Source organism: Gossypium raimondii, chromosome 11 (genome assembly GCF_025698545.1).
Source record: "Gossypium raimondii isolate GPD5lz chromosome 11, ASM2569854v1, whole genome shotgun sequence".
Lineage (NCBI taxonomy): Eukaryota > Viridiplantae > Streptophyta > Magnoliopsida > Malvales > Malvaceae > Gossypium > Gossypium raimondii.
In genome coordinates this window covers 18,658,120-18,730,208 of record NC_068575.1, presented here as the reverse complement: position 1 = coordinate 18,730,208, position 72,089 = coordinate 18,658,120, and the positions used below count along the sequence as shown (strand labels likewise).

At 33.4% G+C, this 72,089-nt stretch overlaps 3 protein-coding genes across 3 annotated transcripts; all 3 read right to left on the bottom strand.

Moving 5' to 3' along the window:
- Positions 1 to 19,889: 19,889 nt before the first annotated feature.
- On the bottom strand, positions 19,890 to 22,169 carry LOC105804381 (probable arabinosyltransferase ARAD1). Its single transcript, XM_012636977.2, has 2 exons — positions 20,852 to 22,169; positions 19,890 to 20,774 (listed from the first exon to the last, which is right to left on the bottom strand). The coding sequence occupies exons 1-2, from the start codon at positions 21,785 to 21,787 to the stop codon at positions 20,217 to 20,219; spliced, it is 1,494 nt and encodes a 497-aa protein (XP_012492431.1). The 5' UTR covers positions 21,788 to 22,169; the 3' UTR covers positions 19,890 to 20,216.
- A 3,552-nt stretch (positions 22,170 to 25,721) lies between these two features.
- LOC105804384 (NADH--cytochrome b5 reductase 1) lies at positions 25,722 to 48,018 on the bottom strand. The gene is made up of 7 exons (XM_052623595.1): positions 47,939 to 48,018; positions 47,732 to 47,822; positions 47,570 to 47,646; positions 30,128 to 30,209; positions 27,067 to 27,156; positions 26,347 to 26,412; positions 25,722 to 26,263 (listed from the first exon to the last, which is right to left on the bottom strand). The coding sequence occupies exons 1-7, from the start codon at positions 48,016 to 48,018 to the stop codon at positions 26,237 to 26,239; spliced, it is 513 nt and encodes a 170-aa protein (XP_052479555.1). The 3' UTR covers positions 25,722 to 26,236.
- A 14,854-nt stretch (positions 48,019 to 62,872) lies between these two features.
- LOC105804383 (NADH--cytochrome b5 reductase 1) lies at positions 62,873 to 67,749 on the bottom strand. The gene is made up of 9 exons (XM_012636979.2): positions 67,392 to 67,749; positions 66,010 to 66,151; positions 65,801 to 65,891; positions 65,616 to 65,693; positions 65,177 to 65,257; positions 64,927 to 65,016; positions 64,214 to 64,279; positions 63,260 to 63,346; positions 62,873 to 63,181 (listed from the first exon to the last, which is right to left on the bottom strand). Exons 1-9 carry the CDS (start codon positions 67,504 to 67,506, stop codon positions 63,089 to 63,091), a joined length of 843 nt encoding a protein of 280 aa, XP_012492433.1. The 5' UTR covers positions 67,507 to 67,749; the 3' UTR covers positions 62,873 to 63,088.
- Positions 67,750 to 72,089: the final 4,340 nt, after the last annotated feature.

The window sequence follows — 72,089 nt, the reverse complement described above, 5'->3', positions numbered from 1 at the left end:
TTCGGCTAAGCTAATCAAAATTTCAGTTTCAAGAGGAACTAGCTTAGGCTTGCATTTTTGGTTGATTTAGATGAGTCTATGGCTAAATGTTAATTGTGTTTATTTTGTGATTTACTTTGGTGAAGCTTCAGAATCCTTAGGACCTTTTTTTAGGAAAGCGAAAGGCAAGGAAAAGCCAGTTTAAGCTTTTAATGTCCTGGCAAAAGCGCGAATGGTGAGTGATTGGAATCGTTATTTGTAGACACGATTCTTAGTGTTAATTGGGAGCTTAGACCCCTAATCTATGTTTCGAGTGTAAGTTTTCTTATATCTTTTGTTTAATTTGTGAAATATGTGATTGTGTGTTGTGGATTAAGTATTAAGATGTGATAAAGTGACATGTGAAATATGTTTGTGGTGGCTGTTGTGAATGTGTTAATTATGAGTATGCTACACATGTTGAATGATAGCAATGATGTTGTACTTATAATGTGAACATGTAGTGAAAGTATGCAGAAAAAGATAAGTGAATATGTGTGTATAATTGTTGACATTTTGGCCTTGTGATCTTTAATATCATTGGATATAGTTGGCATGCCATAGGATTTGTGAGTACTCACCCTTGTGTTGTGTTTTAAGGGCATTAATGCTTGGGACAAATTTGGAGAGATAAGGTAATGTGAGGCTACATTTATCGGGATATGTTTGTGTGTTGGAGAGTGTTAACTAAATGTAATGCTTTTAGGATATGTTCGACTCATTGAGTCATTGGTGTGTTGGAGATCCATGTATCTGATGTGTGGTGATAGAGCTCACTTTTAAGTTTCATAGCCTCAAGTGCCAATTTATCGTTAAATGTGATATTATAAAATGTGATGTATGCTTAACTATGTGATTGTAAAGTCAGATTAATTGGTAGTTATCAAATAAGTATTTTAGTATGTCATTGTAGAAAATTATCTATGTAACAGTGCTTTGATCATTTTCTTTTAACGCATGCTATCATGTTTATTTGGTGGTATTTTTGAGCATTCACTGAGCTTGTTTAAGCTCACCTACTCTTTTTAAACCTCGCAAATAGTTAGCGTTGCGGTGTGAGCGGTGCGGAAATTTCAAGGAAGTGATCCAAGTTAGGCTTAGTGATTGAGTAGGTGAACTCGTATTATTCTTTGAACTGTGGGAATAAGGCAATGTGGTAGACGTTTTTGATTGATTACTATTATGTCTTAACTAGTTGATATTATGATATTGGGTTGTCTTGGTTTGGAAATATAGATAATGCTTTGAGTTGCAATTTCGGATATTTTTTACGTTGAATTTTTAATTTATAGATGCATGTTGAATTGGTATATGTATGGTTGTGATAAATGCCTTGTTTTGCTGTGAATGTTGGTGTTTTGTGCAAAGGTGTCGATAATCGAGTATTTAGTATCGATACCTATATATTAATTCGTATGTGTAGGAAGTCAGTAGCTTAATTTGGTAACGATATCAATTCTCGAGTATTGGTACTCAAGGTAAAAATATAGATACATTTTGAAATTGTATTGATAATTAGATGGGTTTTAAATTTTACAGAAAAACAGAATGCTAAATAGGTATTGATTTTCTAAACGATATCGATACCAATAAGAGAAATATCGATACCTGCAAGTATGTATCGATACCTATGTGATTTGTTTGGCAAGTTTCATTAACTGGTCTTTAAGCATGCTTCTAACTCATGATATTATCGTTTAATGTATGTTTAGTAATTTTAACATTGCCTAGGGTACTTTAGACTTAAAACTCCTAAAATTGTTTAATTATGATTATGTTCACGTGCTAATGAGACGTGGTGTAAAGTGTGATGATATGACATTGGTATAGTGTCCTGTTACTCGGGCTCGAAGACCGAGTCTGGTATAGGGTGTTACAACCTACATTCATTTCCAAATGGTTTCATTTCTCCATTTCAGGGAAAACCATAATCATTCCTAAATGTTTCCCATTTCTCTTTTTCTATACATTTTGTTCATTTCTATTCAAACACACAATTCATTTCTAGTTTCAACGAGCTAGCGCAGGGACTGATTAGACATATGTAGTTGAGGCTCATTTAATTTATAATTAAATTTCAGCTTTTTTCCTATTAATTATAAACTTATTTAGTGACGAAGTCATTCTACTGTAGTATCGTGACTGAGCTCTCTTCAACAGCATACAATTACGAAAGCAACTACTCAGTGCTTGTCCAATAACCTTTTCATAAGTGTGTTACCCTCATAGGATATCCTTGATCTCTTTGGGATAATATTCATTCTCCCAATATGATCCTATTTTATCTCATGGTAACCATCACATATTCCTTCATGAAAAGTCAATCACTATCAAATAGTGATCGTGTATAAATCATGAATACAAAGTATTAATGTAATTCATGAATAATTTTATTAATCATTCTATTCGAAAAATTACAAGTGTACTTAGACGAAAATACTACAATCGGGACATCGATCCAACAAAGTTCATGTATAAATTATAGAAATATACAAAAGAGAAAATTAGTAAATTATTCATAGAAATATATAAAAAGAGAAAATTAGTAAATTATGTAATGAATGTTGTGGAAATATAATCCAGCCTTGAATCAAGGAGTGGTTAGTGAAAAGTATAAGAAGAGGATATTAATAGCAAAGTGTGAATTAATGAAATATTATTCGTGAAAAGAAATCACAAATTATATTCGTGTTATAATAAGTTATAATCGAGATTGAAAATATATTCATGATATAAAGTATAGTAATTGGGAATGAAGTAAAATATGAAAATAAGTGAAGGATTATATGTTTTATAAGTGAAGACTTTTGTATATAAATGATAAATAATATTCATGTAAAAATATACGTATATAAAAGTTTCTTGTGATAAGTTAATAATTTGAAGTGAAACATTATTGTGTTAATAAAGAAATTAAGAATCATGTAAAATATTTATTTCGTGAATTATTTGTGTAATAGTGGTATTGTAAGATAAGTGGGAAATTGAAAATGCAAGGAAATAATGCAAGAAATTGTAGAATCAAGCATAAGTAACAAAACATTTAATATTTTCATTTCTGGAATTATGGCACATGTCATCATCTCATCACCACAATTTCATATTTACACTAATATTTGATGCCATATGGATTCTAAGTGCCCGAAATACCCCAATAGCATAATTATCATTTTGCCTCTTTTTTTTCCACTTCACGATTTCTTCTCAAAACTAAATACTTAAGCCAACCCAAGTTCTTAATTCTTATTTAACTCTCAATATAAGTCTTTGAGTGGTGACAATTACAGTGTTTCCCTTTTCTCGATGAAAATAGGAAAATTACAATTTAATCCTTATACTATTCAATTTTTCCAATTTAATCTAAAAAGTAATTTCCATCTCCACATCTCATTCCTAATCCATTCTATGTCAAATGATCCATAATAATTGTTACTTTCCATTTTAGATAATTTGCACATAAGTCCTCATATTCTTCAAATTTTGTGATTTAGTCCTTTTGTCAAATTTTCGCTTTTACATTTCTTCTCACATATCTCTACATCCAATATTAAATTCCTTCTATAAAATTTCTTAACCAAGTTATTCCATGAGTTTTATTATAAGTTTCTCGATTTTCAAGCTTGGAATTATGGCACATGTCATATCAAAATTTTTGAGGTGTTACAAAGACTAAGCCAAATTATCCATCAGTTAGTTCGGAACGACAACTAGAAGCTAGTATACTTAATAACAAATGGACCTTCAATTTCTCATTTCTTTTTTGCTGATGAACTCATTCTGTTTTGCGAAGTTGACATTGAACAAGTAGGGATAGTCAAGAATATCCTATCAATTCAATTTTGCAGTTGATCATGGGGTAAATAATAAAACATAAAAACCCAAATTTTCTTTTCCACGAATGTGAAGACAAAAGCAGCCAACTCAATTTGGAGGAATTTGGGTTTCCAACAAGTTGCAGTTTGGGGATTTACATTGAGATATCACTTTTTCATAAACAAGTAACTAATAGTACTTTTGATTTTTATCTAGTACTTTTGATTTTTATCTAGATAATGTTAACCCCAAGTCGAGTGGGTAGAATGCAAAGCTCCTTTCTCTAGTAGGTACAATTACCTTAGCAAAGTTGATTTTATTGGTAGTATCAAACTATTTTATTCAATCTACCTTAATTCCTCGAGGTACATTGATTAGATAAATAAACTAGTTTGAAACTTTATGTGGGGAAACTAGCTCTTGTAAATCAACATTCTTATTGCCAAATTTTGGCAAATCGTAGTTCGGGGCTAAGAAATCTTACTGAAAAGAACCTGACTTTTTCGTTGAAATTAGTTTTCCAACTTGTTACAAACAATGACGCATTTCCGGCAAAAGTCTTCAGAACCGAGTATAAGGTTAAAAAAATGTCCTAATGACATAAATAGATCTTAATGCCCCGTTTTCTAGCATTCGTTTTCCAAAGTCTAGGAAACCTTGAGTGAAATTCTATGTTGGTCAATTGGAAATGATTTTACCACAAGGTTTTGGGCTAATACTCAAGTTCTGAATTTAGGTCCCCTTAGAGATTATGCACGATGACCGAATGCAATTGATGAAGTTTTATATGTTAACAATATGGTGGATTATGGAGGTGAGTGGAAATGGGATATCCTTTCATGTCTTTAAGGACTACAAAGTAGCTCACAAAACTTGGAGTAGGATTGATCTGATGGAGGTTAGTATCATATTCTTTAATATTTTTATCATATCTTGGATAACTAAAAATGTTATGAATGCATCACATACAAAGCTTGGTAATATGGATTAGGAAATCCACATTGCAATGATTTGTTGGAAAATTTGGAAGTACAAAAACTTAGTAATGTTAAGGAATGATCAATATTGCTCAGAGGATATTATCTTACATGGTTGGAGCTGGGCTAAAACTATTAAATTATCCCATTATAGCAAGATGCAGAGTAGTATGATAGGGGAGTACAATGTATTGGATGGGTTCCTCCACCACCTGGATAGGTTAAGTTGAATGTTGATGGTGCTTTAAAAAATATACAAGTGCTGTTGCTATAGGAGGCATACTTAGAAATGAGCAAGGAAATCAGATTTTTGGTTATGGCACTATGTTTGATTCTTCAAGCAAAGTTATGGGCAATCTTCGACGATCTTACTATTTCTTGGAGGAGGATATAAGAAGCTTGAAGTGGAATACAACAATTCTAAAGCTATAAAGCTTGTCCAATGAACAAGCCAATTCCCTAATGGATTACCACTAGTTTAATGCATCAATGCAAATATGCATGTCACATCCCGAAAATCGGGCTAAAAGGAAATTGGATTAGTGGACCAAGAGCTGTCACGCAATGATTTTTGTTTAAAGGTTCGTAAAATAATGACAAGATTGGGATTTGGCTTAATTGTTAAGAGAAAATAAGGAGATAGTGTAATTGGCTTAGAGATTCGAGTTTGAATCTCTTCCCTCGCAAATAAATTCATTCTGTTATTTTTACTCCCACTCCCTTTATGTATGTGTTGTCCAACCTAGGTATGTATGTGTTATTTTTATTTTATTTTTAGCCTTTCTCATTCTTTTTCTCTGGTTGCCATCTTTTTCGTCTCCCACTCTCAAACTTTCATTTATTTTTGCTCTCTTTTTTTCTTCCTTTCTCCTTCCCTATGTCACCCCATCAACCTCTCTCTTTGACGTCCTCTCCTCCTCCATTGGTGGTGGATTATTAATTGTCTTCTTCATCTTTACTGCTACCATTTTTCACTATTTTCCAACCCAAGATCTACCATTATTATCACTCAAAAACAGCATATATTGCTACCACGAAAAACACCATTGCCGCCCCTTTATCTTCCTTATGTAAATGTCTTTTACTTCCATTTTTCTCTTCCATTTTTCTGTAGTTTATTTACTAATTCAGATCTGGAATTTTGGTGTTAATTTTTTTTATTAAAACAGTCATTTTTCAGCCATTAAACACTTCCCTTAAGTCGTTCAAGACATCCCTAAACTGCCACCATAAGGGTGTGTTTACCGCCCCTCAAACCCTCCTATGTGGCTATCGATTGGTGACCTTTATAACGTTGTTTTATGCTGTTATTCTAGCCCTTTTTCTTTCTTATTTTTTTCAAGCCTAAAATAGCTCCTTAATAGGCCCTAAAACCCTTCCTTATGTCACCCCAAAATAGCCCCTATTTGTGTCGTCCACGGTGGTGTGTTGCCCCTTTTAACACCACTTTGGGGCTGTTGTTTTTTAACACATTTGTAGCCCTTTCTAACAAATCAAAATTGATATTTCACTCTTGTAATCAGCGTTAAATGGTTTCATTTTTTGGTGTGTTCAATCTCGTCGTATTGTTTTTGCTTAAAGTTATTTTGGTTGAGTTTTTCTAAGGGTTTTTAACATTTTTTAATTACATATTTTTGGTATAAAATCGACCGTAGGTGTTGATCGTAACGTCCTAGACCAACAGTAAAATCAAAATTTACTTGCACTCTCATTTGGTGTTGTTTTAATGTAAGATTGTTCGATTTAGCGAATCTGGAAATTTGTTATTAAAACATTATTTTGGCCAAACCCTTAGAGTTGTTTTAAGGCTAATCCTAAGTGTAAAATTAACATTTTAATGATGTTTCTGGATCAGTGATCGTTTAAGGCTTAAGGTGTACAAGTGAGGTGTAAAAGTTACGAAATAAGGTGTGGGTTTAGTCAAATAAAGTCTGAATAATAATTTATTAAATGATTACTTAATTATGAGTATTTTATATTATAACATGCACTAAAATGTGATTAATTATGCACTATGAGTAGACATAGTGATTGACAAATTCCTTAAATGGCTTATTACCAAGTAAGTAATTTTGATTTGTTAAACCCGTAATGTCACCAATATGTTTGAGTGTTGTATTATGTTGGATGAAATTATATGTTTGACCTGACTCTCATGATATGTGATCATATGATAATTTGTGATTTAGTAAATCTGATTTTATGATGAAACATGGCTATTGTTCTGTTATTTTCTATTCTAGTAAGCATGTGAATAAAATCCATGCATACTATTTCTATTAACAAAAAAATATGATTTGCATGTTAAGCATGCCTATTATATTGTATCTATAATAAAATCCGATCGCATGTTAAACATGCCCTCTGAAATATTTTTGTTTTTGCCTATCATATCACATGCATGGGGTTGGGACGATATTGAAAGGAGGAAGATTCTGACAGTTTAATGATATACAAATCCTGGTGGTTTAACCACATTTCTAGCTCTAGTGGCTTATCCACATGTTTTTGTATATGGCAGCTTGTCTGCACTATCTGGTGGCCTATCCACAACTTTGGTATGTTATTGGATGGACAAGTTCTAGGAAGCTCTTTATGGTGTGTAGCGGAGTTGCGTAGGAACGTTTTTCCGAAAATTTTGTACTGGTTTCTGAAAAACTTTGCATCAACATCATCATGCATAATGATAGCTGTGAAATATGAATGCTTATATATTTTTTGCTATTTTTTGAAATGTATGTTTAAATTATTGTTGTATTTAAGTTGAGACTCACACTAAATTTTCATAAGCTCACTCCCCCCACAAAGTTGAACTTTCAGGTAACCTTTGAGAATAGACCTGAACTCGCATTCGGAGCATTACCTTGGACATCGGACTATTTTAGATATAGTTTTTTTTAATAAGTTTTTATTGGTTCACTTTGTAATTCTATGTATTTATGGTCTGTGTCTTGATAACTTGTCATTTGGGGATTTTTTTTTTTTTTGCATGCATGGATTATTGAAACGTAATAACCGGTAAAAGCATGATATTTGGCCTAAGTAAAATCTAACATTGTTCATCAATTTCCGCTGCATTGCAAAGAAACAGTTTTGGAGAAGCAAATTGATAAAGGCAACTAGATTTTCAAAACGACTCGAATAATAGTTTTTCTACTGCATTAGTTGACATCAAATTTTTACAAAGCAAAGCGATAAACAAACGGTTTTTCCAAAAACATCACTACAGATATCTTAAGTGTAGATGACCTAATAAATAAATGTTTTAAATTTACTTCAAGGTACAACCGTGGTTTTCCTAAAAAAATTGAATATTTAAGGTTTTTAAAAGTGCTGTAGATTAGCTTAGTCATTTCGGTGGTTAATATAGCCTTTCAATCTCGCCAAAACTTTTAGATCAGGTTCGGGAGGTTGCAATGCACGTATCAAAGGAAGATAAGACTAAAACATGTGTATCGAGAGGCCAATGAAGTTGCTGACTCTGGCAAAACTGATGATTCGGAAGCCTTAGGGACATATTGTTAAAGGATACTGTAGGGCATACCAGGGATTGTGTTACATCCTTGCTTTCTTAAACTAATTTGATGTCCCTTTGTTCCCCTCGAAAATAGGGTTTTACTATTAAAATAGAGATTAATTGTCTTTCTATAATTAGTGTGGAAAGACCTTCTAATATTTAGTAAATCTATCCATAGGTTAGATTGGATAGGACAATGTTTACTTTTCTTTGCAATCTTATCCAAGAGCAACTCAAACCATCTTAGCCACCCATTTTGCTATTTGGAATATTAAAATAATGAAAAATAATTTTCTATTAATATTTATATATTTATATAATTAACTTTAATTAATTTTTAACATTAAATAGGAATTTGGAGTACATCCGTCTAAATTTATATTTTTTTGTCTAATGCTTAACTTAAAGAAGTTTAATGAAAACCTTAACATTTGGATAGGTATAATAATTATTAAAAATATATATAATCTAATGGAAAACCTTAACTTTTGGTATTAAGAAAGTATATTAGTATAGGATAACCCTAGTAATGTGCCCCCAAATCATTATATGAATTGATTCTCCAATTCTAAAATCCATGCCTCAGAGTTCTATCTCTTTCTCTTGTCAAAACAAACCATATCTAAGCTATAGTTGTAGGAAAATGAAATTGTTAAACTTCACAATCCAAATAAGTCCAAATGCATTAAGTGAGATTGCTTTATAGCCTTCAAATTAGGCTAATAAGTATATGGGGCCATTAAAGAAAATGAGTAAAAGCAAAAACAAAATTTTCTCGTAGGGCAATGAAGAAGAAAAATATCTATGAAAAATATATAATTTTGATAAATAAATTAGTATCTATTTTTTATTTGAAGTTTTAATCTTAGATATAACACCCTACCTTAGCTAAATAGCTCACCCAAAATGCACATTACACATCTAATCTCTTTTGAAAATGCAAAATTTCAAAAATTGACAATAGTATGCATGTCAAATTCATATAATTAGTTTCAATGATATGATATTTCAATTTAATTTTGCTTTAAATTAAGTTTATTGTTTTCTATATAGAAACAAAGATGAAGCGGAGGGATAGGGTTTTCAATAGAATTTAATTAAAAAGAATAATTTTTATAATAAATGAGCACATTTATGCTTCTAAGGCTGATAAAGCTTTCATGGTCCATTTTGTACTAGTTCATATCAATTTTATATAAAATATCAATATCATTTTTACTTATTCAAGCCCAATTTTAGAAAAAAAATTTGGGTTTGAATGAATGATTAGATTGATTTATATATATATATATATATAAAAGAATACAGCAACAAAATACATGCAAAAATTGTAATGATTTGCCAACACAAGGACATGGCAGGAAAGCCTTACGAACGGGCAATTTACACAAAAAAGCCCCTTTTTTTAAATTACTAAAATGCGCCCGATATTTAATTATTTACCAGAATGGGTCATTTTCCGGCAAATCGCGTTCACGCCAGCTCGATGTCAGGGGACGTGCCAGCAAGTCGCGGCCACGTCAGTGCAACCGTCAAAAATTTGACCGTTGCCCCCCCAACGGTCCAAAAAAAAACTATAAATACCCCCACCCCTTTTTTTTCACAAACTAATCCTCTCTCAAATTTCCTCTCAATTTCCTCTAAATTTCCTCTCAATCTGCTCTCAAACTCCTTCCAAATTTCTCTCAAATCCATATTTAATCTCAATTTGCTCTCAAGTTCCTATTAAATTTCTCTTAACTTCCTTTTTTTAAATAATTTTAATTTTTTTTTAAAAAATTTAACCGTAAAAATTTGTACGATTTCAGCAATGGCCGGAGAATTGACTCGTCTTGATAAGCATCACATATCGGTGGAACAAATGAAAATGGTAAGTGTTAAATTTAATTTTTAAATATTATTTAAGAATTTTTTATTTATGCATTTTAGATAATTATTAATTTATTATTTGTTATAAAAGTCTGTAGATTGGGTATTGGAATGCAATATCCAGAATATGCATGGTCCTCCATCACCGTTGGTAGAGAACTACTTGCGAGAAGAGGGTTTTTGGCACGTGGCGACGGTAGGCCGAGGATGCAAGGTGGACCCGAAACTAATCAGTGCGTTGATCGAAAGGTGGAGAACCGAGACGCACACATTCCATCTTTCATGTGGAGAGTGCACTATCACTCTAGAAGATGTCAGTCTGCAATTGGGATTACCGGTGGACGGGTACCCAGTCGTCGGGTCTGCCCAATCTAGCGATTGGGGGGCGGTGTGCTACGAGCTTTTGGGCGCTATTCCGGAGAAAATGGAGGGAGGTAAGATCGAGATGGGCTGGTTACGTGACACATTCCCTGATCCGGATGAAGATTCAACCAAATTTGAAAGAATCCAATATGCTCGAGCATACATTCTTCAATTAATTGGAGGTTATCTGATGCTCGACACGTCACGGAGCCTCGTACATCTAAGATGGCTGCTAAAACTCGTTGATTTTAGAGCAGCCGGTGAATTGAGTTGGGGGTATGCCGTCTTGGCAACGTTATAGCGGGAGATGTGCGGGGCGACGCGACTGAGGAGAGCAAAATTCGGAGGTTGCCTGTCACTGCTGTAGTGTTGGGCACGATTTCGCTTTCCATTTCTACGTCCTCGAGTGGACCACCCATATACATTCCCACTCATAACGAGGCAAATTTTATATTAGATTTTACAATTATTATGTAGATTTTAAAAATAAAAGTATGCTAAAAATTTATTTAATTAGGTGGAACCATCCGGCAAGTCATGCTCGATTACCTACCTCTCTTGAAGATATACGGCTTCTATTGGACCAACGGTCGGAAGCACAAATAAGTATTAAATAAAATAGATATTTCCATACATTCGCTAGTCGATTGGTATTTAGTATTTAGTATTTAGTATTATGTATATAACTAATATTTCTATCATGTTCATATAGTTTCAATGGACACCATACGAGGATACGGCAATTCGGGCAGTAATTCTGGAAGAGTTCTTACAAAACTCAAACGCTTGGCACGTGAAAGTCGCATTGATCAACTACGCGACCGTGGAGATGCACCAGTCAGACAAGGTGTTACGGCAATTTGGATGTAGACAACCGATTCCCATGGACCATGAGGTGTTTGACGATCACCGCAAAATCGACCTTCGGTAAGCGAATACGGATTGGATGAGATTCTGGTTCGAGTACATCGAAATGTGGGAAGATCAATATACTTATATACCTTATACGGAACCGATCATCGTTCCAGAGTTAGCGTGCATGTCGGAGTACATGCCATGGTTTAGGATCCATAGCAAGTTGTATTTACTATCGCCAGAGGAGAGGCAGTGGCAATTACGTATCCAAAGGGAACGACGTGGCCCTTTAAATCCAAGAAGAAGGGACGACGACGCAGGGTCATCAACTATGCCCAGAAATTTTCCCAGCCCATCATCAGCGCCCATAGAATCAACAACCCAGATACAGTCACCCGGCCCAGCAGTTCAACCGATAATACCGATGCAACCGCCTTTTCAGATGATGCCAGGTGCATTTCCTAGCCCTTTTATGTATCCTAACCCTTATATGTTTCCTTTTCCGAGTCCTATGGCAGGTTGGAGCCAATGGCCCGGTTCAGCTCCATTTCCTGTTACGCCGAGTGGACCGCCAATGTATAGGCCAGCGACGCACGAGGGATCGCAAGAGGGGTCGTCGGGAAGCTCTTCATTTTACCAATCTCCACCACCATATGGTTTTCAAATACCATCGCCGTTGTTGATGCAAACACCTCCACATTCACTATTCTATCAAGCTGGCTCATCGTCCCAACTCCGACAACCAAATACTGTACCGGAAGAACCAGAATCCCCGCCGGAGGAACCACAACCGCTGCCGGAAGTTGGACAAAGGAGGAATCCAGGGCGTAACCGTCGACGGCCGCCATGTGGCACTGAATCCGGCGGGCACGAAGATTGATTTTTGTATTTAAATTTATTTGTACAAATATTTTGAATATTTTGATATTATTTGATGCAATAAAATAGAAATTTTTTTGAGTTATTACTTAAAAACCCTAAACCCTTAAAATTAAAAATCCTAAACCTTTAACTTAAAAACCCTAAACTAATTTAATTAAAAACCCTAAGCCTTTAAAATTAAAAACCCTAAACCCTTAACTTAAAAACCTTAACCCTTAACGTAAAAACCCTAACCCTTAAATTAAAAACCCTAAACCCTTAAAATTAAAAACCCTAAACCCTTAACTTAAAAACCCTAAACAAATTTAATTAAAAACCTTAAACCCTAAAATCCTAAATCCTAAACCCTAAACCCTAACCCTTAACTTAAAAACCCTAAACTAATTTAAACCTAAAACCATAAACTCTTAAACTTAAAAACCCTAACCCTTAACTTAAAACCTTAAACCCTTAACTTAAAAACTCTAAACTAATTTAATTAAAAACCCTAAACCCTTAACTTAAAAACCCTAACCCCTTAACTTAAAAACCCTAAACTAATTTAATTAAAAACCCTAAACCCTTAAATTTAAAAACCCTAACCCCTTAACTTAAAAACTCTAAACTAATTTAATAAAAACCTTAAACCCTTAAACTTAAAAACCCTAACTAATTTAATTGAAAACCCTAACCCCTTAACTTAAAAACGCTAACCCTCAACTTAAAAACCTTAACCCTTAACTTAAAAACCCTTAACCCTTAACTTTAAAACTTTAAACTAGAACTTAAAAACCGTAACCCTTAACTTAAATTTATTTGATAATTTTACTAACCATTAGTACAATTTTTTGAGTTAATAATTTTACTTTCACATAATGTTAGATTTGAAAAAATGTTTTGACTGGTACTAAGAATTAATAATTTGACACCACTGCCATAATTTTACCAACAATTAATACAATTTATCAATTAATAATTTTACAAATATAATTTTTTTACAATTACAGTCAACTATTACGATTAGGGCATGATCGACTTGTATGGCCTGGATTCCTACACCATCCGCACAACTTTGTTTGACTGGCTGTTTCTCAGATATCCATATTGTTACGTATTCTAGTTGAGCAAGGTCGACCCTTTGGTTTGCGACGTAATTCTCTATTCGATAACAGCTTAAAAGGAGCAAGAGATACGGGCGGCCACTTACGTTCATCTAGGACCGGTGGGAAAACGTGTCTCCAAACGTTGTACATGTTTTCTAATTTGTACACTTCGTCCACGTAACTCATCGGATCCAGACGAAGATTCTGACAAGCTGTAATAACATGAGCGCATGGATAACGAAGTGCATCAAACATCCCACAGTCGCAAGTCCTATTTCGCAAGTGTACACGATATTGCCCGCCAACAACACCTTGGTGTGGTTTGTCAAACTCTGTCACGCGAAACCATAAGTTTTCTCGATCGTGACACACTGTGTGCATGGTGTTTGCCCGCGCCTTGGCCTTGTTTATTTCTTGAACTACCTTACTGCACCATACATGGTCGCCCTGCATCTGGCCTGCATAGCTTGCTGCTCGCTTTGGAAATAGTGCCGCCAAACGAAAATATGTCTCTCGCACAACCGATGTTATCGGCAGATGGCGCGTTCCTTTAATAATAGAATCTATGCATTCAGCCAAGTTTGACGTCATATGGCCATATTGTAGGCCACCGTCGTATGCTTGTGCCCACTGTTCGAAACGTATGTTATAAAGGTAGTACGCCCCTTCTCCGTTAATTAAACATAAAATTGCCAATATCTCATGAAAACGGTCTTTGTTTATTTTATACCCTGCCAATATAAGTTCATAGCGAATATTATATACCACTTCTACCAACAAAACTAATTAAAATTAACAAACGAAATAACACAGATATAAACTAAATACCCATGTTGGTCACTTGTCGTCGTTCGCTCTTAGATAGATATTACCTGTAGTAGTTGGAAGCAACGTGTCTTAGGCAATATCGATGGTGTGTGCACTGCCATAAGCTTCCCTGTCGATCAAATGCAGCTAGTATACCGGCGCCCCAATCTGAAATAACACAGATATTAGGTTGGGGGCACACATGCCTCCTTAACCTAGAGAGAAAGAAATCTCAGTCATCAGAAGACTCTCCCGGTGTTATTGCAAATGCAATTGGAAGAATTCTCCCATCTCCATCCTGTGCCACTGCAAGCAATAGCCGATGAGTATACCTACCAAACATAAAGGTACCGTCAATTTGTACCAATGGCTTGAGTATGGAAATGCGTCTCGGCATTGCTTAAAGGTCCAAAACAGGCGTTTGAACACTTGGCATCCACGTAGCAATCGGCCGTTGTAGTACACATTTTCCGTTTCAAGGTCTGTGATGGCACCTGGGACGTATCTCTCTAGCACTTGACACTACTGCAATATTTCATTATATGAGGCGTCCCACCCACTATGCATCTTCTCCAACGCCTTTTGCTTAGCTATCCAAGCCTTGCGGTAAGAGGGCGTGTACCCCATTTGGCTACGGATATTGGCAATTAACACCGGCACTGAAGTCTTGGGCTCTTCTTTTACCGTGGGCAGTATCAAGCTAGCTAACATAGCTGAATCCATCTTGGGATGATCTTGTGAATCACCTATAAACGGAGTACATTAAATAATGTAACATTACATAATAAAAGTATTATTCAGATACCGTCAATACTGTACCTGCAGCACATGTATGTGGACCTTTGTACTTTTTTATCTCCCACAACCCTGTCCTTTTCCTTAACGAGGCGTAGATTTTCCATGAACATGTGTCGTCTTGCACCGCACACTTCGCCTCAAACTTATCAGATTTTGATTTAACGACGTGGTAGTTAACGTCGTTTTTGATGCTATGTTGTTTCAAAGCACCAATAAAACTATCCTTATTGGTAAACTGATTACCAACTTCAAATTCACCCGAATCTAGCCCTGAACTTGTACGATCACGCAACCGGTGTGGTAGATCTGGAAACTCTAACACATCATCTGCAGACAGATCGACATTATGCATGTGGGCTGGAGGTGAGTCTGCTCTGAATCGTGGATTTTCTTCTTCATCTGAACTCTTTTCATCATCTTCAGGTTCTGTTGGAATAGGCTCCGGTTTCAAAAATAAGCCAACTTCTACACCATCGGGCCCGGGCTCTCGAGGTGGATCCACATCGGAGTCATCTTCTAACCAACAATCATCTGCACATACGAGGTCCCCTCACCAGTTGACGTCGTAGGGAGTACATCATCCCTTCTTCTGGGTATTTCATAACGTCCCCAATTGGATGTAGATTGCCAACCACTAGAACTTGATGTCGTTCCCCAGTACGTATTTCCAGCATCAAACATCGAGTCACCGACGTACATGTCCCATCCACCAACAGAGTGACTTGCGGGGGATGTGCGTTCAACACCGCTACCAAACATGGGCTGTTCCGTGTTTTGTAACCCGCTAACCGAATGTCGGCCAGGGGTCGTGTATACGTCTCGAACATCGGACGCAAGTACATCACTTGGCGATGTAAATTGTACATATAACTCAATACAAGGTGCTCCACTAGCAAGATGAGTCTGCACCATTGCCTCCAAGTTACGAGCACATTTTATGTCGAACGAGTCATATGTCACCGGATCAACAAAAGAGCAGAATCGATACGTAATAGACAGAACTTTCATTGGCGTCGTTCCAAAAATTTTACGCCTAATTCTTTTACGAAGTTCTGTCAAATATATGTTCTGGTTAAAAACCAGTCGCACCGTATTCTCCGAAAAAAAAACACCATTCTCGGTGTGGCAAACCTCACCATCGTAGTAAATAACAGCACTAATACGTTCACTCATATTTGAAACTCTAACCTGTTTAGCCTCTCTAAATTGTTTCTGCTGTGACTTATGCATTCTAAGAACATTTTCTACCTAATTTATAGCCTCAGCCTAAACATGCTACTAGAGCAAAAGCGCGTCCATGAGGGCGCGCTTTCACAAATTCTTCTCAAATAGCATCCTGCTAGAAGCGATTTTATACTATTTACTCAGAAACGTCAACTCGAAATTATTTCTTCCATGACCTACTGTAGCAAAAGCGCGTCCACGAGGGCGCGATTTCACAAATTCTTCTCAAATAGCATCCTGCTAGAAGCAATTTATACTATTTGCTCAGAAATGTCAACTCGAAATTATTTCTTCCAGGACCTACTGTAGCAAAAGCGCATCCACGAGGGCGCGATTTCACAAAATCTTATCAAACAGCATTCTGCTAGAAGCGATTTTGTACTATTTGATCAGAAACGTCAACTCAAAATTATTTCTTCCAGGACATAAAAACCCTAAAAAGCCTGAACCCTAAACCTTAAAGCCAAAAAATGTAACGTGGGAAAAACGGCAAAATCACGTCCCCCGAAACGCGCTACGTGACCGCGACTTGCTGGCGCGTCCCCTGACATCGCGCTGATGTGGACGCGATTTGCCAAAAAATGGCACATTCCGGTAAATAATTAAATACCGGGCCCATTTCGGTAATTTAAATAAAAGGCTTTTATTGGTAAATTGCCCCTTACGAACACCCATTATTTTGTTTGCAGTTTTTTTGACGGTATCATCGAATAAGTGCAAGTCCTTGGGATCTACAACTGGGCTAAAAAAAACTACAAATTCCAAATACAATCAATTAAGAAAGCCATAGAAGCTTAAAACCATGTCTCTATGTTGAACTACAGAACCAAATGTTGTCAATTCATTACTAGTCTATTAGACAGAACTCCATAATCTACTTGCAAGCATATGTTTTAGTTAGTACTAATCAAGGAACATAAGCAATCCTCATGCCAGCAATAAGATTAAAGAAACTGAAAGTAAAGGGATTCGTTTTTAAAATTAGAACTAAAATGACAAATTTTGTAAACACTGAGGGTTAAATTTATTATTTTTTGTTTTAGACTTAGGATCAAATTAATAGAATATGTAAACATTGATGGTTAATTTTGTTATTAGGACAATAAAAAACTCACATTAAAATTCTGTTAGTGAGTTAACCGAAGAATGATTAAAATATTTAATTTCAAAAGTTAAGTGATTAAATTGAAAAATTAATAATTAGATGACCAAAATAGAATTAATTACATAATTGAGTGGCTAAATTATATACATTTTCAATCAATTCGCTGGCAGAAACTTGATGCTCATTTTCGTAACTTTTGAACTTGATAAAAATAAAAATAGTTATTTAACTTTTGATTCAACCCATATTTTTAGGGTAAATTATAGAAATGGTCACTAAAGTATTGTCTACGTTCTATTTTGATCACTAAACTTTTAATTTTTTCCATTTTGATCACTAAACTATTCAAAATCAAATTATTTGGTCACCGAACGTTAAGAGCGGTTTGAAATTTGACGGAAGTGTTGATGTGGGCGTTTTTATTGGTCTAATAACAAATTTAGCCCTCTAATGTTTAGACATTCCATCAAACTGATCCTAAATATAAAAAAAAAATATTCAACAAATTTAGCCCTTAATGTTTACAAAAGTTATCATTTTAGTTAAAAATTTTGTAAAAGATTTTATTCAAATAAATTCCTATTATATTTTCATTCAAATTAAGAGTAAATTATAGTATCACTTAGCATTTTGTGAGTAGTTTGAAGCAACTTCATTTTAGTAACCTCCTTTATGGTAGCAAAGTGGATAAAATGGGGATTAATCTGTTTAATATAAGAAATGAATATAATCTATCAAAGCTTGAGAAGAGAGCAGTACAGTTAGCTTGAAAATTTTCAATTATGTAAAAAGTAACAAATTCCAAAGATACATTGCTAATTTTGGTGACATAGTCAACCCTGGTGCAGTTCGAAGAGTCGGACCTGGAGTAGCAACCTCAACAATCGGAAGACTCTACCACTAAAATCAAGTTACTTAAAACTACTTCATACTATAATTTACCGAAAGGAGATTAATTTGAATGAAAATATTTTAGGAATTTATTTGATTAAAATTTTTCATTGAATTTTTTAGATTTGAATTAAAATGATAAATTTTGGAAACATTAAAGGTTAAATTTGTTAATTTTTTTTAATATTTAGGATCAAATTGATAGAATATCTAAACATTAGAAGGTTAAATCTACTATTAGACCAATAAAAAAAAGCTCATGTCAACACTTCCGTCTAATTTCAAACGGCTCTTAATGTTCGGTGATCAAATAATTTAGTGACCAAAATAAAAAATTTAAAAGTTCAGTGACCAAAATAAAACACAAGCAATACTTTAGTGATCGTTTCTATACTTTATGCATTTTTTTTAATTAAGAACCAAAATTAACTAACCAACCATATATGCATATCATCTATGCTATTTATAAAGCCCTTTATTGAGTTTGTATCACGAGTCAATCGGGCACCAACTCGATTAAAGAAATTATGACAATATTCTTTCGTAATTAAAATAAGCTTCAGCATACAAGGGCACTTTAGTCTTTTTATTTTAACAAAAATCAATAAAAAAATACATATAATGAGATTTGAACCCATGTCGGTTGGATTAATAAAACCTTAAATTTATGACTCAATCAAAACTTCATTTTGATATTTTATATAAACTTTTATTTTAATATGCACAATTCAATACCATCGTTAGTTGTATATATTAATAATATTGTTGATTGAGCCGGCACAATTATAATAATTTTACTCATTTAGAATTTTTAATATGAAGTATTTATGTGTTTAATTCCAAAATTAATGCAGATTTATTTTTGTTTTTTGGTTTCAATCCCCTTAATAAAACCCATTTGTATCCCATCAATATATATATATATATATATATAATATTGAGATAATTTAAAAAAATCATGCTAATAATAATTCAACCAAATGCTTAATACACCTAAAATTCTAGAGTTGAATAACAAAGTAAGATTTTAAAAGACATTATTACTAGATTTGTGGATGGTCGAGTAGGGTTCTAACAAATTTTCACTTAAAATAAGGGTATTAAACAGTCAAAGGGATTAGGTTTAGTTTAGGCTTTTCATTTTCGTTTTCCCATTTTATTTTTAGGCTTTTTTTTGTAGGCTGTTAGGTATTAAGCCCAAAACTGTTGCAGATTTGTTTTTGGTTTTGATCCCCTTAATAAAATTCTCTTGTTTCCTGTAAATATGTATATATATAATATTGAGATTATTTCGAAAATTCATACTACTAATAATTTGCACCCAAAATTCTAGAGTTGAATAACAAAGATTTTAAAGGACATTATTAGTAGAGTTGTCTATGAGTTGGGTCGAGTTCAAGCTGAGCCCTAATAAAAGTTTAACTCAACCCCAGCCCGACTTTAAAAATGGATCTAATTTTTTGCTCAAGCTTGATTCCGATAAAAATATTAAAATCTGGGCCCAGTCGTATTAATTTTTTGTTATTCTTTTATATAAAAAAATTTAAAAACATATTACATCAAATATACTAAAAACATTAAAATAAATGTTTCCAACAAATTGAAAATAAATTTAAAAATTGTTATACTTAAATAATACTAAGATAAATGCAACTTAACAAGCAAATATCTCTAAAATAGTAGCAAAATTAACAATAAAATAAGAGTTATATAATATCCAAACAATAACAACATAATAATGACATGGTAGCAAAACAGCGAGAAAACAACAAAACAATTTTTTTTTTACAAATTTGGGTCTGGACTGAGAAAAAAACCTTATTCGAGACCCAATTTGTTTTCTAAATGAGCATTTTTTTTCCAAACTCATTATTCGGGCCTATACTTTTACTCAAACCTTTTTACATTTCGGACCAAATGACCTGGCCGTGTACAACTCTAATTACTCCTCAAACAGAGTTGCCTAAACCTATCCTAATGACATTCATCTCTAATCTGCTTCAAACCATAAATTCTCACCAGAAATTCTTTGGTGCTGGTATACTTCTCAACCCTCCATCTTTACCAGGAACCACAGCATCAGAGTATCTCCTTGATTTGTTTATCTTCATCTTAACACCAGGGACCTTACGTGCTAATGACTGCCATATCATCTGAACTGCATCCCCATCTTTTGCTGGATATTGATACTCAAACAATGTCTCCACTTCTTTCAACTTCTCCCACATTTGTGTCCATTCTTCCTTTCTTATGCTCCTAATGAGGTTTATAAGGAAATTTTCTTTGACAGCATCTGAAGTACGAACGAATACACAGAATTCCGAGTAGTCGAGTATGTCTTCGTAGGGGAGTTCGATGTCATCGCTGATAATCACGGGTACACAATGGCTGGCAATAGCATCGAAAAGGCGGTTCGATGATGGTGTATCCCCTGCTATGTTTAGGCAAAACTTGGATAAGCGCATGCCTTGGCCAGCTTTGATGACACCGTTGTTTTTGAGACTTCCAAAAGCGAAATGTACGTCCTTTTCATCTTTTAGAAGATAAAACAATTCTTGTCGAGCAAATCCACCCTACAAACACCACGAAATTCCTAAAGCATATACATATAAAATAAAATAGGAAAGGTTGGTAAGGTGGGGATACTTACATCTTTCCTGTAAATGGAACCTTGGAAGAACAACAAAGTTTGGCGGCTATCGAAATCGGAAGTATCATTGGCATAGCTTTCAACCATATGTTTGTAAGGAGCAATCACATCTTTGTCTACATTTGCAATATTTAATGGATACCTACCGAAATCAGCAAGTATGAAAATTGAAGGCCAAAGTTGCATCCTAGCATCAAGCATACTATTTGGATGGTGAGCCATAACAATATGGTCTCTTCCACCTGACATCTTCCATTCCTTTTGAGCCGTCAAAAACTTCACCAACTTGGCCTGCAACACTTTGTTCACGCTCTTCTTCTGATGGGGATTTTGCTTTGAAAATCGATTATAACTCAATGATGAAAAAAAGGGTACAAATATAAGATCAGCTTCACTGGAATTTTGCACTCTCATTGCAACTCTGTTGTTTGGATTGTCGGAAATTTCAGAAGCTAAGAGGTCCAGTGTGAGCCAATATTCTATACTGTGTTGCAAATTCAATCCCTCAGGATAAGGGGGGATTTCAGTTCTAATATCAGGCCAAATACGATCACCTTGGGGCTTCCAATCCAACAGTCCAAAATGAAACTCTGGGTCTAAATCATACATGAAAATCTTAAGTGGTTCTTTAACATTGCCATTGCAATTCATTGCCCCATCTTTATCTTGGAACCCTTGTTCTCTCTTTGGAGGTTCTTCCTCTCTCCCTCCATTGTTTACAAGAATCGCTCGACTTAATCCATTTGATGATTGGGATTTGACATGGTGGAAAAAAGTGGGAAGCTTTTGAGTTGTCAACACTTTACGATCCAAAGGTCGAGGGCGCCCCGTTAAACGCAACACAAACAACCAGGATAATACGAACAACACTATGGTGGTCAAAAACAAGGCAAAGAAAGATTTTCTTGCGGCAGAAGAGCTCTGTTTCTCGGCCATGGTGATGTATCCAAATACCAAGAATCTATACCATCTCTATATTCAACTCCATTACTCAAACTATGAATCAACAACCAAAGTATCTTTTAGCTAATTTCTTTCCAAAAGCTGACAAAGGAAGCAACCCCAGAGTGGAATAAAACCAATCCAGACTCTCAGAAGGGAAATTAAAACTATTATCAGTGAATTTTGTGGGTGGACCGATGAACAAGAAAACACAAAACTGTAAAAGAAAAAGAAACAGCAAGTAATTAGGCTTTGTTAGTTTTGATTTTGTGTTCCAGTTTTCTCTGGATTTTTGTTTGGAAGAGAGAATGGCGGAAAGTGAAACGTGGGAATAGGGTCTTACTGAAGAAGCGGGCTTTCTTTACAGTTAAGACTTCTTCCTTGTGCCTTTCCCCGTTCCAAATATTTATCCTTTAAATTTATTTATATAATTATGTAATCGATAAATTTACATATAAATTTATCTTTTTCATTTTTTACCAAATAAAATTTTTACATATAAACTCTTTTTTTTTCATTTTTTTATCAAATAAAAATTCATTAGATACATATATTTATACATATATTTATATTATTATTAAATTATAATTTCTTTAAGAAATTATAATTATATAATTATTAAATTATATATTTATACTATTTATATTAATATTAAATTGATTGAGTGTGGTGCAATGTGTTAATCCGGCATTTATTTATATTAATATAAATTAACTGAGTTTAGTGTTAGTATGTTTTATAATAAAAAATTTCAACATTTAAAATTTTAAATGTATTAAATCACCATAATAAATTTTCGTTTAATTCACATTTTTTTTATAAAAATACGTTGAATAAAATAAGTATATAATTACTCGTCATTGAAAAGATTAAGTTAATTTTAATTTTTCAAATTATATTTAAAATAAATTATTTCTTTAATTTTGTTAAAGAATAAAATATTAAAATTATTATATTTAGTTTTTATCCAAAATTATCTACAATGATATAAAATATTATATTAAAATTATAAATTAAAATTATTTTCAAAAATCAAGATTTATTGTTATCAAATGACATAATTATATTCTGCACCTAATTCTTATTAACAAAACAAACATATTATAATATAAATATAATATAAATTCAATACTTATTAATACTTAATTTTCATTACTTAATTTTTTAATTTATTAAACAACACATTAATTAAGAAAGAACATAAAAACGATTTTTTTAAATGTTATTATAAAGGTCTTTTATTTCTAGTTTTAATGTAATTTATTTAAATAAAATAATTTAAATCACTAAAACTCCATTTAGAAAATCTACTTTTATCTTGAAAATCTAACATAATTACTTAGATAAGTTAATATTTTTATTTCTTTCAGCAATATGGTAATGTGATATAATCCTATTAGATTATATAATGTAATAAATAAATTTAAAAATGATATAAATAATAAGTAAGATTTTGATTGAAGGGTAAAGTGTTAATGTAAAAATACTAAAAAGGCATACGTGTATTTTTTTTCTATTTTTCTATATAAAGGATATACAATGTTAAATTTTTTTAAAAATAATACAATTTACTTTATAAAATAAGGATATTTTTGTCTTTTAACTAAATTAATACTCGGTTAATCCATGACACGGACTCAATTAAAAACTTTATAAATGTGAATATATTTAATAAAAATTTAAAATAAGATTAATATTCTTATTTAAAAATTACAGATACAATTTAAAATAAAAAAAATAGCATTGACTATTTTCATTATAAAAGATTTACAGATATCTGCATCAACTAAAATAAATTCAAAGTTAAAAATGTCTTTGTCCTTTTAGGCACACTTTCTAACTAAATTAAACCAGTGATTATTATATTTAAGTTTTTTACTGAATTAGTATCATAAATTAATTGGGTACAAATTTAATTAAAATTGACTAAAACACATTCTTTTGCAAAGTTTTTAAACACAATATATCTAAAAACTAGACTTGTGATGAACTTGAACCTCAGTCTTTGAAGTATCAATTCTATCATTTTAACTAGAGATTCAATTTTTATACAAAATTTCTATAAATATCTCTTTTACATATAATTTTTACTCACGTTGATGTTATGCCATAATGAAGTATGATATGAAAAAAAACTTTGCTTAAATCAAATAATTTGAAAAGAAAAATGAAATATGATGAAAATATTATATGAAGAATTACTTATAATATATATGTATATATAAACGTTTTAAAATCTACATAAAATAAACATTTGACATATTAAAATGTATTGAAATATACAAATATCTTAAAAGCATAAATATAAATTAATATAATAAGTAGCATAAAATTAATATAAATTAATATATAAATATTTAATATTACTATTTACATAAATAATAAGTAATTCTTACGACTCAAACTTGCAACGTAAATATCATATAAATAATTTTAACAAATAGACCAGAAAATCACAAATTTATTTGCTTTTAAGTAACTTTGAATTCAAATTAAATTTACAAGGATCTAAACCCAATAATAATATACATCATTTGGAATGCATGTCTACTCATTATCACTTATAAAGGATGACTTCCAAAATTCCATGATTGTTGTAGTAGGTTGAGTACACTAACCTTGTCCTTAAATAAGAGGATAAGTTGTGGTGTCACCTTCATTCTTATCTAAAATTTATTTTTTGTTATTAAACTAAGATGTTGTTTGCATTTATATTAATTATTTAAATAATATCTATAATATTAGATTAATTTATATTTAATGTATTGTTAAGAAGAAATTTTTGTGTTTATGTTGATGTCTAAAAAATTGAGTTTGGGAGTCAATTACATGTAGGTAAGGTTGTAGCACTTCCATAACTCCTAAACTTGATACCTTTTAACTACACATTGCTCGAGTAATTATGATCCCAAATATATATTTTTTAAATAATTTTATTTTTGGAGTGAATCATATTATTATATAAATAAATATTTATTTTCATATCTCTCGATTGGATGAAACATAAGAAATTTTGTTTTTACATTTGAGAAGTGTGACTCAATTTTGAGAAGGACATTCTTTCTTTAATTATAATAAATAAAATCTGTCCTAACAAGGTGAATGAATCATAAGTTATACAAAACAATAGAGTTGAGGGAGGAACACGAAACGACAGGTCGAAATGGGGCTCTGTTCTTTGGAAGCTGAAACCGTCGGTTTTTTGGGAAATGAAAGCGCGGTTGGGCAGTTTTTATTCTTGTTTCTTTTGTTTTGGATAAGTATTTTTATTTTATTTGATTAACTCAATCACATCAACTTAATTAAATGTTTAAAGTTAGAAGTTGGCAGAAATAAGATCATTAGATTCTATGAATTTTTCGCAGAAATTAAATTTAAAAATAAAAATTTGAAATATATTGACCTGCCTTAAAATGCAATTCTGAATAAATAAGTTTGACATTTGCTTTTACAAATCATTGTTTGAAAATCTAAAAAATCTAAATGAAAACTTTGCCATTAAAATCATACTGAATTTGAGCTAATTATTATTTTTGAGTAAAGCACATTCGCAATTACTCAACTTTGATTAAAATAACAAAATAATCATTAAATTTTGAAAAGTGACATATTAATTAGCTTAGCGATATTGGATGTTAACTAGAAACCTAATTTAAGAATCCTAACTGCTGGAAGAAGAAAAAATATAAAAAATAATAAAAAAGAAAGAAAACACAGATACCCACTATCTATCTCTTTTCCCCAAAATTACGCCCTTCGACTGCTCATGTCCAACATGGCTATTAGAGTTAACGTTCAGTATGTAAAAAGAAACTAGCCGCAGCCGATCAACTTCAAGATTGCATACACATTGAAAGAGATGCAAGAATATAAAATATTTATATATGGAATGCACATGAAAGTTACATCACATATCAGAACAGCTCAGTGAATCATGTAAGAATACCATTAATTAGTCTAAAGTGATACTTATATTAAGATTGTCAAATCACATACCATTTGCATTACCAAATCAGAGGAAATGGTATCTGTTCAGCTAAATGGAGTGAGAAAGGAGTATCATAGATAGAAATTTCAAAAGCCATATGCTTTTCTAACAGGCTCCACTATGTCATGTTCTCCCCCCTTTTGTTTTTTAAGTACCCGTATCTGAAACATGATTGGGCATCCAAATACATTGAAAAACTTGAGACCATAGCTAAATCAGACACATACTCATATCCGAATCTCATCCCAAGCCCGTGTAACAGCCACTATGCCTGTCCTTTCTACGTATGAAGATTTTTTATACTTTAAAAAATAATTCTTGTGTTCTAGTCAAAGCAGAAAAGTTTTCTGGCATTTACTATCCTTCATTCCGAGAAAAGCTTATCAGTATTATCTGTCATATTTGTACTTGCATTGCGGCTATGCATGAAAAAGGGGAGAAAATAGATCGGGACTTCATATTCCGATAAACCTTCTCTGCTCCTACGAGATTTACAGAAATCTGAGCCAGATAAAGAATGAAAGAAAACATGTTAGGAGATAGCCACATGAGAAAGGCAACAAACCTGGTTCAAAACGTAGTAGACTTTGAAGCGACCAGGGTACTTGGCAACAAGGCTATCCAACTCTTCCTGCAAATAAACCACTTGAATTTCACTTCTTGATCCATTTTCTAACTCTTGTGAACTAGTCACTAACCACCCATGCCCGTATTTCATCCTCAGTGTGTACATTCACAGCAGCCATAATAATCATTGCAAATTGAATGTACAACATTCAAAAATAAATAAATCTATTCAAGGAAACTTGGAATGTGGTCTATAATAATGATAACATGGAATGAAAATTATAAAATCCTCCATGATGTTTTTTATTATTTTATAAATTAAAAGTTCGAGTCATTCCAAGTCCTACGAGGTGACCCTAAAGGCCCTGCCCGGGGTAAGATATAAGCACCAACAGGCATGTGATCTGTTGGTAGAGTGTTGGGACTCTTAGTTCCAGAGACCAGGGGTCACACCTTGGAGACATCAGAAAAAAAAAAAAAAAAAGTAGGACATAAGCAAGGGTTTGGGCCAATCATATGCTCGGACCCTACTACACCATAAAAAAGGGTCAGGCCTAGTACACAATTCCATTCAGGGCCCAATATAGCTCAGCATTGCTCGTAGAGACGAGCTATTCTATTCTCCATAATGGAAGACAGAAGAAGCCTGTCCGGGGTTTGTTACTTCGAACCAATTGAGTCGTTGAAAGATAAAAAAACAAAGTAGAAAGTAAAATACCTTCAAAAGAATGTCCTCATATGGAACATTGGCATAAATAAGGTGTACGTTTGTCATGTCTTTTGGGTTCTCCAACATGACTCTGGCTAACTAATCACAAACCAAAACCAGAAAACAAATATCGGAGACATGTTATACAAATATTTAAAATTTTGCAACAGGCTAAAAATAAAAACATGTGGCAAGGCAACATGTCATTGATAGGACCAAATACATTAAAAGAACTAGTTGACAAATGATTGACATACTTGGAATGTAAGAGCCCATTTTTTATCAGGCCCAAATATTAAAAATTACAGTCTAACAAAAATAGACCCAATCTAAAAGCCCAAAACTAATAACAGCCCAATAGCCCACAAGACTTAAAAATTTTCAGCCAAACCTCAAGTCCCCTAGCGCCGCAAGCTTCCATGCGTGGCCTCCTCGTCTGCCACACCTCCAACGCACGCCTCTGCCACTGCGTCTGACACCTCGGCCGCCTCTACCACTGCTACCTGCAAGGAAAGGTGAACACGCAACAACCAAGAAGCCAAGCACAAGCAGACAACAGAAACAAACAAAAATAGTAGAATAGAGAGTTGTTCAAATCGGCTATAAAGGCCTAGATCAGATCCTTGTATTTTTTTACGCGCACCAGTTAATCGAAAACAGAACAAAGATTCGAAAAGGTTGAACGATCTTTTTTTTTCTCTCTGTTTTCCGTTTCTTTTCATTTTATATTTTATTTATTTGTCCAAATCTTTTAAAAATCAGTTTAATAAATAATAAAAGGATAAGAAAAGGAAAGAAATCGTACCTGGAATCGCCCCGCAGGCCGCCGCCGGAGATCTCTTTCTTATCATCGGATTCGGGTCAAAAGGGGCGCACGGGTTCCCTTTTCTTCGGCCTTCAGGTCAGGAAGGCCTGGCCTTCGAGCGTTTCTAAACGGGGCTGAAAAGCCCATCTCTTTGTGTCGTCGGTCGCTAGTCGACGGCGGCATAGCCGATCGCCGAAGGAACCCCAGGCCGGAAGAGGGGACTGCGTGAGAAAGAGGCCATGGGGACTCTCTCTGTTTTTTTTTAAATGATGTTAAACTACTTTTTGGTGGTCTTTTAGTTTTTATATCAGGCATAATACGGCGCCGTTTGAAGGGGAGACCTGCGCATTCTTGCCCTAACGGGTAATTCGCGCCTTTGGTCCCTCCAATTCTGCGGCACCTTCAATGTAGCCTTTTATTTTACTAAATTTCGGCCATAGAATTTTGCGCCTGTTCCAATCCAGTCCAGCGCAAGAACAATGCGCATAAGGGATGGGGAATATGCACAGTCAGTCCCTCATGTCCTCAGCACATTTCATTTCGGTCCCTCGCTCCGTTTTTTTGAATTTTTTAATTATGCCCCTCAATTTTATTCTGATTCCAATCATGCCCTTTACCTTTTAGCTCCATTTTTTTTATATATATTCTTTAAAACTTTTTCTTTTATTATTTAGGATTTGCGTTTATGCATTATTTTATTTCAAATTGTTTTAGATCAATTAGTATTTATCTCAAATTTTATATTTTATTTATTTCAAATATATGTGTGTGCACTATCCATCTTAAATTTATATGTACTATGTAATTTAAATTGTTTCTCATGCTATTTATTTTGATATTCTTTATATTGTTCATTTCAAACTGCTTTATTTTATTTATTTCAAGTTTTTATAAATTAAGTGCTTTATACATTATTTTATCTCATGATGAAATATGTTATATATTATATATATATGTTAATTATTTTGAAATTGTTTTATACCTTTTTTACTCTATTTTTTTCCTTTAAATGTTTTATTTATTATCCATTTTAAGATTATTTGTCCTTATTTCACGATTTTTGCATGTACATATGCATTATTCATTTTAAAATTTTTCATATATAATATTTTGAATTATTTTGTATATAGTTGATTCTCAAATTTCCCTTTTTACAATATTTATTTAAAACTTGTTTATTATTATTTTAAAATTGTTCTACATTTTATTTATTTTAATTTGTTCTATACCACTCATTTTGAAATTGTTATATATGTTATTTAATTCATTCGTCTTTAATTATTAATACTAGTATTCAAATAATGTATGTTGAGTGTGTATTGTCATTGTGTGTACCATAATTAGTTTACTCGTATTTTCATATTATTGTCATACATTTGTGTAATTATCCATGTATCATTATTCCATGTTTATTATTATATTGCTATTTCACGCCATCATATTGTAAAATAAACTCCGACATAGTTATCCAACTTAGGTTACTTTATTTTATTCCAAACAAAATAAATGCTTACCTTCAAATAGATTACCCGCTATTATTCAAAATGGAATTTTGCTAAATAAGGCAATATTTTGCATTTTGGAAATTCGAGAAATTGTACCCTAACTTACTGGGTCTCGATTTTCTCGTTAAACCTAAGTAGAAAAATATCCTTTTAAATTTCCAAACACATAAAATTCTAAAAATAAATGTAATATTCTATATCTAGAAAATTCGAGAAATCGTGCCCTAACTTATTGGGCTTCGATTTTTCTCGTTGATTCTAAGTAATCGAATATCTTTTTAAAATTAAATAAATAAGGTTTAAATAAGAAGTGAAATGCAAACTCACTCTCAAAATATGAGATGTCGAGTCCTAACTTACTGGGTGTGACATCTTGTTACTTTGAGATAAGGAGGCATTTTCCATTTTTGATTTAATTAAAGCATTTTAAAATCAACATTAATAAAAGAAGATCGTATTTTAAATCTTTTCAAACTTTCAGCTTTCGACATAAAGACATTAAATAATCAACTAACGTACTAATTTTGGGCGTATTGAGGGTGCTAACCCTTCCTCGTGCGTAACTGACTCTCGAACTCGTTTTCTAAATTTCGTAAACCAAAATCGTTGTTTTGATAAAATCAAATTGTTTATTAAAAATAACCACTTTTCAAGGTGATCTGATCACACCTCATCAAAAAGGATTGGTGGCGACACCCGTTTTCGTTTTCATTTTTAAAATCCAAGTTTACACTGTTTCATTCAAAAAAATGGTGTCAACATGGAACATTAGCGTAATGCCAGAGCCTCCCGCAATCATCCCAAATGCTCTAACTTGACCAGGTTTATACCTGAACCGCCCCGTGTAGAAACAATTAATGGAACGACATTAAGAAAATTATAACCAAAGGTCAATTCTCAAGTTGAACAAAATTCAGACAAGGCAAAAAAAAGCCCTAGGCAGCAAACCTTCAATAATACAAGGAAAGCGTTTAAACAAACATGATGTGTTTGTATTCTATACGAAATGCATTGCAATGGTAAGGTTGTAATTTATGGAGAAAATCTAATATTTCAGGTTGCAATTGTAATACTCAATTCTTAGCCCGAGTCCAAAACTATAAATGAATACCAAATTTAAATTACAAACCCCAGCCCAATTACAGTGTGGCCCAAAACAAAAATTTTCAAAGAACAGCAGAAACCCTAGGAAGCTTTCTTTCTTTAACGCCGCAGCAACTGCCCCATCGCCCCCACTTCGCTGCTCGAACGCACAATAGCCCCGCACAACGCACGTCTTTCACGTACCTGCAATAAACCACGAGCCACAAACAGCAAGAATAACAGAAATATAGCGAAGAGATTTTTTTTCTTTTTTGGTAAAGATTCGGCTATAAAAGCCGATTGATAAAATGGGGTAAGACGAATATTGTATCGAAAATATTGAAAGATACGAAAACAAAGAATCAAGGAACAATTTTGAAGGTGATTTGTTTTTTTTCCCCTTCTTCGATCTTTTCTTTTTTCATCGGTTTTTATCTTTATTTCATATTTTAAAAGATAATAAAATGAAAAGAGCGCTTACTTGGTTTCGAGTGTCGTATGCAGTGGTTCCACGATTGGCACAACGGCGGCGGCATGAAGGTGCTAGGGTCGAAACCCTAGCAGACGACTCATATCCCTTTCTGTTTTTTTTAAAAAAAGAATGAAATAGAATTTTTTTTAAGAAATTTTTTGGTTTTTAATAATATAAGCAAAAAGCTGCCGTTCAGTGAGGCAGGATCCGCACGTCGACCCGACCCTCAAGCAGGGTCCGCGCGCTCTTGCCCTAAATAGGAAATTTTCGTTTTTGATCCTTCTGATTTGTTTCGTTATTTTAATTTGTTTTCTTTATTTTCTGAATTCCCACCGTTTATTTACAATTTTCTTTTTTTAAATCCCTTTAAAACGCAGTGTTTGAAAGGTTTGGGTAAATTCCCGATTGGCCCTCCAGGTTACGCGCACTTTGGGTAAATTCACTTGTATGGATTTTCTTCCTATTTTATATATATTCCGCTTATGTAAACTCTATTTTTAACTCTATTTTGGATCTATTTCAAACTTATATATATTATTTAAAATTGTTGTACGTTTAATTTATTATTTCAATTTCCATTCTTTTAAGCAATTTGTTCTCTAGTTTTTTTAAACTTGTACATTTTGTGTATGTTAATTTACTTGGTACTTCTTTAGGATTAATTCTTAGTTCATTGGTATGTTAATATCAATTAAATACATTTTGAGTCGGCTTTATAATGCATTTCGAGGTTTCGGGAAATAGGATCCTAACTTACGGGGTATTGATTTCCATGCTAGCTCGAAATGACCTTTTTCAAAAGCATGTGTTTTTAAATACAATTAAAGGCAAGTTACATGTCGCCTTTGGGACTTCGAGGGATCATACTCTAACTTACGGGGTTTTGACTTTCTCATCGAACTAAAATGGCTAAATATTTCTTATCTTTCAAAAATCGCTAAATTTCAATAAAGTTTTTAAAGGTTAGCTCATTCTTGAGGATTCGAATGTTGCATCCTAACTTACAGGGTACGACATTTCACTGCCTCGAGGCGAGAAGGCCTTTTACACTCGTTCAAATTTATCCAAACGTTTTTTTTAATGTATAGTATCAATAAAATGGGAGTCATTTTTTCTAAAAATCTTGGATTTTCATCATTCGACTATAAGACATCCATTAATCAACTAGGTACCAATTTTGGGCGTTTCGAGGGTGCTAATCCTTCCTCGTGCGTACCTGACTCCTGAACTTATTTTTTTCAAACTTCGTAGACCAAAATCGTTATTTTAGTAAATCAAATATTTTAAGGTGTCCCGATCACACCTCGAAAAAAGTATTGGTGGTGACTTCATTTCGTTTTCAAAGTCAACGGCCGTTTTAAAAAAAGTGGTTTCGACAGCTTGGCGACTCCATTAGGGACTCCTTAAAGAGAGTCGAGCCATAAATTGATTAATTTTTGTCATTTTGTCGAAAAATTAAAATTGGTTTTAAATCACAATTTCCCTTTTGCATTCATTGGTTTTCATCATGATATGATTGCTTAATTGGTTTAAGTCTGTTAGTTTATTTGCATTTTACATTTCATGGACAATTTTACCCCCTAAGTGGGAGTGAGAAACTAGTCCTTCGTGAGGTTTTCACCTCCGTATAGGATAATGGATTGCTTTCGGGATACATCTGTTCCTATGCCTTCGTGAGATCTCCATCTCCGTATAGTCATAGGGAAATGTATTCTCCTGAACCGAACTTGGTCCATATGAGCCTATAATGGGTGAGGATCGAGGAATCTACTGGTTCAGGTACCTGTGCTCTAGAACCCAAACCACATATAGTGAACCTTAGGAACTCACCCTAGGTAGAATTACTCTTAACCTTAGTAGATACCTGATTAGGAGTTTTTACTATTACATGGTTGTATTGTATTAAATTGATACTGACTTTTTGTGTTTTACTCTGATTTCATGGCATTACAATTACATGTCATTTCATTATAAAAAGGCGTTGGTTTGTATTCGGTTGCTAGATAGAAAGTTTATCATAAAAAAGGGGTTTTTTTGATAAAGTGGAGGATAATGCGGCTGTTCGAACTTGGTCTGAGATAACACAACACGGAAAAGGTGATATCTTGTCTGAGGGATATGTATCGAAATTATGAGACTTCACCCGTATTAGCGTAACTTAGAACAACTTGCAAGAGTTGAAGGAAATTTGGGATTAGTGGAATAATGATGTTAGACAGTTATTCTATGCTAATTATGGGGATCTGCCTTATTTGCTTGATATGAAAGTAGACAAGTGTCTGTTTTGGGCTCTCTCCCAGTTTTGGAACCCTGTCTACGGTTGCTTCATGTTTGGGGAGGTCGATTTGGTACCTACAGTAGAGGAATATGTGGCTTTACTTCGGTGCTCGAAGATTCAAGTGGACAGAGTCTACTCGAAAGCTGTAAATGTACCGACCTTTTCGAAGAAGCTAATGAATATAACTGGGATGAGTGAGCAGTGAGTTACAGCTCGGATCAAGCAAAAGGGGGATAGCAAGTGTATTCATTAGAAGAATTTGAATGACCTTATGCTAGCACACCCAGATACGAAGAAGAGGGTAGATGTCTTTGCTTTGAGTATATATGGTTTGTTTGTCTTCCCTAAGGCTTTGGGACACGTTGACGAAGCGGTCACTGACTTATTTGATCGAATTGATAAAAGAGTTACACCAGTCCTAGTGATTTTGGCAAAAACTTTCAGGTCACTGAATGCATGCCGAAAAGCGAGTGATGGTAGATTTATTGGATGTATGCAGCTCCTACTTGCATGGTTCCACAGTCACTTTTGGAAGGTTGATAAGGTTTCATATCGGGTCTTTTCTGAAAATTATTCTCCATTGAAGGAGATAGTTGCTACACCAAGGAGGGATGATCTCTCAGAGAAGAAATAGATGGCCATTCTTCAGAACCTGTAAGAGGAAGACGTCAAGTGGAGAGCTCCGTGGTTGCTTCTGGATGAGATCTTGTATCGGTGTGGAGATTTTGACTAGGTTCCTCTGCTTGGAATTTGGGGAGCTGTTGGTTATACACCATTGCTAGTGCTCAGGCAATATAGGTCAAGGTAATTTGTATCTGCAACTCAGGGACTAGCCAAGTGTGAATTCTCATATAAGCGTGATGGTTACAAAAAGAAAGTTCGTGAGATGTCCAATGCATGGAATCGGACTCACCGAATGAAGAGATTAGCTGTGGGTCCAATGACAACTCCCGAGTATAATGAATGATGGGTTAAAAGGATCAATAATAACGTTCCTGGGCCAAGTTCAGAAAATAGTCAGTCGATAGAGGAACATTTGCGGGTTGTCCCTTCTGAGTTGGAGATTATAAAGCAAGATTTTGAAAGAAAAATGCAGAATTAGAAAATAAGGTAGAGTAAATGGAAGAGGAAAAGATGAATTTGAGACTGGATGTAGACGTTCAGAAACTTAAGACCGAGAAATTAAAGAAGGTGAAAAATAAGGCCGAAGAAGATCTAGATAGCTTGAAGACGGATTACAAGAAGCTGCGTCTGTCAATGAGAATTACTGGGCTTGGAAAAACTTCAGAGCAGTGGCGTGAAGAGATTCGAGAAGAAAGAAACAAGTCAGGCAGAAACAAGTCAGACAGATAGGAAAGAAAATTCCAAGAGGTTCAAGCACGAAATGAAGCATTAGAAAAGAGCTTGTCAGAGAGCCAAAAGGAAAAAGGCAAACTAAAAGACAGAATGGTTGAGTTAGAAGGGTCTATTCGTCAATATAGAAGTCGAAATTCTGTAATAGAGTTGAAAGCGAGTCTAAGCAAGATTGAAGAGATGAAGAACATAATAGAAAAGTTAGAAACAACATTGCGAAATTGTGAGGTCTGGATTGAGTATCTGGAAGCAAATGAAGGTCGTCAGAATGAGCAACTTCACTACTTTCAAGATCAAGTTAGAAACAGGGATCATGTTATGGGAGAAGCTGTAACTCAGATTCGAGAGGTAGCAGATCACTTGCAGACTTTAGCAGTACAGGCTAATACGTTGAGCGTGAAGTATGAATTGGAGTCAGACCAAGGACAAGAGTTGGCGTCGTTTCTTAAAAGGATTAATGTCTTGAGTATTAGGACAAAGCCTTATTTGTAGTCCATTTTATGTAAAGAGATTTATTTTCTATTAAAGTTTTCTAAACGTAATTGAATCAGAATTGACGTTTTTTTGCATTCATTTTCATACATTGCATCATATGCATTAAAAACTATTAAAAGGTTCCAATTGATCAAAATCATTCCTCAGTTAACCTGGAAGCCAACCAGCCAACCAAACACCGTTACGGTACACGGGCAAAATCAAAAAATATGGACCAAAGATTGGAAAGGCTCGAACAATTCTAAAAAGAAATACAAGATCAACTTTAGCAGTAAATGCAAGAGTAGCTCGAGAAGATTCAGTAGAATATGATGGACAAGATAATGGAATCTCAAGGAAATATGATGACTCGGTTAACGCAGTTGTTGGCTGAAAGAAAGGATAAAGGGAAAAGCCTTATGGCCGATGTTGAAGAGGAAGGTAATGATGGACCTCTCTATCCTCCAGGATTTACTCCTCCACATGTGCAGACCCAGGCTGAAGTATACCCGCGCAAATCTTCTGTCACAATTAGGCCTCAGCAGTTTCAGACCGACGCTTCGAGGTTAATAAATTTTCAAGTCGAATCAGACTTTAGCCTTGAGAATAATCCTGTCAATCCTGTTATCCAATTTTGATGAGGCGGTCGAAAAAGAAAAAATGAAAGAAGAATTACCAAAGTAATTAGAGGAAAGGTGGAAGTGGGTTGAAGAGAAATTCAAGGCAATAGAGAGCACTGAGAGATATCACAGGATGGATGCTAAGGATCTGAGTTTGGTTCCAGATTTGGTGCTCCCTTACAAGTTCAAAATACCATAATTCGAGAATTATAATAGAACCAGTTGCCCTGAAGCCCACATCACCATGTTTTGTAGGCGAATGACTGGGTATGTCAACAACGACCAATTATTAATACATTGCTTCCAAGATAGCCTCATAGGGGCATAATCAATTGAGCCGTGCTAGGATTAGTTCTTGGAGGGATTTGGCACAGGCTTTTATGAAGCAGTACAGTCATGTGGCAAAAATGGTTCCTGATAGAATTACCTTGCAAAACATGGAGAAGAAGTCGAACGAAAGTTTCAGGCAGTACGCACAGAGATGGAGGGGGGTTGCAGTTCAGGTCCAGCCACCGCTCCTTAAAAGAGAAATGACAATGCTCTTTATAAATACGCTGAAATCCCCATTCATTACACACATGTTAGGAAGTACCACAAAAAGCTTTTCTGACATAGTCATGAGTGGTGAGATGATTGAAAGTGCTATAAGGAGCGAGAAGATTAATGTTGGAGAGAATAACAGAAGGCAAGCCTCAAAGAAAAAAGAAAATGAGGTGAAAAACGTGAATACATACAAAAAATCAATTACGGTGAATCAGCCAAGAAAGGTAGTGGCTAATCAACAGGGTTCATCAAAACAGGAATCTGGTGTGAGGCCAAGTACTGAGAGGCCCCATTTCACACCAATTTCAATGTCATATAAGGATTTGTATCACAATTTATTCAATGCACACGTTGTTACCCCTTTTTACTTGACCCCTTTACAACCTCCGTATCCCAAATGGTATGATGCGAATACACAAAGCGATTACCATGCAGGAACTACGGGGCATTCCATAGAAAATTGTACTACTTTTAAAAAGCTTGTTGAAAGGCTCATCAATATGGGTGTTGTCAAGGTAGATGATACATCTGGTACAGGAAATCCGTTACCCAATCATACTGATAGTGGGGTAAACATGATGAGTGAAAATATGGGGAGAAGGGTCAAAGAAAGTATTGCTGAAGTGAAAACCCCTTTGAAATGGGTTTGGGAAGAAATGGCAAGAAGAGAACTAATCATCTCGGATTCAGAGGAAAGTTGTGAGACCAAAAATTATTGTGAGTTCTATCATGATGTGGGACACAAAATTCAAAGATGTGAAGAATTCAGAGTGTTGGTCCAAAGCATGATGGATAGTAAAGAAGTAGAGTTTTATGAAGAAGCGGAGGAAAAAGGAAGTATATGCACGTCAGAATCAATGATGAGGATTCCGAAAGTAGATCATCCTGTGATTATTATCTCATGCCCTAAGGTTAACGAGGTTAGGGGACAGATGACACTGAAGATTGTAATTCAAAAACTAGCAAATTTCTCATATAGGGATAGCAAAAAGATCTCCTGGAATTATGGGTGCAATATAACAATCCCAGGAGAGGAAGCTTCGGTCAGTATTACAAAAGAAAACCAAGAGACAGGTTCTTATACGAGTAGTGGGAAGCACTACGATTTGATAAATGCCCGAGCAGAATCGGTGGAAGGAAAAATTTTGACAGCAGAGTAAAAGAAGGAGAAGGCAGTTGAATCTAAGCCATTGATTAATGAGCTAATAAAGGAAGAAGAAGCCGCTGACTTCTTGAAATTTTTGAAGCACGGTGAGTACAATGTCGTAGAGTAGCTGCATAAACAACCAGCTGACATATTTGTGTTAGCTTTGCTCATGAGTTCAGAGGTACATCGAAATGTGTTGATGAAGGTGTTGAACGAAAAATATATGGCTAATGATATTTCTGTCAACAAATTGGATCGGTTGGTCAACAATATAAGCGCCGATAATTTTATCTTCTTCAATGATGATGAAATACCATCTAGAGGTATGGGGTCCACTAAAGCTCTGTACATTACTACTCGGTGCAAATGGTACATGTTGCCGGGAGTGTTGATTGATAATGGATCCATATTGAATGTATTGCCCTTATCCACTCTTAATAGACTACCTGTGCATAGTTCACATATGAAAACGTGTCAGAATGTGGTAAGGGCATTTGATGGAACAAAAAGGAGGGTTATGGGAAGAATTGAGATACCATTGCTGATTGGCCTAAATACTTACGAGGTGGACTTCATTGTAATGGATATCAAGCCTTCCTATAATTATTTGTTGGGGAGACCTTGGATACACTCGGCAGGGGATGTGCCTTCATCACTGCATCAAAAGTTGAAGTTAGTGTCAAAAAGACTATTGGTGACAATAAATGCCGAAGAGGGTATTATCACATCAATAACTAGTGATGCACCATACGTGGAGACCGATGATGAGGTAGTGGAATGTTCTTTTCGGTCCTTAGGGTTCGTGAATGCAACGTTTATTGCTAAGGGGAATAGAATCCCAGTGCCAAAGATATTCAAGACTAGAAAAATTAGTCTTCAATTGATGGTGGGAAGAGGAGTTGTACCGGGAAAAGGATTGGGAAGACATCTGCAAGGAGGAGTTGATGCACCAGTGCTGAAAGATAAGTTTGATCGTTTTGGCCTAGGCTATAGACCAGACATAAAACAAAAGAGAAAGGAAATAGAAAAGAGAAGGGAGAGAAGAAGGGCACGCCTAAGTGGAAATGAAGTTAAGTGGGAGCCTATGGCTTTTCTTCACTTATCCAAGACCTTTGTATCAAGGGGTTCATTTATCTTGAGCAAAGAATACTTAAAGACGAAAGTATTGAAGAAATCCTGGGAGATGTTCATATCAATGCCATAGACACAATTGAAGAAGGGACCTTGCTAGATATTCGCCCTTATGAACCTCAGAGCGAGCTAAACAATTGGAATGCGGAAGTGATCCCTATAGTTTTTAGAGCTTGTTCAGAGTAAGTTCAGAACATTCTAGTTGTTTTTAACTTAAAAATAGGAATTGCTTTATGGAATATGCACATGTTGAACGTTATGATTCTAATAAATACATTTTTGCATTCATTTTCGAGCCAGTAGTCTTTCATTCTTTGCAAGTAATTATTCTTTCATTCTTTTTTCACATCATTTTTTTCATTTCATTCATAATCATATTGTGCAAATAATTATTCATAAATTCATACATTCTCTGTATATTCTTTGGCACCTATCATAGGTCCTCGGATATCAATGATATGAGTGACGCTACTTCAACTCAGAATCACCTTTTGAGCAAGACAGGTGTTTAGAAGGATCGCATGATTTTGAAGATGACGTAGACTGTGGTGTATCTCTGGACTTATTGAGAATGGTAGAATAAGAGGATAAGCAAATCCTACCTCACAAGGAATCATTGGAGATTGTGAGCCTATAGGAAGGACAAGTGGTAAAGATCAGAACTGACATTACCGCAAAGACAAAACGAGACCTCACCGAATTACTCTGTGAATTCAAAAATGTCTTCGCATGGTCATACCAGGATATGCCTGGGTTAAGCACTGATATTGTGGTACACCGTCTTCCTATTAAGGAATATTGCAAGCCAGTTCAGCAAAAGCTCAGAAGAATGAGGTCCGATATTATGCTAAAGATAAAAGAAGAAGTCAAAAAGCAATTTGATGCTGGGTTCTTGCAAGAAGTCAAGTATTCAGAATGGGTAGCCAACATTGTCCCTATCCCTAAAAAAGATGGAAAGGTACGAATGTGTGTGGATTACAGGGACTTGAACAGGGGCAGTCCAAAAGACAATTTCTCGTTGCCTCACATTGACACTTTGGTGGATAATATGGCAGGCTATTCACTGTTTTCTTTCATTGACAGCTTTTCTAGATGCAATCAAATAAGGATGCATTCGGAAGATATGAGAAAGACCACATTCATCACTTTGTGGGGGACGTTTTATTATAAAGTGATGCCCTTTGGGTTAAAGAATGTGGGAGCAACATATCAAAGAGCCATGGTGACCTGGTTTCATGACATGATGCACAAGGAGATTGAGGTTTATATTGATGACATGATTGCAAAATCCAGAACTGAAGAGGAGCATATTCAAGTCCTGAAAAAATTGTTTTTGAGACTAAAAAAATTCCAGCTCAAGCTTAATCCAACAAAATGAACCTTTAGAGCCAGATCAGGGAAATAGCTGGGTTTTATAGTCAGTGGAAAAGGAATTGAGGTCGACCTAGACAAAGTCAAGGCAATACAAGATTTGCCTCCACCACACACTCAGAAAGATGTACGAGGTTTTCTAGGAAGATTGAATTACATTGCTCGGTTCATTTCGCAACTAACTGAGAAATGTAACCCTATATTTCGTCTTCTGAAGAAACATAATCCGGGTGTATGGGATGAGGAATGTCAGAAGGCTTTTGACAAAATAAAACAGTATTTGTCTAATACTTCAGTGCTATCACCATCTAGTCCGGATAGGCTATTAATACTGTATTTAATAGTGTTTGACAATTCCATGGGGTGCGTGCTAGGCTAACATGATGAAGCAGAAAGGAAAGAAAGGGCAATATACTATCTCAGCAAGAAATTCACTGATTGTGAAACGAGGTACTCGTCTATCGAGAAGTTATGTTGTACCTTGGTTTGGACAATTCGGAGATTACGGCAATATATGTTGTATCATACGACTTGGCTGATTTCAAAGTTAGACCCCTTAAAGTATATGATGGAGTTGACTGCTTTGAATGGGAGGATGGCCAGATGACAGATCTTGCTTTCTGAATTTGACATAGTGTATATGAGTCAGAAGGCCGTGAAAGGGAGCGCAATAGCTGACTTTTTAGCTAGCAAAGCCTTGGAGGATTATGAGCCTTTGAACTTTGATTTTCTAAATGAGGATTTGATGTATATGGTAACCACTGAAAAAAATCCCCAAATGGATTATGTATGGAAGCTAAATTTTAATGGAGCCTCAAATGCTGTGGGTAACGGAATTGGGGCAGTCCTAATATCTCCAAGCGGAGATCATTATCCTATTGGTAGCAAACTGGATTTTGATTGTACGAACAATATGGCAGAATATGAAGCATGCATTATGGGCATTCGTGCAACTATTGAACGTAAAATCAAAGTGCTAAAAGTGTATGGGGATTCCGCGTTGGTGATATATCAACTCAAAGGAGAATGAGAAACAAGAGACCCTAAACTGATCAGTTATCAAAAGATGGTTCTTGAATTGATGAACGAGTTTGATGACATCACTTTCTCTTACCTCCCACGAGACGAAAACCAGATGGCTGATACATTAACCACTCTAGCCTCTATGATTTGAGTGAACAAGTTAGAGGACATGAAGCCTATTCAGATGAGCATTTTTTAAACCCTGGCTCATTGCTATAGTATTGAGGAAGAAGAAAAAGATGACTATCCTTAGTACCTGAATATACTGCAATATGTGAAAAATCGTGAGTACCCAGATCGGGCAACGGAGAATGATAAGAGAGCATTGAGAAGAATAGCCATTGACTATGTCCTAGATGGGGAGATCCTGTGCAAAAAGGGGAAGGATCAGATACTGTTAAGATGTGTGGATACAGTGGAAGCTAGAAAAATTCTAGAAGAGGTCCATGAGGGTATCTGTGAAACACATTCAAATGGTTTCACAATGGCTAGGTAGATCATGAGATTTGGGTACTATTGGTCCAATATGGAAAGAGATTGCATTAAGTATGCTAAGAAGTGTCATAAATGCCGGATTTATGGTGATAAAATGCATGCACCTCCTTCACCTCTTCATGTTATGACTTCTCAACGGCCTTTCTCCATGTGGGGTATGGACATCATTGGGCCAATATTGCTGAAGGCTTCTAATGGGCATCGTTTCATCTTTGTGGTTATTGACTACTTTACCAAGTGGGTGGAAGCTGCTTAATATGCAAATGTCACGAAGTCAGCAGTTAGCAGATTCTTGAAAAAGGAGATCATATGTCGATATAGAATGCCTGAGAGGATCATATCCGATAACGCACTGAATTTGAACAATAGCACGATAGTGGAGGTCTGCAGTCAATTCAAGATCAGACATCATAACTCGTCGTCGTATCGCCCAAAGATGAATGGCGCGGTGGAAGTAGCCAATAAAAATATCAAGAAAATTGTAGGAAAGATGACTGAGACTTATAAACACTGGCATGAGAAATTACCATTCGCCCTTTTTACTTATAGAACGTCTGTCAGGACTTCGACCGGGGCAACACCTTTCTCTCTGGTTTATGGGATGGAAGCAGTTTTACCTATTGAGGTTGAAATTCCTTCTCTCCGGGTATTGGCTAAGTTGAAATTGGATGAAGCAGAATGGGTCTAATCTCGATACGATCAGTTGAACTTAATAAAAGGAAAAAGGCTAAAGGCTATTTAGCACGGTTAGATGTATCAAGGGGAGTGATGCGAGCCTACAATAAAAAGGTTCGTCCTAGAGAATTCCACAAGGGGAAGCTAGTGTTGAAAAAGATCCTTCCTATACAAAGGGATTTTAGAGGAAAATGGATGCCAAATTAGGAGGGTCCATATGTTGTAAAGAAGGCCTTTTCAGGAGGAGTTTTGATCTTGAGTGAGATGGATGGTAAAGATTTGCCAAACCTTGTAAACTCAGATTCAGTTAAGAAGTACTTTTCTTAAAAAAAAAAGAAAAAAAGGGAAAAAAATGGAGAGGCTAAGGTGAAAACCCACAAAGGGCGCCTTGAGACCAAAGAGGATTTGAGTTGAAAACCCGAAAAAGGGCGGCTCAAATGTTGATCAAATGGGGCATCCAGTGATCTTGCTATATTTGAGTCAGTGGGAAAGGGGACTCAACATCTTGGGGCATCGACAGGGTACTGTTGATCTTCTAAGCACATGTCAAACTCAGAATGGTCTTCAGAAAGTTTGCACAGAGAAGTTTAAGTTGCGATATCTGGGGCGCCTAGCCTTTTCACTATTTATATTAAATTTGTTGTCTTGGAATACTTCATTCTTTTTCAAGACACGTGTTTCCAATTAATTTCTCTTTTATTCTTATTCTTGATAATTTATTCATCTAGAGTTTTGTTTTCAATAAAATTTCATCTTGTCCATTGTGATAATCTTTTTCAAGCATTTTCCATTGAAATAACGATTAATGGGCTAATAATACTTTCACAAGGGAAGTTTGCATATTACTCTAGAAGTTTCTAAATAATATAGGGACCTGAAACAGGGAAAAAGTTTAGAACACACCAAGTTCAAAAGTTGAAAATGTCTAAAAAGAAAAATTCTAAAGTAAGACTATCTTTTCGAATTTTGTTGTCCAAACACTGACTGAATAAAACGACAAGATGTTGTGTTGGTGACAAAGTTCCAATGAACAAACAAGCAATGATCACCTTGCAATAAGAAGAGGTTTCCTCGGAGAAGAAAATTCTTCATTTGTGCCTAGGCATTTGGTATTACACCCTGAGAATGGTGTAAAAGACCAAAGGGCTTCACATTTTGTATCCTGGATTTCCAATAGGAGAGGATTGAGAAAAAGCCATAATTTTTATTTGGTGTCTTAGTGGATTTAGCTTTGAAGTTCACAGTGGGGGGCAATCTAATTAAGTGTTTCTTCGGAGATGCTAATTGAGCAGGAGGACGTTGTGGCGCGTCAGTGATACAGCTTTAATAAACTTTGAGTAGTGACTACCTAAGTGTTAAAAAGGGATCATTCTCAGAAAAATGATATTCTGCATTCATTCAAATGTCTTTCATGCATGTTTAGTAAGGAGCATTTGATTCATTCTGATCATGACATCCTAATCATTAGGCATAATTAGGTTCATTATACAGGTCATGTTCCTCAGGGAACAGATCGGTGAAACCACAAGTCCTATCTCTCTGAAGTTACAGTGGAATGGATTGAAGACACCAGTCTTACTTTTCTGGCATTGCAGTGGAACAGATTAAAGTTAAAGGTAGCAAATCTTGTTTCCCTGGCATTGCAGTGGAGTAGATTAAAGCTGAAGTGGAACGGATTAAAGCTGTGGGTAGCGAATCCTATCTCTTTGGCATTACCCTGGAACAGATTAAAGCTAAAGGTAGCGAATCTTGTTTCCCGGATGCTGCAGTGGACCAGATTAAAGCTGAGGGTAGCGAATCTTATCTCCCTGGCGTTAAGACTTGTAATAGTTGAAGTGGAGCGGATTAAAGCTGTCGGCAGCGAATCCTATCTCTTTGGCATTATCGTGGAATAGATTAAAGCTAAAGGTAGCGAATCTTGTTTCCCAGGCATTGCAGCGGAGCAGATTAAAGCTAAGGGTAGCGAATCTTATCTCCCTGGCGTTAAGACTTGGAATAGCTGAAGTAGAGTGGATTAAAGCTGTGGGCAGCGAATCCTATCTCTTTGGCATTACCGTGAAACAAATTAAAGCTAAAGATAGCGAATCTTGTTTCCCGGGCGTTGCAGTGGAGCAGATTCAAACTGAGGGCAGTGAATCTTATCTCTCTGGCGTTAAGACTTGGAATAGCTGAAGCGGAGTGGATTAAAGCTGTGGGCAGCGAATCCTATCTCTTTGGCATTACTGTGAAACATATTAAAGCTAAAGGTGGCGAGTCTTGTTTCCCTGGCGTTGCAGCAGAGCAGATTAAAGCTGAGGGCAGCGAATCTTATCTCCCTCGCGTTAAGACTTGGAATAGCTGACGTGGAGCGGATTAAAGCTGTGGGCAGCGAATCCTATCTCTTTGGCGTTACAGTAGAACAGATTAAGGCTAAAGGTAGCGAATCTGGTTTCCCTGGCGTAGTAGCGAGTAGATTAAAGCTAAAGGCAGCAAATCTCATCTCTCCAGCATTAAAATTGAAGAAACCAATCCTATCTACCTGAAGTTGGAGTGGAGCAGATTAAAACCACAGATCTTATCTCTCAGAAGTTGCAGTAGAGCATATCGTGTCCAGTCTTATCTCTCTGAAGTTGCAGTAGAGTAGATCGCATCAAGTCTTATCTCCCTAAAATGACAGCGAAAAAGATTAAAAATAACAAATCCTATCTCCTTGAGGTTGTAGTGGAGTAGATTGAAATTGGTAGCCAACCGTATCTCCCTGAAGTTGCGGTGGAGCAGGTTGAAGCAACAAGTCTTATCTCCTTGAAATTGCAGTGGAGTGGATTGAAGCACCAGATTCTATACCCCTGAAGATGCAGTGGGTAAGAACGAGGCTACTTGAAGAAAAGAAGCACTGAAGAAGTTGAGGCTCGGTAAGACCGGGCACAATTGGGTTTTTTAGTCTCTGCTTTGTTCCCGTTACAAGACAACGAGCAAAGAGGGGTAGCTGTAATACCCAATTCTTAGCCCAGGCCCAAAACCATAAATGAATACCAAATTTAAATTACAAACCCCAGCCCAATTACAGTGTGGCCCAAAACAAAAAATTTCAAAGAACGACAGAAACCTTAGGCAGCTCTCTTTCCTTAGCGCCGCAGCAACCGCCCCATCGCCCCCACGTCGCTACTCGAATACACAGCAGCCCCGCACAGCGCACGTCTTCCACGTACCTACAATAAACCACGAGCCACAAACAGCAAGAATAACAGAAATATAACAAAGAGATTTTTTTTTGTTTTTTGGTAAAGATTCGGCTATAAAAGCTGATTGATAAAATGGGGTTAGACGAATATTGTATCGAAAATGTTGAAAGATACGAAAACAAAGAATCAGAGAACAATTTTGAAGGTGATTTCTTTTTTTTCCCTTCTTCGATCTTTTTTTTCATCAGTTTTTATCTTTATTTCATATTGTAAAAGATAATAAAATGAAAAGAGCGCTTACTTGGTTTCGAGCACCGTATGCGGTGGTTCCAAGGTTGGCACAACGGCGGCGGCGTGAAGGTGCTAGGGTCAAAACCCTAGCAGACGACTCACATCCCTTTCTGTTTTTTTTTAAAAGAATGAAATAGAAATGTTTTTTAAGAAATTTTTTGGTTTTTTATAATATAAGCAAAACGGTGTCGTTCGGTGAGGCAGGATCCGCGCGTCGACCCAACCCTCAAGTAGGGTCCGCTCGCTCTTGCCCTAATGGGAAATTTTCGTTTTTGATCCTTCTGATTTGTTTCGTTGTTTTAATTTGTTTTCTTTATTTTTTGAATTTCCCCCGTTTATTTTCAATTTTATTTTTTAAAATCCCTTTAAAACGCAGTGTTTGAAAAGTTTGGGTAAATTCCCGATTGGCCCTCCAAGTTACGCGCACTTTGCAAATTTGCCCTCTGTTTCAATTTATTTTTGTTTTTTTAATTATGTTTTGATTACAATTTAATCCTTTGTATTAGTTTTTACTAATTAAGTTTAATAATAGCTTGCTATTATTATTATTATTATTATTATTATTATTATTATTATTATTATTATTACTCTATTGTTATTATTTTCATTATATTATATTTTACTATTATTCTTAGTATTATAGATTTGTTTATATTTTCATTTATTTTTCAAATATATATTTATTATTTTACTATATACTATTTTATTTTAGAATTACTTTGTGTATAGTTTTATTTCAAGTTGTTTTGTATATTAATTATTTTAAAATTATTTTCACATAACATTTATTTAAACTTCTACTACTTATTAAATCATTTTACTCATCTTAGTTTAAATTCTCTTTCTTTTTTGTTCACTGCAACTTTATGTATATGTTAATATGTTAATATGCATATATTATTATATTAAGTTCTCCATTTTATATGTATTACTTCTCTAGACTCATATATATATATATATATATATATATATATATATATATATATTTACGTCACTTGTATGGATTTTCTTCCTATTTTATATATATTTTCCGCTTATGTAAACTCTATTTTTAACTCTATTTTGGATCTATTTCAAACTTATATATATTATTTAAAATTGTTGTACATTTAATTTATTATTTCAATTTCCATTCTTTTAAGCCATTTGTTCTCTAGTTTTTTTAAACTTGTACATTTTATGTAAGTTAATTTACTTGGTGCTTCTTTAGGATTAATTCGTAGTTCATTGGTATGTTAATATTAATTAAATACATTTTGAGTCGGTTTTATAATGCATTTTGAGGTTTCGAGAAATAGGATCCTAACTTACGGGGTTTTGATTTCTATGCTAGCTCGAAATGACCTTTTTCAAAAGCATGTGTTCTTAAATAAAATTAAAGGCAAGTTACATGTCGTCTTTGGGACTTCGAGGGATCATATTCTAACTTACGGGGTTTTGACTTTCTTGTCGAACTAAAATGGCTAAATATTTCTTATCTTTCAAAAATAGCTAAATTTCAATAAAGTTTTTAAAGGTTAGCTCTTTCTTGAGGATTCGAATGTTGCATCCTAACTTACAGGGTACGACATTTCATTGCCTCGAGGCGAGAAGGCCTTTTACACTCGTTCAAATTTATCCAAACGTTTTTTTTAATGTATAGTATCAATAAAATGGGAGTCATTTTTTCTAAAAATCTTGGATTTTCATCATTCGACTATAAGACATCCATTAATCAACTAGGTACCAATTTTGGGCGTTTCGAGGGTGCTAATCCTTCCTCGTGCGTACCTGACTCCCGAACTTATTTTTTTCAAACTTCGTAGACCAAAATCGTTATTTTAGTAAATCAAATATTTTAAGGTGTCCCGATCACACCTCGAAAAAAGGATTGGTGGCGACTCCATTTTCGTTTTCAAAGTCGACGCCCGTTTTAAGAAAAAAAGTGGTTTCGACAGCAATAAAAGCAAGATAAGTAGCTCGCCTAAAAAAAAAAGTTGTTGCTAACACCAAAAGCAATGTTAACAAAGAAACATGCAGGAAATGGAAAGGAGTACACTATAGACAAGAGCACTCTATGCATTCATATTTAAGAAACTGTATACCTTGAGACCCTTCACAGCAAGATAATCACCAACACGCAACTCTCTGAAATGGTGTGACATCCTTCCTTGAGGATACATCTACTTACAAGAAAATTTCCATCATACAATTAGAAAATATCGCACTAAAGTTCGCTCCAACCAGCAAGAAATTTCAGGAAAGTACCTTAATAACTAATTCAAAATGACCAACATCAGAATCCAATGTAGTAAGCGTATATGGTTTAATAACCTCCTCACCTTGGCTATCCTTGCCCCTGTTAAGATGAGAAGCATCTAACTTGCATAGTAGTCCAGTTCGCAAGCATTTGGGAAGTATCTAAAACCATAATCTAAGAAGAAATACAAAAAGGATGAATACAATAAACTGAACCTGCAACTTATATGTTGTTCGATGGTAAGACCCAAAACTAAAGTAGGAGTCTTCCTATCGTTCAGGTTCATTCTTGACATTTTTAGACCTCGAGTGAAATAATAATTTGGACCCTTTTAAAAAAAATTATAAAATGTAATATAATAAAATAAAATCATACTAGTAATTTTGTTAAAATAATACATCAAGTGAATAACTAACAAAATTAAAAAATATATATATCTCACCAACTCAACTCCATGTGTAATAAGATTTATTATTATCAAATGGCATAATTATATTTTGCACTTAAGTATTATAATATAAATTCAATACTTAATATTTTAGCACTTAATTTTTATTTATCAAACAACCCATTAATTAAGAAAAAAAACATAAAAAACAATTATTTTAAAAAATAGAAATGTTATTATAAATGTTTTTTTATTTCTAAGTTTTCATGTAATTTATTTAAATAAAATAATGTAAATCACAAAAACCCCTTTAAAAATCTTCTTTATCTTGAAAATCTAACATAATTACTAAGATAACTTAATTTTTTTATTTCTTTCAGAAATAGGGTGATGTGATATAATTCCTATTAGATTATATTATGGCTATTGAGTGAAAAATAAAACTATGTGTAATAAATAAATTCAAAAAGAATAAAATAAATAATAAGTAAAATTTTGATTGAATGGTAAATTATTAATGTAAAAAAATTAAAAACGTATGGGTTTAAATTTTATTGTACATGTATTTTTTTCTATTTTCTATATAAAAGATATACAATGCCAAAATAACTTTAAAATAATACAATTTATTTTATAAAATAAGGGTGTTTTTATATATATTTTTAATTAAATTGATACCCAATTAACTATGGCATCAACTCAATTGAAAGCTTTATAAATATAAAGATATTTAATAGAAGAATTTAAATAAAATTAATATTCTTATTTAAAAATTAGATAAATCTATTAATAATCACAAATTCTTTAAAATGCAATTTAAAATATAAAAAATAGTGTTGACTATTTTCATTATAAAAAGAATTACAGATATCTCCATAAACAATTAAATTAAATTCAAAATATTTTAATTATAACAACTACGAAAATAAATTCAAAGATAAAATGTCTTTGCTCTTCTTAGGCACACTTTCTAAAATAATTAAACTTATTATTATATCAATTTTAATATATCTATAGTTATTATTATATTTAAGTTTTTGATTGGATTGGTATCATAAATTTATTGGTTACAAATTTAATTAAAATTGACTAAAACTCATTCTTTTGCAAAGTTTGATATACTACTATGATCATACTTTTCTATATATATATTAAATCTATAAAATTATTTTAAACACAATATATCTATAAAAAAATCAACCTATGGTGAGATTTGAACCTTAGTCTTTAAAATATTAATTTTATCATTTTAACTAGAGAGTCAATTTTTTATAAATATATAATTTCCATATATTTTTTACTCACATTGTTCTAATACCATAAGATAGTATGATATGAAAAAAAAAGACATTGCTTAAATCAAATAATTTGAAAAGAAAAATGAAATATGATGAAAATATTATATGAAAAATTACTTAAAATATGATGTATATATAAACACTTTAAAATCCACATAAAATAAACATTTGACATATTAAAATGTATTTAAATATACAAATATTTTAAAAGCATAAAATAAATTAATATAATAAGTAGCAACTCATACATTAATATCAGTAGCAAAGCACTACTATTTATATAAATAATAAGTAATCCTTACTACTCAAATCCGCAATGTAAATATTAGATAAATAATCTTAATAAATAGACCCGAAAATCACAATTTTAAGTTACTTTGAATTCAAATTAAACAATATCCACCATTTGGAATGCATGTCTACTCATTATCACATATAAAGGATGACTTCCAAAATTCCATGATTGTTGTAGTAGGTTGAGCACATGAACCCTGTGCTTAAATAAGAGTATGTAAAATTTCATGGTAAGAGGGCAACGAGGCAACAACTAGTGGTGTCACCTTCACTCCTGCTCCTTTGGTTACTAAAGCATTTTTCAATCTCAAAATGTATGATTTTCTTTTTTGATTTTTTAGTAAATATATTGTCAAAAAAAATGTTTTTTCACCTTAACATAAAAGTTGGAATTTAGGTGTTTTTGATTTTTAGCTTTTATGTTTTGAAGTGAAATTATTAAAATTATTTATTTATTTTAATTTAATAACTAGAGAAGGGAAATGAGGTTGCTTGAGATCAAACTTAAACTCTCGTGCCTAGAATTTGCTACTCGCGTCATTGGGCCAAGTGGTTGTTTGCATTTATATTAATTAATTAAATGGTATCAATAATATTAGATTATATTATTAAGAAGATAACTTTTGTGTCTATGTTGATGTCTAAAGAAAATTGAGTTTGGGAGTCAGTTATGTGTAGGCAAGGTTGTAGCACTCCCACAACGCCCAAATTTAGTACCTTTTAACTATATGTTGCTTGAGCTTCGAAAATTAAAAAAAATCAAATTTTCATTTTTAATTATAATCCCAAATATATTTAATGAAATTCAAGTGAATCAGATTATTATATTAACAAAAATACATATAAATATCTTTTCCTCATATCTCTAAAGTCGATGAAACATAAAAATTTTTGTTTTTATATTTGAGAATTGTGAGAAGGATATTCTTTATTTAGTTATAATCGATGAAATCTCTCCTAAAAAAGTGAATGAATCATACAATTACATGTGTTATGGGAAACATGAAGACGTAAGAAATAATAACAATAAACTACATATGTTAAAATCCCAACGGTCACCACGCAAACATGTCTATTATTAGTTACTATTAATATGTACATATAAATGTTTAGGACAATATGTTAAAATATTTACATATATATATATTAAAATAAATACCATGTTAGTATACACATGTACCGGAGCATAGCATAAATAAAAATATAATTAATTAAACAATCATGTTGTACTCTGTTGCTGTAAGGGCTTTTTCTTTCTTTCATAATATTGATTGATTGTAGATGAAGTTTAGGTTGTTAGAAATATATTACTGTAAAATAAATTTGTTAGTATTGATTAAAAAATAAACTAAAAATTAAAAATTAAAATTTATTGTGCCGTGCAAAAATTAATGTCGGATTAATTTACATGATTACACTGTAAAATAAATGAAGTTAAAACAATGTTTCAATATTAGTACTCTCAGATAAGAAAAGTGGAACACAATTGGTATTGCTCTTATCAGGGAAATCATACTAGGATCAATTTTCAGGAAAGTTTGGAGGGGTCACAGTCGGTCTCGCTTAAAACCCAAACTCCTAGGCCGAAATTCCTCTAATGTAATCTAGGGGAAAATGCTAGAATTTTAAAAGGGATGGAAAAAGTGGTGAGAAGGAGGAAATAATTTTTTTGATTGCTGTGTTTTGCTTTCTGTGTAAAAATGAGGAAAATAGCTCTCTATTTATACTAGTAACAGAAGGTTAAAATAGTAAATACGTAGGGGAAAAAGAGTAAAAAATCGTAGGGTTTCGCGCAACAGTCAAAAATATTTTTTTTTTCCAAATTTTCGTAACAATCAAAAATCCGTGCGTGTGTTAAGCCTATAGCCCAATTACTCAATGAGATTAAGAAGTAAGGCTATAAATAAACCCTCTTAATAGTCTATACTTAACCAATGTGGGATATACCCACTACCAACAATCCTTTGCATATTACCAACAATCCCCCACTAATGCAAAGTGATTTGATTTTTTTATAAACACGAGAAAGAGTAGAAGTTTTCCCAATTAAAATGTGAAAAGAGAAACAACGAAATTAGTCGCTTAAACGCTAGTATCTTGTGAATTTGAACTAGTACATAGTGAAATCAGTGATTCTTCTCTTTAACAAGTGAACGAATCTTTAACTTCTTAAGGTAGGAGTTAACTCATGACACACAACTAATCTCAGATCTAATTGGTGTTCGTCGATAAATCAACAAGTTTAAGCCAATGCACTTCAGGATGCTGGTAAGTGCTCTAGAAAAGTTGCCCAAATGTTTTTCATAGGAGGTAGCTAGTCCTTCACACTTATGTAAATGATTTCATCAAGTCTATCTCAATATAAACCACCCGAATCATGACTATGAAATCATTAAGAGTATTTATTAAGCTCATCCTCTCAAATTTAGATTTGATGAATTCATCAAGTCTGTCTCAATAGGACCACCCAAACTTTGGGCTATGAACTCATTAAGAGTAATAAACTCAACAAGTCAGTGAATTCATCAAGTCCATCTCAATAGGACCACCCAAAATCTAGGCTATGAATCCATTAAGAGTAATAACTCAACCTTATGCATGTACATCGTTCGTCATAAGGATAGGTAAAATGTACACTCTGAGTCTTTTCATGGTTTCGTTTGACCACATTGAACTTAGAGAACTAAGTTGGGTATCCACCATGAATTCCTCAACCATTGGGCTTAAGAGTCATCCCCCTCGAGGAATCAAGAACCATTTTCCTACTTAACCCTTTAGTTAGTGGATCAGCTAGGTGTAACAACCCGTTTTCCTGTGGTGTCAGGAACAGTAGTTTTGGAACCACAATTCTGACGTGTCAGCCCGTAAATATTAAATAATTAATATTTAGGAGGTCATTAGTGTTGTATTAAACTTTGGTTAAGAAATTTTAATGTTTAGATAGTTAATTAATTAAAAAAGATTAAATTGTAAAAGTTATAAAGTTTCATGTTATAGATTTCTCTTAACTAAATAACTTAGATAATTAAATTTGGGGGTTTTATGTTGCAATTAGACCATAAGAATGAATTACGGCCGATTAGTGGATGTATGAATTGAAAATTTTATAATTTATTATATGTTTATTAATTAAATATAAGTTAAGGTAATAAAATAAAAAAAAGGCATCCATCATTTCTTTTATTATCTTACTCGAACACTATTGTAGGGAGGGGGAAGCTTTGGTTTTTCTATTTTTCCTTGCATGTAAGTATTTCTTGACTTGCTTTCTCATGAATTTTGTGTTTTTTGTGATTGTTGTCTTGATATCTAGTTAAATTAAGGATTAAATTATGAAACCATCAAACGTTTAGAAATTTACTATTGATGATTTTGAATGTCTTTTTTATGTAAATTGGTTTTTTTGGAAGCTTGGTTGTTAGAAACGATTAAATTGTAAAGTGATTTTTAGAGATTTTGAATTTAGGGACTAAATAGGTAAATTGTTGAAGTTCGATTGGTTTTCTTGAGAATTTTTGAAATTTAAGGACTGTACTAAAATAGAAATAAATTCGGCCAGCATGGAAATTTTCAAAAAATTGATAAATTTGGAATTTCAGGTTTAGGGATTAAATTGAGAGAAATGTGAAAGTTTAGGGAAAATAAGTAAATAATAAAAAATTAAGGGTCATATGCATAAAATTAAGTTGGGATGTGTATTTGAATTTGATAAGATTGAATTTAATTGATCAAGGTTTGATTCATATGGAGGATAAACATGGAAAAGCTAAATTAACGGGTTAGTTGCCGACCTTGTTTTTGCAATCGTGTTCATCTAGGTAAGTTCATACTGTTTAATTTAGTATAATTTGCAATATTTTAATGACATGTGATTTATGATGTATTTAATAATTATATATTTAATGAAATGATTATAAAGGTGATTCAAAATGAGAAATGTAATTGAATTGTAAGTTATTATGCGATTTTGTATATCGAGCCGGATGAACATATGATAGGATACAATTGGCATGCCAATAGGTTATATTGCGTGCTGTACGGATTTGATTTGAGATGAGATGATGATTCCTGATTTACTCCTATTCACTGACTATATCGAAGTCCAGCATTTGTTGCGGACTATCATGTTATATTTACAGTGTTTCTGGTGTGTTACCAGGGGCGAATGTAAAACCTTTAGGCTTGACACTTGGTGCTGAGGTGTGTTACTGGAGGGATGTTAGCCTACGGGCTAAGCACTTGGTGCCAAGGTGTCTTCACGGTTGGTTTAGCTTGTTTGAGCGTTCTGGTGTGTTTTAGAAGGTTAATCGCGTATCCGTATCTGCTTATACCGTTCATCGGGTTGAATTTTTAATAGTTAAATAACCTAATGATAATATGTAACTAATACTCTGTTATAATTTCTTGTGAAAGACTTGTATATGTGTTCATGATTTCTGAAATTATATCATGACTTGATAATGGTTGATACTGTATAAATGAAATGATTAAATGACTTGCATTTACGAAACTCACTTGTTGAATGGTTGTGATTGACAGAGTTAATGATAGCCATTAATTTTGTTAATTATAAAACTGTGATTGTTTAGTAAGTTATAATGTTTTAACCTGTGAACTTACTAAGCTATATTGAAGCTTACTCGTGTTGTTTTCCTGTTTCCTTGTCGATCTTGTTTTGTGGAACTGGGTGATCAAATCAAATAGAAGATCACACTATCTAGCTTTATTCTGGTAGTTTTGAAACTGTTATACTTGGTTTTGTGGCATGTAATAGGAGTGTTTGAAATATGTATAGGAGTATCTAGTATATGTTTTAAGTACTTACTACAAGTGGTATGTTCTATACTTGTGGGATGAATAAATACTTTAGTTAATAATATGCTAATTCATGTTTTGGTATAAAAAATTCAAGTATAGTGTGGAATTTGTCATGTAATAGGTGAAATTTGTATATGTTTTGATTGTATGTTATATGTGATATTGGTTAGATAGATAAAATGATATTTATGTTCTGTAATAGCTTATATGTGATCATGTTTTATACCTTGGTGTGTTTATGGTCTTGTTGTTCTAATTGATCACTTGATATAAACTTTACTGAGTTGTTTGAATTATTGTACAAATGAATGTGGTATGAAAAGATTAATCGTAAGTTTTGACATGAATTAATGTATGGTTTTTTTAGCTTAAATGCAAACCATTTGGTATATGCTTGTGACATGAAAGTATAGGCTTGGTTTTAATTTATTTTGGTATATAAGTTATGGTGGCTTTGGATGGTAAATTGGTTAGAATTTATAGGTTGATTGAATTGGTATGTTTTGAATGTGTTTGAAGTTTGTTTTGGTCATATGAATGTTAATAGAATCGGTGTGTCTTGGTGTGCAACTTTTGGTTTTGAAATAGCTTGTTTTAAGGGTAATTTTTGCTGGACACGGGCTATCACATGGCCATGTGCCACACACGACCACACCACACCACACGACCGTGTGTCTTTATTTTTTTAAGTGCAGGATTTACACGGCCTGCGACACAGTCGTGTGTCTCAAAACAGTTTGTTGCACGACATGCAACATAACCGTGTGGCCCTATTTTGAATACTCACACAAGCTAGAACACAATCGTGTGTCTATACTTCGAATGTTCATACGGCTTGGGTTATGTCACATGGCCTGGCCACACGATCGTGTGACCCTTATTTTTAAAATTTTTATGCTTTTCTAAAATTTTTTGTTTTGTTTCAAGTTGATCTCAGATTGCTCCTAAACTATTTTTAGGGCCTTATAAACTCGATTTAAGACTCGTAAGTATATTTGTGTTATAAATGTAATATGTGTTTGAATGTTAGTATTTAATTTAAAAAATAGCTTTTATTTGAAGTTAAATGTTCTGAATTGTACTGTAATACTCTGTAACCTTAATTCGGTAACGAAGACGGGTTAGGGTTATCACACTATGTTCTTTTCAGACCTTACATACTCCAACACAAGTACTCCATTATTTATTAAATGTCTCACAAATTCATGTCTTATTCAAATATGCCTCTTCTTTCCATTATAAGATTGGCTCTTAGCAACGCAAATTGTGTCTTGTGAGTCACATAATAGAGATACGGTAGGTACTAGTTTTCCCCATAAAGGAATCTCTGCAAGTAGATTCCTAAGCTGCTCAACCTCTTTCTGATTAAGTCAAGAGCTATAAACTTTGACTCGATCGTGGAGCGAGCAATACAGGTCTATTTAGCATACTTCCACAAAATGGTTGCTCCACCCAAAGTAAAGACATACCCACTTGTAGAGCTTACCTCATCATTATCAGTTACCTAGTTTGCATAACAATAGCCCTCAAGGATTGTTGGTTATCCGACAAATTCCAACTACCAAGTTATTGTACCTTTAATGTATTTAAGCAAACGTTTTGGAGCATTCTAATGCTCATTGCTAGGATTATGGGTATATCTACTTAGTCTACTAATTCCATAAACAATGTCGGGACGAGTGTAGTTCATCAAGAACATAAGACTTCCAATAACCTTAGCATACTCTAATTGAGAAACACTATTTCCTCTATTTTTTAACAGTTGTATACTAGAATCATAAGGAGTTCTCACAGGGATTACATCAAAGTTATTAAACTTTTTTAACACTTTCTCTATATAGTGAGATTGATTTAATGCAAATCCTTTTTTTTTAATTTTGTAACCTTAACTCCTAAAATTACATCTACCTCTCCCAAATCAGTCATTTCAAATCTAGTAGATAAAAAATTCTTGGTTTTATTAATGGCTTCTATATTGGAACTGAAAATTAACATGTCATTTATATACAGACTTATGATGACACAATCAGAACCAAACATCTTAGAATACACACATGCATTTGTACCATTGACAATAAAACTGAAATTGAGAATAGTCTTACGAAATTTCTTATACCATTTTTTGGAGCTTGTTTGATACCATACAGAGATTTTTTGAGTCTACAAACTTTATCTTCCATACCAGGTGCCACAAATCCTAGAGGTTGCTCCATGTAGATCTCCTCATCCAAATCACCATTCGAGAAAGTTGTCTTCATATCCATCTAATGTACCAGCAATTTGTGAATGGAAGCTAAAGCAAGCAAAACATGAGTGGTTGAGATCTTAGTCATAAGAGAGTATGTATCAAAATAATCTGCTCCTAATTTCTAAGTAAAACCTTTAACAACTAGTCTTGCCTTATACTTTTGTATTGACTCATCTGGTCTAAATTTCTTTCTAAGGACCTATTTATTACTAATAGGTCTAAAACCTTTAGGTGAGTCTAGTGATTCCCAAGTATGATTAGAAATAATAGATTCAAGCTCGTTATTGATAACATCTCTCCAAAAAGTAGCATCTATTGAATTTATGGTTTCATCATAGGTTTTTGGATCCTCATATATAAAAAAATGCATGAGCAATAGAATCACTTATTAAGTCTAAATCATTAGTCTCAATAACAAATGAAGTAAAGAAATCAAGTCTAAAATTAGTGGTAGTCCTTTGTCTTTTACTTCTCCTAGGTTCCACATCATCATTAATAATATCTCTATTATGTGTACTAGAAAAAGAAACATGTTCATCTAATTGTATATCGAGATTTATGTCAAATTTCTTTAAAGGAAAAATATTTTAAAAAAATCATCTCTAGATTCACATACGAAAGAATCATGCCAAGACATAAATCTATATACAACACTGTTTAGAGCATAACAAACAAAAATAACATCAATAGTTTTAAGTCTGATAGTGTTCTGTTTAAAAGCAAGTAAGCCTCCTTTTGCTAAGCACCCCTACACTTTCAAGTATTGAATATTAGGGGCATAACCTTTCCACAATTCGTATGGGGTACAATCCAATTTTTTATGAGGTACTCTATTAAGAGTGTGGTTTGTAGAAAGTACGACCTCCCTCCACATGTGGTCAAGTAAACTAGAATCATCTTTTTAGAGTTATGTTTTTTCTTTCAGTTATGCCATTTTGTTATGGAAAATAGGGAGTGAAAAAAATCATGTATAATTTCATCTTTCTCACGAACCTCTTTAAGAAAGTTAGTGTCATACTCGCCACCTCTATAGGATCTAAGATGTTTTATTCTTTTATCAAGTTGGCTTTCTACTCTCTTTTTTTATAAAGGAAAAAAGTTTGTTCAATTTCATCTTTTGTTCTTAGAAGATATACCTTTGTATCCCTAGAATAGTCATCTACAAAGGTAATATAATAGTGTTTTCCATTCTTACTTTATGTGTTTCTAAAGTCTGTTAGGTCAATATGAATTAACTTTAAAAGTTCAGTCTTCCTATTAGTAATAGTCTTTAAGGAAGGTCTAGCATGTTTGACTTCAACACAAATTTCACATTTATTAAAGCTACTATCATCTAGATAGGAAGTAGATTCATTTTTATGAGTTTTTTTTGGAAAATGAATATTCATATGTCCTAATCAAGCATGCCACATGTCAAATGATTCAACAATATAAGTAGAAGCGGTGGCTTTATTATTATTAAACATAGTCTCAATCACAAATAAACCTCCACTCAAATAACATTTCCCCATATAATCTCCACTTCGGAAAAGTACAAGTTTATAGAATTCAAAGACTAGTTTAACACCTACCTTATTCAGTAATCCACCATTAATCAAATTTCTACGCAAGGTAGGTACTTGAAGGACATTATTCAATGACAACGTTTACTAGAAGTGAGTTTGAGTAAAATATTTCCTTTACCGAGTACTTCCGAAGTGCTAGAATTACCCATGTAGACTTGTTCACCTTCAGCTGCATTTTCAACTTCGGTGAACATTTCTCTGTTGGCACAAAAATGTTTGGAGGCACTTGTTTCTACAATCCACTCGACATTATTCTTGACTAGGTTCACTTCGGAAACCACAAAAGCTATAACCTCATTTGGATTTTCAACTATATCTGCTTGTAGTTTATTTTGATTCTGGTGGTCAGAACGTTGGTAGCATTGGTATGCTTTGTATCTAGCTTTTCCACACACGTAGCATTTCACATGGTCATTTTTTTATTATTCCCAGGTTTCTTTAAATTGACAGCTTTCTTGTTCTAGAGTTTTATTATTTTCTTTGAACTCCTAGTGTCTTTAAACTTGTTAAATTTGGGACCAGAACCAGATTCGACAATGTTAGCTTTGAAAGGAAATTGAGTTGAGGTTACTGAAGTCTTATCTTTAAGACGATTGATTTTATTAATCTTCATATGGCTAATCAGTTTTTCCAAAGGAATGTCTCGTTTCTTATGCTTTAGGAGATTACAGTAGTCAGACCAGGATTTCAACAGTTTTTCAATCAAGATGTTTGCTTGAAGAATTTCACACATCTCCATCCCTTTCGCTAGGATGTCGAAGACCAACTTCTCGTAGATATGAGCTTGATCCATAATCGACTTATCATCAGTCATCTGGAACTTGAGCCACTCTCCAATAACATATTTCTTGACCCCAGCATCATCGACTATGTATTTCTTCTCTAATGCATCTCAAATGGACTTAGTTGACTTATTTTTGAAAAACAAGTCGAAGAGGTTGTTAGCCATATGGCTCAACATGTGACCTTTTACCATTTTGTTGTCCTTTTCAAACATGGCTTTTGTATCTGCGACATTTGAGTCTTCAAGAATTGTGGCAAAACCTCCAGATTTCTCGGTGGCAGGTGGATTGAAAAGGACATAGTCAACTTCAAGTTGTTTGAAGAAGTTGACCATCCTTTGAGACCAGCGGTGGTAGCTAGTTTCGTCAAGAGGTTCGAGCTTGGAGAGATCAGAGATGTATTTGTTGATCGAGGCAGACATGTTTAAACAGTAGTAATTCCTTTCTAAATTGTTGGAAATATACTACTGCAAAACAAATTTGTTAGCACTGATTGGAAAAACTAAACCAAGAATTAAGAAATCAAAATTTACTATGCCATGGAAGAACCACTGCCTTAGAAACGAATTTGCCCTGATCGATGTAATTGTGTAGTGGACGTCATCCCCCAAGGTTAACTCAATGCTTCAATATTCGTTCGCACGAATAAGAAAGGTGGAACACAATTGGTATTGCTCTTCTCAGGGAAATCACACTAGGATCAATTCACAGGAAAGGTTGAAAGGGTCATAGTCAGTCCCGCTTAAAACCCAAACTCCTAGACATAATTTTCTCTAATGTAATTTAGAGAAAAATAGCAGAATTTTAAAAGGGAATGGAAAAAGAGGCAAGGAGGAGGAAAGGGTTTTCTAATTGTTATGTTTTGCTTTCTGTGTAAAAATGAGGTAAATAACTCTCTATTTATACTAGTAACAGAAAGATAAAATAGTAAATATGCAGGGGTAAAAGAGTAAAAAATCATAGGGTTCCGCGCAATAATAAAAAATATATTTTGTTCCAAATTTTCATAACAGTAAAAAACCAGAAATGGTACAACTGTTTTTATTTTCTTGAAAATAATATAAAATTTTTTATCCAAAAAGAAATATTCAACACGGGCACGAGCCGAGCGAGCAACAATAGCGCGCTTGTGTTAGGCCTATAGCCCAATTATTTAATACGATTAAGAAGTAAGGCTATATATAAACTCTCTTAATAACCTATACTACCAATGTGAAATATACCCACTTACCAACAATCCTTTCCATTACCAACATAGATCATCAAAATTCTAAATAATAATTTGTGTATCAAAATTTATAATTTCCATATGCATAATAAAATTTTTAATATATAATAACTTTCTATTCGCATAGTTGTTATACCATATCCAACAGCCACCATTTAAATTATACTTCTATTAAAATTATTTAATTATTTATTGACTTAAAATTTTGTAATTAATGCATTGCTTTTATAAAATGAAAAAAAAACTCAATAATTATATATGTATATATATTGGTAGAAGGAAACATAGGCCAAGCCTAGATACAAGAAAATATGCTAACTACTAATTGACTCCTCAAGAATACTCGAACGAGTATCCTCTTCTAATAAGATCTTGATTTCATGTGGCGGCTCCTCAAGAACCACAAATGCTCAATATCACTACTAGTCATCTTGGCTAAAAGATCTGGCACTTTATTATTTGTTCTTCAGATACATTTAAATTTTAGTCTCCAATCTTTGAGACATAAGTCATGAATCAATTGGATTTCAACAACACTACTCACCAATAAGCAAAGTATTATCACTCTCCAATTCCACTTGCCTAAACTCTTTGTTCCAAGCTAGTCTCAAGCCTTCGAAAACAACTTTGGCTTCAATTTGGAAAATATCTATGAAATTTACTGACACCTTGAAACCAAACAACCAATCATTGCTTGGTCCTCGAGCTACTCCGCTAATTGTTGCTTTTGAACCGCATCTTGATATGGAACCATCAACATTAATTTTGGTCCATCCAATAGCTGGTTTTTTCCAACTGTTTAACGACATAATAGTGCATGCCCATCGTCCAATTGCACCTCCAATTGCTAGGATTTAGTCCAAACAATAGCGGAAGAAATAATATCTCTAGTATTCCTGTTCACTCTGTTAAAAATGGCATCATTCCTGCTTTTCCAAATAAACCAACAAGTAATCCAAAAAAAAACCTCCCATTGACCACAATTAAAAGCATAATTACCCTTGTTCTTTAAGTTCCACTTGATCCACTTTTCAAGGGAAAAGCTGAAAAAACATTCTCCAAAATTTCATAGGGAGAACTGCTTTCCAAATTGATTGAGCAGAAGAATGGTCCCTAACAGCGTGTAAAGCAGACTCCAATATAGCACCGCAATGTTCACAACATGGAAATGATTCATACCTCGTTCCTCGTTAGTCAATAGACGGCCTCTAATAAGCAACCACAAAAACATCCTGACTCATTGAGGTGCTACAGATTTCCATATTATCTTGTCGTTTCTAAAAGATCCTGAATCAAACTCGTCAAAAAGATGCGTGTAAGTCTCTGTGGTAGAGAACTTCCCTGCTTATGTCCATTTCCAAGAAATAGAATCCGATCTAGCAACATTAGAAGGCGCTTTATGGGCAATAATATGTGTTACAACTTCACGGGGTAGAACAGAAGATAACCACTGTATGTTCCAGATTCCATCCGAAAGTGCCACATCGCGTACTAGGATGGATTCATCTGGTTCTCCGGATCCAAGGTAGAATTGTCTAAGAGGATCAATTTCTCGCACCTAGATTAGAAGACGCTTTATGGGCAATAATATATATATATATATATATATATATATATATTTAAATTCAAATGCTAAATACTGACTAATGATACTGATTAACAATTTAGATATAGATGAAAACTTAACAAAATTGAATGGCTTTGTACTGAATAGAACGTTTGCACATCTTCCTATTGCGAAAGAGAGAATAATAAAATTAATAATTGTATAATTGAAAATTACGTAATTAAAATATAAGTGTATGCTTGGTTTAAATTTAGTCATAACATAACGACCTCAATGAAAAAATGTATAAAATATTAAAAATTATATTAAAATCAAAATAATGCTTTGATGGATGTAATAAAATTTAGGGTTTATAGATGTGAGTTATGAGTTTAAATATTACTATTTGAGTTATGAGTTTCCAATCCGCCCGGCTAGTCCGGTTCAAACAACACTGATTATTTTTTCTTTCTTTCACGTTAGTCTATTCCATTTCTGGGTTTTGAAATCCCATTACTTGCTTCATCAAATAACCCCTGATAGAGCAATTATCAACTTGTTTGCCTTATAAGAAGATAAGTTAGTACTGCTGCCATTGAAAGAGCAATGAGTTGTTCATTTTGAAATTGTTGAAGTTCTAACAAGTTTGGTATAATTGTATAATTCCAGATTATGAGACAAAAGAAAAGAGAACAATTTTAAAACATGTTTAAATAAGTAAGAAATTCCTTTGGATTCTACAAGACACAAACTTTTTACTGCCAAATGCAAGGACAAGAAATCATTGTTTGACAATCTAAACAAATATCCAAATGAAAAAGGAAAACCCCAAGAAAATGAAACTTTTAATGGAAAAAAAAAAAAAAGGAATCCAAATAAAGTTTTTGCGACACAAGGCTACATTGTTAGCTTCTTGGATAGGAAGTTATATTTATAAGTTGCAAAATGGGGATTACTGAGTTAGTAATAATAATAAATGAAATGAAAAATATAAAGGGTCTACTTGCTTCAATAACTCTATATTATTCAACTACATGGCCATGGAAAACCCTTGTAATAACAGTTAAAAACATCTGAATCTTGGTTCCAATGCTTAAAAAGTTCGAATTACAACAAGAGTTGATAGCAAATGGTTTTGTTCTCACCAATGAAGAAGATTAAAATCGGTCTGAGTAAAGCTTGACCTCGTCTAGCGGGATTAGAACTGGAACTGAATCTCAGGTGAATAGCCGAGAGCATCAAGATGGCCAGCCATGGCTTTGTTCATCGGTGGAGGGCCACACCTTAGAATCTACAGGTTGCAATATCAAATTAAAATCAAAATATTTTGTTTCCATGTCACAATGCCGGGAAAAAGAATGTAAAGTACCTTGATATCAGGAGCTGGTGCTGGGCAGTGGGTCTGAATCATTTCCTTTGACACAAAGCCGACACCTCCATTCCAGACTTCAGGAGGCTGAGAAAATAATATCATAGTAATGTAGTTTGTTAATAAAATGGCTATTAGAGTTAACGTTCAGTATGTAAAAAGAAACTAACCACAGCCGATCAACTACAAGATTGCATACACATTGAAAGAGATGCAAGAATAGAAAATCTTTATATATGGAATGCACATGAAAGTTACATCACATATCAGAACAGCTCAGTGAATCATGTAAGAATACCATTAATTAGTCTAACGATGTCATGATTTTCAAGACAAAGTGACACTTATATTAAGATTGTTCAAACCACATACCATTTGCATTACCTGATTAGAGAAAATGGTACCTGTTCAGCTAAATGGAGTGAGAAAGTTGTATCATAGATAGAAATTTCAAAAGCTATATGCTTTCAGATAATTTCTCTAACAGGCTCCACTTTGTCATGCTCTTCCCTTTTTTTTTTATTTTAAGTATCCGTATCTGAAACATGATTGGGCATCCAAATACATGGAAAAACTTGAAAAACTTAAGAGCATAGCCAAGTCAGACACATACTCATATCAGAATCTCATCACAAGCCCATGTAACAGCCACTATGCCTGTCCTTTCTATATATAAAGATTTTTTATATTTTAAAAAATAATTATTGCGCATTCTAGTCAAAGCAGAAAAGTTTTCTGGCATTTATTATCCTTCATTCTGAGAAAAGCTTATCAGTATTATCGGTCATATTTGTACTTGCATTGGTGCTATGCATGAAAAAGGGGAGAAGAATATTTCGGGACTTCATATTCCAATAAAACTTCTCTGCTCCTACGAGATTTACAGAAATCTGAGCTAGATAAAGAATGAAAGAAAACATGCTAGGAGATAGCCACATGAGAAAGGCAACAAACCTGGTTCAAAACATAGTAGACTTTGAAGCGACCAGGGTACTTGGCAACAAGGCTATCCAACTCTTCCTGCAAATAAACCACTTGAATTTCACTTCTTGATCCATTTCCTAATTCTTGTGAACTAGTCACTAAGCACCCATGCCTGTATTTCATCCTCAGTGTGTACATTCACAGCAGCCATAATAATCATTGCACATTGAATGTACAACATTCAAAAATAAATAAATCTATTCAAGGAAACTTGGAATGTGATCTATAATAATGATAACATGGAATGGAAATTATAAAATCCACCATGATTTTTTATTATTATAAAATAAACTAAAAGTTCGAGTCATTCCAAGTCCTATGAGGTGACCCTAAAGGCCCTGCCCGGGGTAAGACATAAGCACCAACAGGCATGTGATCTGTTCGTAGAGTGTTGGACTCTTAGTTCCAGAGACCAGGGGTCAAACCTTGGCAACATCAAAAATTAAAAAAAAAGGACATAAGCAAGGGTTTGGGCCAATCATATGCTCGGACCCTGCTGCACCATAAAAAAGGGTCAGGCCTAGTACACAATTCCATTAAGGGCCCAAAATAGCTCAGCATTGCTCTTAGAGACAGGCTATTCTGTTCTCCATAATGGAAGACAGAAGAAGCCTGTCCGGGGTTTGTTACTTTGGACCAATTGAGTTGTTGAAAGATAAAAAACAAAGTAGAAAGTAAAATACCTTCAAAAGAATGTCCTCATATGTAACATTGGCATAAATAAGGCGTACGTTTGTCATGTCTTTTGGGTTCTCCAATATGGCTCTGGCTACCTAATCACAAACCAAACCAGAAAACAAATATCGGAGACATGTTATACAAATATTTAAAATTTTGCAACAGGCTAAAAATAAAAACATGTGGCAAGGCAACATGTCTCTAATAGGACCAAATACATTAAAAGAAGAACTAGTTGACAAATGATTGACATACTTGGAACATTGGAGTAATGCCAGAGCCTCCAGCAATCATCCCAAATGCTCTAACTTGACCAGGTTGATACCTGAACCGCCCCTGGAAGAAACAATTCATGGAACAACATTAAGAAAATTATAACCAAAGTTCAATTCTCAAGTTGAACAAAATTCAGACAAGGCAAAAAAAGCCCTAGGCAATAATACAAGGAAAGCGTTTAAACAAACATGATGTGTTTGTATTCTATAGGAAATGCATTGCACTGTTTGGTAAGGTTGCAATTTATGGAGATAATCTAATATTTCAGGTTGCAATAAAAGCAAGATAAGTAGCTCGCCTAAACAAAAAGTTGTTGCTAACATCAAAAGCAATGTTAACAAAGAAATAGGCAGGAAATGGAAAGGAGTACACTATAGACGAGGGCACTCTATGCATTCATATTTAAGAAACTGTATACCTTGGGACCCTTCACAGCAAGATAATCACCAACACGCAACTCTCTGAAATGGTGTGACATCCTTCCTTGAGGATACATCTACTTACAAGAAGATTTCCATCATACAGTTAGAAGATGGGAACACTCGGATATATAAATATCACACTAAAGTTCACTCCAACCAGTAAGAAATTTCAGGAAAGTACCTTAATAACTAATTCAAAATGACCAACATCAGAATCCAATGTAGTAGGTGTATATGGTTTAATAACCTCCTCACCTTGGCTATCCTTGCCCCTGTTAAGATGAGAAGCATCTAACTTGTATAGTAGTCCAGTTTGCAAGCATTTGGGAAGTATCTAAAAACCATTAATCTAAGAAGAAATACAAAAAGGATGAATACAATCAACTGAACCTGCAACTTATATGCTGTCCGATGGGAAGACCCAAAACTGAAGTAGGAGTAGGAAGTTCAAATGTGAACTTCGCCACATTATGACTCAGCTGCTGGCGCTTGACAAGCTTAAACCCTCTGAAATTTTCCGGATCGAGGCAGCCTAAAAGCACATATGACAGTATGAGCAACTTCGTAATCAAACAACACAGTAACGAAACTTATGGAAAGGAAAAATTTACACTGAAGTAGATTAAGTCTCAATAAGTCAACTTTCATAGGGGAAAAAAGGGTGATTGCTTTGCATTATCAAAGAAAAATCCATTTACAACAGAGAATAATACAAGGAACTGAGGATAACCAGAGCTCAGCAAGTGCTAACAAGCCAAATTCAAGTAGATATGTCACCTAGACTGCTTGAACCTGCAACTTTGCCTAACCTAGAGGTCATAAGTTAAAACGAACACAACAGATTTGTCTCTTGAAATGTATGAATATGCAACTTTGATCAGAGATTCAGAACAATTCACATCAAAATATTGCCCTATATTGACGCCAGTAGTTTTTAACATTTTTCTATTGCTCCCAGCTTACACTATTCTTTATAAGCATTAAGCACCACATAATACCAGCCTTAACCAATGATAAAGCTAACCCAGCCAAGTTATAAGATTCAGGACACAGGAATGCAATTTTTTACTAAGAAAAGGAAATAAATTAGTTTGCAATACTTGCTTCTGACAACTGTATTTGAATATTTCAAATCCTAAGATTACCTTATTAAGTGTTGGATACATAAATGTATCTGGCATTGGTATGGTTGCAATTTTCTAAGTTTTTCCATATATTTGGAGGACCCTTGGAGTCAAACATGGGTACATCAAGAAAAATGAAGAGTCCGAGCAACATAGCTTCATGGACCAATACCTTACGGATAAAGTATCAGCCCGTGAAGAGTTACACACAAACACAGCCATTCCATCCAGAAAACAAGCTGTTAATATTTTATGTGACAATCATTCACCGTCAAGCATTTCATTCAAACTACATAAGAAACAGAACTCAATCCTATACCATATATTCAATCAGTATGCCAAACATTCAGAAACACAACAAATCACGACTACCGGAAAACAGTCTATTATTCACTACATTCTTAACAACAAACCATTAAATCCATTTCAATACCTTACATGCCCTAAAAACCCATTGACCAAAATACAAATAAACAGGCCAAAACATACAAAACACCCCGGATTTATGTACACGGTATACCTATTAGTTAACATTCAAGGAACAATCAATCAACGGGGAAAAAAAGAAGAAACAATCTTTGAACAAAAGAAAAGAAATTTAACTGCTAAAAAAACAGCATAAAAGACGATTGAGGGTAAAGTCAAAACCTTTGGGTTTCCAGGAGGAAAAGAGATAAGCAGCAGCAACAAGAATGGCTAAAACAGCTACTCCTACACCAACAAGAATCTGAACATCCATGGATTGCAGGAACTCCAAATCCATGATCTTAAGAACAAAACCCAACCCTTTGTAGCAATTTATAAAGAATGGGCTTAATTCCTAGTTTAAGTTTTGCTTGCAGAGAGGGGCTTTGGTTGGGTTTGGTTTAGAGGGAGAGAAGAAAAGATAGAGATGGGGAAAATGTTAGGTGTAGGCACAGTTCATAACTCTATGCAATGAGACCAAAGTGAAGGATCTGGTGTACCTACCACCGAAGCATGACTCTCTTCCAACTTACCTCTCTCTCGTAGAATACAAGATATTATAAGGTAATTTATCATTTTTCCTTTAATTTTTTATCATCCATAGTTCATCTGTATTTAAAAATCAAAATTATATATATTTTAATAATACAATATATCTTATTAGCAGCCAATATTTACTATTTTTTATTTGAAAGAAAATGACATTTAATATTAATCACTGTATCTTTCTAATGTTGCAATGGCAACCAAAGCTTGTTTTAAAATTTTTGTAACTAAATTAATTTATCTGCATTTGAATTGCTTTTATTTACCCATTTTTATACTTAATACCTTTTGGGTCTCATATTATAGTTAAATTATCATTTTGGTACTTATATTATTTTTATCAATTTGATTTTTATGTTTTTATTCTATATAGCTCCTTATACTAACTCCATTTTCTATTAAAACAATTAAATCAATCAATCCCACGTTGTCATGTGTTAAAAATTTAAAATTTATTTAAAATTAAAAACATTAAAAATTCAAAAGAAATTTAAAATTATAAAAACTAAAAATAAAAATATGTTTTTGAATATTATAAAATACTTTTTAATTATAAGGACACGAAAATTTTAAAAATAAAAATTCCATAAAATTTTAAAATGCATTTGTTTGGAATTTAGGTTTTAGAAAATTTTAGAATTTTATGAAAATTTTAAAGAATTTTATGGTTTTTTCTGGAAAATTTAGGATTTTTTTTTGCATTTTATGAAATCTTTTATATTTTTAAGGAATTTTGAGTTTTCTAAGTAAAAAATACCTAAAATTCTTTAAAATGTTCATAAATTTCTAATTTTTAAAAAAACCTAAAATTCCAAACAAACCAATTTTAGAAAAATTGATTATTTTTATATTTTTGAAGTTTTACGTACTTGTAAATTTTAAATAATAGATTAAGAATTTTTTAGTTTTTTAATAATTTTATGAGTTTTAAAATATTTGGGAGCTTTTCAAAAAAATTATGATGTTTTGGAGTTTTGATGAATTTTTTAGTTCTTTTATTTTTAAAATTTCAAGTGAATCTGAAAATTTTTATACATGACAGTTGTCATTGGTTGGTTTTGGGTATTAGGGATTACAACATTAAAGTGCAGGAGTCAAATTGATATAAAAAATAAAGTATAAGGGTCAAACTGATAAAAATAATAATACAAGTATCAATGTGATAATTTAGTCAAACTGATATTTGGAATTAACCAATTTTAAGATTAAGCATTGAAAAATAGGTACTGAAAAATTAAATATTGAAGTTAAGTTATAAAAGATATTTGGTAAATTATCTAAAATAAATATGAAATGTAATTAGATTGTTTGATAAAAGATAATATAATCTTAAAAGAAATATAATAAAAAATAATTGAACTTATTCTCTATTCAGTGATAAGTTATCTATTTATCATTTTTTACACTTTTTGTAAAAAATAAAATTCTATCGGATAGTTTTATTATGAATTATCAAATATATTTAAAAGTTTAAGTTACTAAAAATATTAATTTTAATTAATTGAATTAGTTTTGTATTTTGTGTATTTTAATTTCATTTCTGGACATTTTCCAACCATTTTCCCTTAATCCTTTTTGTACAAATTCAAGTCTTTTTTCCTCAAAATATTTTTTTATTGTAAATCTCCATAAATAATATTTACATTTTGGAAAATTTGAGTGAACCAACCAATTGGGATTAGATTTATTAAATAAAGAAATAAGGAGCATTTATTTACGTTAAAAGTTGCAAAAGCCAACAGTTTCGTCCGCACGTGGTTTTGGACTGCCTCATCTCTACTATTGGAATGCCTTTTTGAGATGACCGTTAAATCCAATCATATCTAATTTTTTATTTTATTTGGATAAACTATTAAAATAGTTATTTTTGTTTGAAATGTTACGTTTTAGTCACTCACGTTATCGTGTTATAGTATTTTAGTCACTGAGCGTTAATTGTCGTTAATAGTGTAACGATAAGCTAACGTGACACATTAAATCATTATTTTTAAACAAAAATTTTAGGTTAAATTATACAGTTAGTCCCTATATTTTTTTCGTTTTGAGTAATTTAATTTTTTTTCTTTTACATTCAAAGATATGGAGAAGGGAGGGAAATAGAGGGGAAAACAGAAGAGAATGAAAAAAAAGAAAGTTAAAAGAACATAAAAGAAAAAAATGAAGATCAATTGTATAATTTAACTTAAAATTTTGTTTAAAATGATGATTTAATATGTCACATCACTTATAGTTACACCATTAATAGCAATTAACGACTCAGTAATTAAAATGTTACAACATGTTAACGTAAGTAACTAAAAGTAATATTTCAAACATAAATGACTAAAATATAATCTGAAGAAAATAAAAGTGACTATTTTGATAGTTTACTCGTTTTATTTTCATTCAATTACTGACATAAGCCTTTCAAATCACTATTTTGAAAATAAAAGTTGAACTGATGGCAACGCTGGCTACACTTTCAATTGTTGCAATATCCACTATTTGGTTATTTTAGTACATTCAATGAAGTAATAATATATCCGAGTCACATTGAAGTAGTGGTGTTTATAGGTCTAGTCAGACTTAAGCATGATGTTAGAGTTGTGACCTAAATTCTTATTAAAATAAAATACAAGTGGTAAGATAAGGTGATTCACAAGAGCGAAGGTTGCAGCCTATCGTGAATCCCTAATAAGTAAGATACGGTACAGTACAGGCTGCACAAGAAGAATCTGTATAGAAGTTTCCTTCCTCTGTTTGATATTGATTTGAATAAGATGTTTCAACATTACTACATTACTTCTATTAGATGTTGATTAGAATAAGGTTTTCTAAACCTATAAATAGACGCAATCTATACGCCTTGTAATCATTCGAATTCGACATAGTGAATTTTCTTCTCCTTTACCTGTGATTTTTTTTTTGAAAGGGTTTTCACGTAAAATCTATGTGTTCTTTTTTTTTTTTCTCTTTTTTTCTTGCCATTGTCGACATTCTATTTTGACACATGATATTAATATATCCAAGGAGCATCTTTTGATTTTACCAATATAATACAATCTTCGTGGAGTTGGGTGATATATATTATATTGAGGCCTGACAGGTTTGGTGGATCTTCTAACAATTGAAGTAGGAATTGTAGATGGAGTCCACCATCTACTAGTTCTTTTAAATTAAATGTTGATAGAGCCCGCAATTTGTCTTCGAGTTTCACATCTTCGACAGCAATGGCAAGAGATGAGTATAGTAGGTGGTTATGGGAGATTGAGAGAAATATTGGAAGATGTAGTATTGAACAAGCTGAACTTTGGGCTATTTATGACGACCATAAACTAACATGGGATTTCAAGTGGAAGGATGTTGTCCTTGAGACTAACTGCGCTTTGGTTGTTAAAGGTATTCATGGTAGCCTTAAAGGACAAGCAAATGAAGACTTGATTTTACGAATACAAGAACTGTGCAGACATGAATAATGAGTGGTCATTAAGCAAATTTCAGGAGAAACAAATCTTGCGATTCACATTCTGACGGGATTAATGAAAGAGTTCCGATTGATCCTCAAATTTTCCATGTTGCTCTAAAGTTATCAATCAAATTCGATTAAATAATTAGTCTTTGCTGTCTAATTCTAATAGTGTCTCTATTAATTTGTAATTGATTCTCTCCAATTTCTTAATACCAAAAAAAAAAAAAGAATACAAGTCCAATCTATTAAATCAACCCCATCAGATATTATCTTCCATATCACACTTACACATAAGCCATTCAAAACACTATTTTTTTCCCTTAATGTTAAAGACTTGCAAAAAGTAAAAACGTTGAACTGACGTTAACGCTGGCTGCACTTTCAATTGTTGCAATATCTAATGAAACCATAGTTGCCACTATTTTGTTTATTTTAGTACATTCAATCAAGCAATAATATATCCAAGCCACGTTGAAGTAGAAGTAGAAGTGTTTATGGGTCAGTTTCGGTTTGGGTTAGACTTAAATATAATATTAATATATTTTATATTTGTCTAAATTTGATTCATTCGAAATATGAGTTTAAATTTTACCTATGTTTGTAAATTACTAACTTAAACCTATTATAAACTCACTCATATTATTTTAAAAAATTAAAAATATATTTATATTCATTTTAATTTAATATTGAATAAATTAAAAAACATTAAAAAATTAAAAATATATTTACATTTATTTTAATTTAATATTGAATAATTTTATATATATTTTATTTATTATTTTTTTTATATATAGTCATTTTAATTTTTTAAATGTTTACATTATAGTAGTATTATATATTACCATAGATTTAATTTTTATGTGTTACAAATTACATAATATAAAACA

Coding starts and splice junctions, on each gene's coding strand:
- LOC105804381 (XM_012636977.2), bottom strand. CDS start 21,787: ATGGCCGAGAAACAGAGCTCTTCTGCCGCAAGAAAATCTTTCTTTGCC. Junction 20,775..20,851: donor GTTCCATTTACAGGAAAGAT/GTAAGTATCCCC, acceptor TGGTGTTTGTAG/GGTGGATTTGCTCGACAAGA.
- LOC105804384 (XM_052623595.1), bottom strand. CDS start 48,018: ATGTCAAGAATGAACCTGAACGATAGGAAGACTCCTACTTTAGTTTTG. Junction 47,647..47,731: donor ATTTTGAATTAGTTATTAAG/GTACTTTCCTGA, acceptor TCTTGTAAGTAG/ATGTATCCTCAAGGAAGGAT. Junction 26,413..27,066: donor ATGAGGACATTCTTTTGAAG/GTATTTTACTTT, acceptor GTTTATTTGCAG/GAAGAGTTGGATAGCCTTGT.
- LOC105804383 (XM_012636979.2), bottom strand. CDS start 67,506: ATGGATTTGGAGTTCCTGCAATCCATGGATGTTCAGATTCTTGTTGGT. Junction 65,258..65,615: donor TTGCTGTGAAGGGTCCCAAG/GTATACAGTTTC, acceptor TGTTTCTTCCAG/GGGCGGTTCAGGTATCAACC. Junction 63,182..63,259: donor CACCAGCTCCTGATATCAAG/GTACTTTACATT, acceptor TGCAACCTGTAG/ATTCTAAGGTGTGGCCCTCC.